Raw genomic sequence first — 60948 nt, 5'->3', positions numbered from 1 at the left:
TGACAAGGATGTATCTTGGCCTGTTACTGGGAACAGCAGTTTCATTCTCATTTGGGGGGTTCCAGTTTACAGAGAAAGCAGAAACCCCACCTAAAGAAGTCAGAAGCAGAGAACCCAAGCCACAGGCTCTGATTCTGAACAGGCAGCTGCCAGTTCATTTCTCAAAGTTCCAAGTAAGGAGCAGAAACCCGGCTCGCCTCGCTCTTGGGTTCTTTTCGCAGGCGCCAAACAAGTTTTTGATTGTCAGGTGAGATTTTGAGTTAATTTTGGAATGTGTTGAGTTGAGGGGCCAGTGGGATATTTGAGTCCAGTTGGAAGATGGACATCTGGGTCCAGAACTTGACTGATTTAAGTTGCAAGTAGATTTAGATTGTACATTAACATTAATTGTAAAAGGGAGGGTTTATATTGTGATTTAATCACAGTTCAATGTCAGCATCGTAAAAGGTGCATACTCTATTTTGCAAACCACTCTATGTCCAGTGCCTAGAAGTGTGATTGGCACAAAGTGTCATAAATGGTTTCACAGTGAATATTTTAGAAATCAGAACTTGACGTTCCCTTACTTACCCAGCGGGGCCCGAGCGCCCCCGGTTTCGCGCCTCCTGTCCCTTTAAGCAGCGCTGGGAGCGTGAGAGGAAGCGCTGCCGGGAAGGAGGGCGGGGCCTGCCGCCGGGGCTTCGCTGCGGCCGGGCCCGCGCGGCGCGAGCTTCCCGCTGGGGAAGCGGGATCCACGCCCGCTCGTGAAAAAGGCCCGAAAAGACGCGCGTCGGCGAGTGACAGACGTGCCGCACCTTCGCGTAGTTTCCCAGGGGTGTTAGCAAAGCCAGGTAAGGCGGAAAGGAAGCACTGTGCCTGCCCCGTTCAGGGCGACTCCTGTCCCCTTGGAGGGAAATGCGTGAAACGTACCCGTGTTAATACCTATACTACGTGTCCAGTACATAAGCACGTAATTCATAACCGGTTGGTGCTGGGGTGGCAGGGGCGAGTGTCCAAAACCAAAATCGCCTCTCATTTGCTCTCTTACGCAGCCTGTGCTGTTGAAGGGCTGACCCAACGCTTCCCGGAGAAGGCGCCGAGGGGGCGTCACGCGGCGCGGGGCGGGGCGGGGCGGGGCGGGCTCGGGGCGTTCCCAGGGCGCGCACGGGGCGTTCCCAGGGCGCGCACGTGGACAGCGAGCCCGCGGACGTCTGTCCTGAGCTCGCAGACGAGAGGCCCCACGGGCATTTTCTCCTGATTGGAGTTTTGATATTTTAATTAATCGCCGACGTTTAAAAGTGAGAGCTTATGCATGATTATCTGGATGATTCCGAGGAATTGGAAGCCTGGCAGCGGTTTGCTGCCCTGTGCGGCCAGCGTTTGGAAGCCGTGGGGCTCCCCTTTGCCACAGCCCCTCTGATCCTGCAGTTGGTCTGCATCGCTCATCACCAGCCAGGCTCCTGGTGGGCATCTGAGTTGCGGGCCCTACTCTAAATACTTAGGTCAGCGACTTTCAAACCTTTGTCATCTCATGGCACACATAAACTAATTACTAAAATTCTGCAGCACGCCAAAAAACAACACAAAAACACCCCCAACTTTTTGCTGATCTGACAAAAATAAATAGGTATAATTTTGATTCATTCACGCTGGACAGTTATTGTGTTGGCTGTTGTCATTTTTTATTTGACAGTCTAAGGGAAAAGAGGTCAGTGCCCATGACTAGTCAGGTATCATATGTTCTAAAAATTCTTGAGGCACACCGGTTGAGAATCGCTGACTTAGGTGGAAATAAGTCTATTTAAAACATTTATGCTGAACAGACCAGAGATCCCAAACAACTGTGTGTATAATTTACATTTAAACTGCTGTTCATCATTCCTATTTTTTCTTTTCAAGGTGGTTTCTTTTTGGAACAAAGTCTTTTCAACCCAGGCTTGGCAAAAATGAATCATTACAGATATTTACAGAAAGAGATGTGGGAGTTGATATTCTTTTTTTACGATGAAATCCATAAAGTGTTCTTTTATAATGGAAAAAATCTGAACCTGTTTACATACATGTTTTATGCCCTGACAATCATTATTGAAATAGTGTGTGGTTGGTGTAATTTGTATACGTCTGCCTACAGAAAATTACGGTTCGTTTCCACAGCTCTTGGCTAGACTTCATAAAGGCAAGAACTGTGTTAGCCTGTTAATTGCGCTATCCCACCACTAGAATCTAAGCTTCCTAGACTTTTACTTTGTTCACAGTGGCCAGGCCTAGTGCCTGCTTAAAGGTGAGTGATTAAATGTTTGAAAGAACTTTAAAGGTATACCTTATTTTATGTAACAAGCATTGTTCCTGAAGATTTCTCTCAAAATCAAATGCTTGTATATTTGTAGTTTGAAATTATTAAAAGGATTCTGTTCTGAAGAGGTATGCTTTTAAAAGATTGGATGTTCCTAAATTGATGCACTAATGCTTTTATCTTAAAATGAACTTGTGCCCTAGCCGGTTTGGCTCAGTGGTTAGAGTGTCGCGGGGACTGAAGGGTCCCAGGTTTGATTCAGGTCAAGGGCACGTACCTGGGTTGCAGGCTCAATCCCCGGCCCAGTCGGGGTGCGTGTGGGAGGCAACCAATCCATGTGTCTCTCTCACATCGATGTTTCTCTCCCCCCTCCACTCTATCTGAGAAGCAATGGAGAAAATATCCTTGGGTGAGGATTAAAAAATAAATAAATTATAAAATGAACTTGTACTGCCCTGGCCAGGTAGCTCAGTTGCTTAGAGCATCATCCCCATATGCTAAGGTTGTGGGTTTAGTCCTCAGTCAGGGCACATACAAGAATAAACCAATGAATGCATAAATAAGTGGAACAACAAATTGATGTTTTTCTTGCTCTCTGTCTCTAAAAATCAATAGCTTTAAAAAAATAAAATAAAATGAACTTGTACTTGTGGATCATCTGCTACAGAGCTTACCTTGTAGTATTTTCTTACTATTTAATAGGATTTGGAAGTGTCAGTGAGCCTTGGAATTTTCACTATTACTTCTGTTTTTAGAGATCTAGAGATTCCAGTTGGAATCAGGTTGGCAGCCAGATCCTTATACTTTGCCCATGAGGAGCAGCTCTTATCAACAGCAGTGACAGAACCTGTGGTTTGGAAAAGGACTGATGGCTGTGAGCCCAGGTTGGAGGACATTTGCACCATTTCCAATGAACCACTGTGGTGTCTTTTGGAAGGCCATGAGAAGCAGTGGTTTCTCCTTGTTTCCCTGGGGCCACTGTCCCTGGAGAGGGACTGGAAGCTTTTTGGATCCTGAGATGAAAGCTTTCCTGGAGGAGAACACTGAAGTCACCAGCAGTGGCAGCCTCACCCCTGAGATCCGGTTGCGGCTTTTGACCCCCAGATGCAAGTTCTGGTGGGAAAGAGCTGACCTGTGGCCCCACAGCGATCCTTACTGGGCGATCTATTGGCCAGGAGGCCAAGCCCTGTCTAGGTACTGCCGTAAATGAAACGGGAACCTTTAAGTTTGCTACAATCCTTCCTTTTTTCAGGCTCTTCCAATTCTGCATTCTCCCTGCCCCTCACACACACAAATAACAAAAACAAAAAAAACACAGAGAAAAGCCCAACAATCTTATTTTCTTAATTTCGAGCAGTTTAAGCATATTTTTTGGTTGCTTTGTTAGTTTTACCTTCTACTCCAAGCTTATCAAGGTATTTCCCCAAGAGAAGCCCTAGAGTCAGCTGTCAAGACTGAAGATAGCTATAAATATCCAGATTTCACACTATTCTCAGGTTCATGGTTCATAATTTATGACTAGTGCAGAGATCCCAGATAGAACCTAAAGCCCCAGCACTTCAGGTCTCCAAGCCTAATCCTGTAAATGTTGCTCCTTAAGCCCCATCCCCTCCATCATTGCCTCTTCTCAGTGTCCCAAAGAACAGGAGATGTGAGTGAATGGGCTGCTCAAGGACTCCCTCTAGTCGTTTATTGACACCTCAGGTGAACTCACGACTTGTATCTGCATTTTTAAGGCCCCTCCTTCCAACTCTCCACGCTGCAAGGTCTTTAGGACCTTTTCTCACACATTCACACTCTGCTCTTACTAAAACACAGCTGCTGAGCCTGGCTGGTGTGGCTTAGAGGTTGACCATCGACCTATGATTGAGTAGATTGAGGTTCAATTCCTGGCCAGGGCACATGCCCAGGTTGTGGGCTCGATCCCCAGTAGGGGCGTGTGCAGGAGGCAGCCGATCAGTGACTATCTTTCTCTCTTCCTTTCCCTTCCTCTCTCTGAAATCAAAAGATACATTTTAAAAAAAACACAAAAAACAGCCGCTGAAACAAAGGCCAGAACTTTCAGTTTTCAATCTGGCCTTTGCTCTTGGATTGGTAAATGATTTCATCTGTTTATGCCTTGATGTTAAGAAGCTGTGAAACAAAAAGGATAGGACTTCTCTTTCACAGGAATGGTATGGCCAAACAGAATTAATGCTATATATAGTTTTAAATGAAAAATAAAGGCAAACATAGAGCTTTCTGGAGAATACTGAGGACTAGAAAGCTGTCCAGGTGGTATCAAACAATTTCAATTTTCTGATTGTTGCCAAATTTCTAAGCTTTACTGCTCACATCATATTTAAAGAGTACTGGCATTAAAAAAAAAAAAAAAGAGTACTGGCATTATAAGTGGCTGTTTTTTTATCAAAGTTATTGTTTATCAACTCCAAGTACTTACAATCAAATCCTTAAGATACTGAATCAGAGACTACAAACTGGCGCCCCAGAGATGTATTTTGTTTGACTTTTACTTACTGTGATGAGACGAGTTGCTGCCCAGGTGTTTTACAGTGTGATACCCCTGCTTACACTGAGTCTGGGCATTTTTATAAGGACCTGAATTTAGATGCCCGCTAAAAGTTCCTGCTTTGCTTTTCCCAGGGCACCTTTTAAAATAGCCACTCAGAGTTAAGCCCTCGAAAAGTTAGTGTGACCTCCTCCTCAAGTCACCTTACATACCCTGCTCCCTATCTCCAGCTGTGACCTGGGACAGAAGACTGCCCTTCCCTCAGCTCATTGTACATCCTTGCTTCTGGCATCTGGAAGTAATAAATCTTGTGATTCTGTTTCCTTTGTGGGTGTATCGAAACCACCTTCAATCAAAATGACCCCGTGGTTTTACACCTTCCCAAAGTGGAAGCTCGCATGCTGAGAGAGCTAGCAACCTGCCCCAGGTGGGTGGCTTGTGTCTCCTCATTCACTAGGCCCTAATCTGCATATTATTATTTTTAATATATCTTTATTAATTTCAGAGAGAGGAAGGAAGAGGAGAGAGATAGAAACATCAGTGATTAGAGAGTCACTGATCGGCTGCCTAACTGCATACCCCCTGCTGGGGATCAAGCCCATGACCCGGGCATGTGCCCCAACCAGGAACCGAACCCCAATCTCCTGGATCCTAGGTCGATGCTCAACCACTGAACCACGCCTGGCCCCTAATCTGCATATTCTTAATTCAATACACCAGCTCTGGCTTCTCAATACAGTTGAAAACTTTTAAAAAATCAGTTGCTAACATTTAAAAACCTGAGAATATTCATGTAAAAATATACATTGATTTGAAAAACAGGAATAATCTCTGAGAACATGGGATTTCTGTGTTAGCTGGAGATGGGTAGAAGCTGTCCCTTTAGACATGGCATGTACACCCCTACTTTGCCATAGTCCCTGCCATTCTTTATTATTCCAATACTAAGATCAAATGTCAGCTGAAATTCCTTATTTCAGTGTCTCCCACTCATCTTCACTCGTTTGGTAACTACTTACCCCTGGTCCTAATTCTTTGGTTGAACTGGACTTTGATGGTACCTTGCTAGAGAGATCACTGTAAGACAATTCAAGCAGTAGGTAAAAACCACGCTCATGAACAAAGGAGATGGTGGATTTGGGATCTAGTGTACTGAGTCCTGATTATAATAGTATTTTGGCAGTCTGTGTTCTTAGTTCTTGGTAGTTTCTGGATCACAGTAAGCTCACAACTTTTAAACAGTTGACTTGAAGAGCCCAATTAGTCAGTTGTGTGGAACTGCTGAAGAGAAATCAAATGACTAGGTCCTCTCTCAGTCACCTTTGTCCAACTCTTAAGATTGACATTTTGTCTCACTCTAGTCAGGCCAAACTTGCCAAGGTTGACCAAATTCTTCTGCTAAGTTCCTATTTCTTTGTGCATTGAACACAAAGAAATTATTTTTTTGGACAGCTCTCACTGAGTTTCTCCCATGTTTTCCCGTTTTTTTCTAACTTAGGTATCTTTTGGATAATCCTGACGTTGTCAGAGGAAAATCTGTGTTAGATCTTGGGAGTGGCTGTGGAGCTACAGCTATCGCTGCTAAGATGAGTGGGGCATCGAGGATCTTGGCCAACGACATAGACCCTGGTAAGGCTTTCATATTTAAAAATATGGAAAGCTCATCCTTTTTGCCCCGTCCAGGATAAATATCTACAGATACCTCCACATGATAGCTTATACCCATGTGTATTTTACAATATGATATTGTGAACTTAGGTTCAGTGGGACATTACCTATGGGAATTCTGTGAGGCATGAGATGACAGTGCATTTTTTCCCCAAGAGGATTTGTATTTGTGTGTCAGATGTCCCAAAGTGATACCAACCTGAGAATACTTAATGTTAATTCCTGGGCTAGGAATTCATTGAAATATATAGGTGTGTATATTTGACCCTAAACCCAAGTGAGGATGGGTCTGTGTCTTTGAGGGAGATTCTGTTCCATCAGAATCTAAGCTGAGACAGGTAAATTTTAATTTTATTTGCTTTTCTTCTATTCTTCCCTTTCACTGAGGATCTAGTCCTTGAAGATCCTTATTTTATACAGGGGGCTCAGTTTTAACTTACCACCTTGCTCAAGCGCAAGGCTTCTTTCCCTGTCTCCTGTAACAAACCAAACCTTGTGGTTATTGAGATCAGCAAATGTTCCTTAAAACCCTGACATTTCCAGGAGTATTTATTGTTCGTTTTGTATTCAGGATACCCATTCATATATTTGAAAATCGCAGTAATAGCTTACATTGGCATAAACTTCAGGCTTCCTTATCTAAAAAACATCTTTCAACCAAAAAGGGAAACCTGGCTGATGTGGCTCAGTTGGTTAGAGTGTCATCTCGTACACCAAAGAGTGGCAGGTTCCATTCCTAGTCAGAGCACATACCCAGGTTGCAGCTTTGATCCCCGGTCGGGCGCATGCAGAAGGTAACTGATAGATGTTTCTTACCTCTCTCTTAAGTCAATAAAAACAAAAAACAGAAAAAAATTTGCCCTGGCCAGTGTGGTTCAGTTGGTTGGGTGTCATCCTGTGCACCAAAAGGTTGCCTATTTGATTCCCAGTCAGGGCACATGCCTGGGTTTTGGGCTCAATCCCTGCTGGGGGGTGTGCAGGAGACAGCCAATCATTGTTTCACTCTCACATTGATGCTTTTCTCTCTCTCTCTGTCTCCTTTTTGCTTCCTCTCTCTCTAAAAATTCAATATAAATATTCTTTTAAAATTAAAAAAAGAGGGGGGAAATGTTAGGAAATTTTCTAAATTGCTTAAGTTAATCAATAGGGAATTAAAACAGCCTAATATATACCAATTCATCATGTGCTTTTTTTAAAGTTGCAGGAATGGCTATCACACTAAATTGTGAATTGAACCAACTGAGTCCTTTTCCCATTTTAACCAAAAATATTTTGGATTTGGAAAAAGATAAGTGGGACCTTGTTGTGCTTGGAGATATGTTTTATGATGAAGACCTTGCGGATAGTCTTCATCGATGGCTGAAGGATTGCTTTTGGACCCACAGAACTCAAGTACTGATTGGTGACCCTGGCCGACCTCAGTTCAGAGGCCACAGCATTCAGCATCAACTGCACAAAGTGGTAGAATATTCTCTTCCAGAACCTACTAGGCAAGAAAACAATGGACTGACAACAAGCACAGTGTGGGATTTCCAGCCTTGAGCTGTCAAAATGCTTCCAAGTATGGATCTAGCTATGTTTGGGTTTAACCCTAAAAGACTAGTTTGAAGAATGCAACTCCTGTTAAATGGCAAATCTTGTTTCCCAAATATGAAGGTTTAAAGTTTTGTCAGCTTTTGTCATGTAACTAGTTCTCCATTATGCCAAATATACAAATCTCTACCTGTAATTTTTTTCTAGTTTTACTGCTATAGGAATATAATTGTAGAAGGCAATACCCAGTGGTAGCAATATGTAATGTAAGTTGTGGAGAGAATTAGATATGGTAGCTGAGTCTGTTTCTATAGTTGAGGACAACTATATGATGTACTATTGAATTAAACAATCAAAGTACAAAATATAGAATACAGTACTTAGTACATAATAGGGTCTTAATTGACAACCATGGATAAAAATAAAGATTTTGGAATTTCCTACATACTTTGTACTGACACCTGATGCCTCTTCGTGGCTCACTAAGGTTAGTAGGAATTGGTTATGCCACGACTACATGTCCCAGGTTTTCAGGATCCTATATATAAAAAACTCACTATGATATAAACAGGAAACAATGTGAAGAAGAGATGTATGATATACCACTATGTAAAAAGATGTACATGTATATTGAGGGCAAGAATGAAGATAGGGAAAGTACAAAATGGAGTCACTTTAACCAAGCTGCTAAATTATTAACATAATGAAGGCTGAGGCACAAGGAAACGATTACTTTTCTCGTTTTAACTAGCCTGGGAACTTCAACTTTTGAACTTTCCAGTCCTATGTCAATGCCCAGATGTTTATTTACCTTCAGATAACCCTCTACCTCCTAAAGGACTCAGAATGTACCCAGACCTCCTGGTGCCCATCCTCCAGACTCCCTGGCATCCAGCATCCAGACCTCTGACTTCTGGCTGTTAACGGTCCTGGACCAATCCTAGGGCTAAGAATGCAGGACTGATTATTCTCAAGGACATGGCTTTTACTGTAAGAACTCTTAACTTTTCTTCTTCAGAATACTTCTGGGTTGTTGCCTAGCTGTGTTTCCAGTGTGCAAACTCTAAGACCCTTGAATAAATATTTGTTATTTTTTTCTATCAAAGCCTCCAGACTCCTTTTGAGTTCATTTCACAATACATACATGTATGTATGTGTATAAAATACATATTTGCTTGAAGTATACATAGAATATCTCTGGAAAGATAAATAAGAAACTGGTAACAGTGGCTGCCTTCTGACAGGGTAACTGGTAGCTGGTGGGCTGGGGTAGGAGGAAGACCTAGTTTTTACCTTTGGGTCTTCTAATTTTGTACTAATTATATGTTCTGTATTCCATATCCTCTAATTTAAAACTGCTGTAAACTCCACCATTGTATGTGTTACAAGTTAAGTATAAAATATAGCCTGGTAGTGGCAATATGTATATGTATATGTATATGTATATGTATATAAAATATATATGTCCACACTATAAACAAACCACATTTATAAAGTAATTAATTGTAAGGACAAAAAATAGAGTTGAATATGTAAACCCACCCTCTAAACACGTATAAGAAATTTAATATACCATACCTTCCTTGTTTTAAAAAATTTTTGCCCAGCTGGGCGTGGCTCAGAGGTTGAGCATCGACCTGGGATCCAGGCGATTGGGGTTCGATTCCCAGTCAGGGCACATGCCCGAGTTGCGGGCTCGATCAATGACTCTCTCATCATTGATGTTTCTATCTCTCTCTCTCCCTCTCCTTTCCTCTCCCTGAAATCAATAAAGATATATTAAAAAACAATTTTAATAATATAATTTACTTAACCCAAGTACCCAAGATATCATTTAAACAAGTCATCAATACTAAAAAATTATTGAGATATTTGCTCTTTTTTTATCTTACTAAGTTGGAAATCTGGATGGTTTTCTTTAAAAAAAATTTTTTTTCAATTACAGTTGACATACATTATTGTATTAGTTTCAGGTGTATCCCCCAGTGATTAGACGTTACATAACTTACCAAGTGATTATCCGGATAAATCTTGCACCCATCTAACACCATACATAGTTATCAGAATATTATTCACTATATTCCCAAGCTGTACTTTACATCCTCATGACTATTCTGTAACTACCAATTTGTACTTCTTAATCCCTTCACCTTTTCCACCCAGTCCCCCCAATTCCCCTCCCATCTGACAACCATCAAAATGTTCTCTGTATCTATGAGTCTGTTTCAGTTCTCCTTGTTCACTTTGTTTTTTAGATTCAGTTGTTGATAGATACGTATTTATTGCGATATTGTTGTTCATATATACTTTTTAATTTTTTTAAAAATATTGATTTCAGAGAGAGGAAGGGAGAGGGAGAGAGAGCTAGAAACATCAATGATGAGAGAGTCATTGATTGGCTGCAGCCCGCAACCCAGGCATGTGCCCTGACTGGGAATTGAACCCCAATCTCCTGGATGCTAGGTCGATGCTCAACTGCTGAGCCACGCCCGGCTGGGCTATACTTTTTAATTTTTAAAATGTTTTCTTTTTATTGATTTGAGAGAGAGAGGAAGGAAGAGGGAGAGAGAAACATTGATGTGAGAGCAAAACATCAGCTGGCTGCCTCCTGCACGCCCCCTGCTGGGGATGAGGCCGGAAACCCAGGCATGTGCCCTGATTGGAAATCAAAGAGGCAACCTTTCAGTGCATGGGACAGCACCCAGCCACCTGAGCCACAGCAGCCAGGGCTTGTTCATAGGTTTCTTTTTCCTCTTCCTCCTCCTCCTCCTCCTCCTCGTCCTCCTCCCTCCTCCTCCCCCTCCTTCCTCTTCCTCCTCCTCTTCCTCTTCCTCCTTCTCTCCTTCCTCTTCTTCTTCTTCTAGACACATTAACATTTCATGTCATACTGGTTTGGTGGTGATGAACTCCTTTACCTGTTTCTTGCCTGGGAAGACCTTTATCTGTCCTTCGATTCTAAATGAGAGCTTTGCTACATATTGAGGCCTCTATAAAAACCCACAAGGGGGTCTGGAGAGCTTTCAGGAAGCTTCCACCTAACACAGCTCGGGGCCCCCAGCTGGGTGAGGACAGAAGCTCCTTTGTGACCTCTCTCTATGTATCTCTTCATCAGGCTGTTGATTCTTATCCTTTAATATTCTTTGTAACAAGTTGGTAATTTAGTAAACAGGTTTTCCTGAGTTCTGTGAGTCCTAGGAAATTAAGGAAGGGGTCCTTGGAATCTCCAATTTGTAACCAGTTGGTCAGAAGCATAGGTAACAACCTGGACTTACAACTGGCATCTGAAGTGTGTGCGAGTGGTGGGGGTGCGGGAAGCAGTCTTGAAGGACCGAACCTTAAACTGGAATCTGTTTCTATCTCCAGAATAGAATAGAATCTGATTCTATGCCCCTACTCCCACCCCACCCCATGTTGGAACTGGGTCTGGGAACTCTTTTTCAGAAAAAGTAGCTATAAAAATCAGTGAAATAATTGACTGGGCAAGGGTCTCCGTAACATTCATATCTGAATGGCTAAGGTGTATGATATCATGAATTATGACATAACTATTATATTTCTTTGTTTCACTGAAACAGTAAATTCTATAATGAATTTACAGGCCGATGTTCAACTTTGCTTTTGGCAAATGGGCATTTAAATACTTCAGGAAGGTAGGAGCCAGAAAATAGCTAGAAAGGTAATTATGCTTTTAGAAATAACTTTACTTAGAATTTATCCATATTGGTACATGTCTTTTACAACAGCTCAAATATCTATGTAGGAAAAGGAAATCTCCAGGGAAAACAGGTAATTTAAAATCTTTGTTAAGAAACAAACACAATACCCTCCCCCTCCCCTGCCAATCCATTGGAAGGCATGCTAAGATTACCATTCAAAAACAAGGACGTACCAAACAAACAGAATAACAGCACTATGAAAGTATTTAAAAGCCTGGTAAATCACAAACCATATTACATGTTGGAAAGCCCATCTCCAAGACCATCCTTTCCTGGTAGTATGAAGAGCATAGCTTTGATAAGCATCAATAAGCAGTCCATGTCACTTGCTTTAATTTGTTTGGGCCTACTAATTGCTCCAAGACTTCTCGTGAATGATCTACAAAAGAAAAGATTGAAAATACATTAATTCGCCCAGCCAGGCATGGCTCAGCGGTTGAGCACTGACCTAGGATTCAGAAGATAGCAGTTTGATTCCCAGTGAGGGCACATGCCCAGGTTGCGGGCTCGATCCCCAGTCTGGGGCGTGCAGAAGGCAGCCGATCAATGACTCTCATCATTGATGTTTCTCTCTCTCTCTCTCCCTTCCTCTCTCTGAAATCAACAAAGATGTATTTTTAAAAAAGAAAGAAAAGAAACAACATTCATTTCAAAAAAGAAAATACATTAATTCACAATAATCAGAGATATTTCATGTGTCTGAGGATAACTATTATATCTCATAGGGTTATTTAAAGGATTAAATGAGATGATATGTAAGACTAGTATACAACTAAAAATACATTTAATTAATGGTAGCCCTTGCTATTATTAGCTGCAGTGCACATATTATGGTAATACTTTAAAAAATCAGGCATAGTCTGGCCGGGCATGGCTCAGCTGTTGAGCATCGATCTAGGATCCAGGAGATCGTGGTTTGATTCCCAGTCAGGGCACATGCCCGGGTTGCGGGCTCAACCCCCAGTCAGGGGCGTGCAGGAGGCAGCCAATCAATGACTCTCTTATCACTGATGTTTCTCTCTCTCTCTCTCTCTCTCTCTCTCTCCCCTTTCTTCTCTCTAAAATCAATAAAAGATACATTAAAAAAAAAATCAGGCATATATTGTTTTTCCTGTAATTTCACCAACTGGAGAATACTGGTGCAATTTCATTATTACCTTGTAGTATAGTCTTTCTTAGGCTCCTGGCAGGAAATAGATGACACACTAAAGTGGGGTGTCTGAACAGGGTTTAATGAAGCAACTATTTTCAAAGGATGAGCAGGATTAAAGAAAGCCCACAGGTATGGTAAAGCACCTTGGCAAGCTGCAACATGTCCAAAAAGGTTAGGGGAGGGAGCAGTTACTAGAACAGGACAACTTGAAATTTATTATATAGGAAATCTAGAGTAAAGACAGGTTTCTAATAGGTTGAAAGTAAAAAAATGGACAGATGTATCACGTAAACAGCAACTATAACAAAGCTAGAGTGGCTATACTAATAGAAGAGAAAATAACACTTCCCAACTCATTCTGAGGCCAGGATTACCCTGACACCAAAGCCAGACAAAGACACCACACCCACCTCTTACGAATATGTACTCAAAAATCCTCAACAAAAACTAGCAAACCAGATCTAGCAACATATAAAAAGGACTATATGCCATGATCTACTGGAACTTATTTCAGAAATGCAAGACTGGTTTAACAGCTGAAAATCAATTCATTTAATACACTGTATTAGTTTCCTATCGCTGTTGTAATAATTTACCACAATCTTAATGGCTTAAAACAACATAAATTTATCAGAGGGTTTTGGAGATCAGAATTCCAAAATGGGTCTCATTGGGCTAACGTCAGGTTTTAGCAGACCAACATTTCTTTTTGGAAGCTCTAGGGGAGAATCCATTGCCTTGACTTTCCCAGCTTCTAGAGGCCACCACATTCCTTGCATTTTGCCATATTCAGTGAACAGCATTGAAAGCTCTCTTCTCTGTGATTCTCCTACTTCTGCCTCCCTCCTATACTTTTAATGAGTCTTATGATTACATTAGGCTTACCTGGATACTCAGGGATAATTTCCTTATTATTATTTTTAATATATCTTTATTGATTTCAGATTTCAGAAAGAGGAAGGGGAGAGGGAGAGAGACAGAAACATCAATGATGAAAGAGTCATTGATCGGCTGCCTCCCACACACCCCCAACTGGGGATTGATCCTGCAACCTGGGCATATGCCCTGACCGGGAATCAAACCACAATCTCCTGGATCCTAGGTCGATGCTCAACCACTGAGCCATGCCTAGCCAGGCAATTTCCCTATTTTAAGGTCAACTTTGATAAGCAACTTTTAAATTCCATCTGCAACCTTATATAGCATACCATACACATAGGTTCTGGGCATTAGAACATGGACATCTCTGGGTAGGGGCACTACCTGCCTATGACATACAGCATATCAATAGAATAAAGGACAAAAATCACATGATCATCTCAATAGACACAGAAAAAGCATTTGAAAAATCCAATACGCGTGATAAAACTAATCAACAAACTAGGGAAAGAAGGGAACTTCCTCAACCTGGTAAAGGGCACCTATGAGAAACCCACAGCCAGTATCATACTTAATGGTGAAACACTAAACGTCTTCCCCCTGAGAAGAGGAACAAGACAAGGACTTCCGCTCTTACCACCTCTATGGAAATTAGGGAAGAAAAAGAAATCAGAGGCATTCATGTTGGGAAGGAAGAAGTAAAACTATATTCTTGGATTGTGTAATAGCGTGTATAAAATATCCTGAGGAATCCTCTACAAAACTAGAAATAATAAACAAGGTTGCAGGGTAGGAGATCAATATACAAAAATCAAATGTGTTTCTGTACACCAGCACTGAACAAACCAAAAATGAAATTAAGAAAATAATTCCATTTATATTATTATCAAAAAGAAAAATTACTTAGGAATAAATGTGATAAGTGAAAAACTTATACTCTGAAAACTATAAAACACTGTTGAAAGGAATTAGAGCTAAATAAATGAAAACACATCCATGTTCATACACAGAAGACTTAATATTAAGATGGCAATACTCCCCAAATCTACAGATTCAATGCAATCCCTACCAAAATCCCCCTTTAAAAAAAAGAACTTAACAACATGATCCTAATATTTACATGGGAATTCTACTGACCCAGAAGAACCAATACAATTTTGAAAAAGAACAAATTGGAAAAGAATTTCATTGTAGCTGGTGTTTCTAGGATTACTTTGGCATTTTTACTAGTTATGAATATGTTATCAAACATTACATATAAATATTTGCTTTCTGACTCTATGTCACTCTTCTGTAGGAATTTATTATTAAACATAAATAGGACGATACTTTCCCTCCAACAGTAAACATGATATATTTTCATGTAATTTAAAATTTTTGATGCTAGATGGCAGTATTACATCACTCACTCTCCTCAGGCAGCTTTTCCCCATGAAAATATAGAGTATTTAGGACTGTGAGTTTGACTAGCAGGAATAATCAATGCAAGTGAGTTTATTGTAATATAGGGACAAAACTGTAGGGCTTAGAAAATTGCTCTTTTAGGGAAAGAATTGTGGATCAGGTGACTTAGGTTTTAACTTCCAATTCTATTCTTTTTTAAATCCTCACCCAAGGATATGTTTTTATTGATTTTTAGAGAGAGAAGAAGGGACAGAGAGAGAAACATTGATGTGAGAAACATCAACCAGTTGCCTCCCATACATGTCCCAACCAGGGATCGAACCCACAACCTAGGTGTGTGCCCTGACCAGGAATGGAACCCACAAGCAATGATCTGTTTCACAAACAATGATCAGAGTTCTAATGCTTCATAAAGCAGTTCTGTTGTGCTGGGTTAGTAACAAATGAATAAATAAGGATGAGGTAATGGAATAATATAGGATTTAGAAAATGAAAAATAAAAAATAAAAAAAGAGTTGTCCTTTAAGCAAGCGCTCAGCTTAATTACAGAGAAACTGAAGCAAACTACTTGGGTCTTAAAATATTTTGTTTTGTTTTGGCTGTTTGTGGCAAATCCTGACAATGTTATCATCTAGGAATCTATGTAAAGAACTTGCTTGTAAAGTAACCAGGCTGAAACAAATCCTCAGACATCACTAAAATTCCAGTCAATTCAAAGCAGCAGATTTCCTGTTGGGTTTCTGCCTCTCAGTGTAAACATAAGGACTCTGGCACAGTCTAGTTGCTTAATTGCCATTCTAAAATCTACACCTCAGTGCCTGTGAGAGCTGTGAAACATGTCTAGAAAGTTATGAGAAACTGAAATGCATGTACATTGTAGGAAATTAACAAAAGTATATGAGTTGAACTTAGTGATAATCACTGCAGAGATAATTAAGACTTAATAAGTTTAAAAATTATTTTACTGCTTCTTATGATTTACAATATTTTAAAATAGTAGTTTAGTTTTTGTCTCTTCTGCAGAAAAAACCCTGAGCACTTCTAACAGTTTTAAAATCTAATTTATAATGTGGAGTTTTCTTTATAATCTGACTGTAAGGTTAGAAAATTTTATAAATGTTTAGAAATATAATAGAGAAGATAAACCTGTTAATTCAGGAAATCTGATGGGTAACTATAGTGGGCACTGCCAATTTGGGGGTCAGGTTGTTGCGAGGGTAACATAATATTAGAACTGTACAAACATACGTACATACATTCTTTTTAAAATATCAATTGTATTGTCTTATAGTCATATATGAGCAATCACATGAATACATAAACAAGAGGAAACGTTAAAAAATATTATCAGAGGAAATAAAATATTTAAGAATAAATCCAAAAAAGGTGGGTGGGGGCATGTTATATAAGGTGTCATGAAAGAAGAAAGAACTCTCAATTTTCAGGCGAAAAAAAGCCAAAACATTTTTCATTGGAGAAAAAAATTAAAAATTAAATATGAAATGAATATATTAGCGCACTTTATTTTCATTCAATGATGGTAGCAAAAGGGGAAGAGGAGAGATGATCTGGGTAGTTAAAAAACTCCAGCTTTTTCTCTTTAAGAAACTTTATCAACAAAACCACTGGGTATAAACTCTTGCATTTTTATCAGGTCCCCCAACTGTATGACTGACTGACAGTTATACATAAGGGAAAGTTGAGATCCATAAAAGATAAGCTATTCAGTGTTTACAGAGATGGCAGGAAACGGGATAGGGGCTCATTTCACTACATCTTGAGATTTTAGTTTTAGTATTGGCACTATTATTAAAATCTGTGTCACAATGGGCAAGAAACATTTCAGTATTTCACTTTCTTATTCTGTGAAATCAGGGATCAGAAAAATAATATACATTGTATTCTGTACGAAAATAATTTTGAGAAATGCCCAGATAAAGAAATTTAAGTTTCTTAGCTATATTATTTTTCAGAACCTTTGATAAATTAATATTTATTATAGTGTTGTTACATTTTCCAAACTTTTTTGAAATGTAAACATTTTTTGTTTTATGCTATACCTCTGGTGTCTTCTAGAACACCATACCATGTACTGTGCAGTTTAGTGAATTCAAGGGATTTGGAGGTAGATTGAGGAAAAATATATGACCACAAGGTGGCAGTAGGACACAGCAAGCTTCATTTGGGTCACTCTTTGATATGTTTGCAAGCAAAGCGTCCCTCACAAGAGATGCTCCAAGGGCGGGGTGTGTGTGTGTGTGTGTGTGTGTGTGTGTGTGTGTGTGTGTGTGTGGTGTGTGTGTGTGTGTGTGTGTGTATGCTTGGTATGGGGGAACACTCTCAGAAGAGGAGTAGGGGAGTAGGGTAAGGGAACTCCCATAGGACTGAGGAGGGGGTTTATGTGTCATGATGTTGCTGGGCAGCAAAATAAGGAGTCTCTGAGTTAGAGAGCCCCTAGGTCAAGAGTGGCTTGGGGTCTTTTATAGACCTGGGTTTATCTTATCTATAGGTAGTAATGTTGAGTACGGTTTTTCAGGGTATGCAAAGCAGGTAGGCTCTAAATAAATAGATTTAAAATCTGCTTATTTAGGTTATATTTGAAGCAACTGTATGACTAAAAATTTGAGTTTGGTGCCAGAGGGCTTTTGAGCTAATAGTACCAGTCTGCTGTGAAAAAGTAAACAATATAGGGCCAAAATATACAAGCCATCTTTAGCTCATTTATATAACAGTAATACAGGTGGTAAATGCTGAACTAGGTTACCTTCCAGGTCAAAAATATTGTTATTCTATTCAAACTATTTTGAACTCCTGCCATTTCAATGTCTGCTTCCACTACTTCATCAACCACATGAAAATATAAGAAATTATTTAAAAGGGATATTGTGTTCTTGCTACAAATGCTGAAGTTGACTGATAATGTTTCTTTACTGTATAGCAATGTTTCTCAAAATATGATATGGAGATCCCACAGTGCAAGATCCTTTCAGAAGTGTGAGCTGAACTAGTCACTTTATTTGACTTAAAGAATATCTGATAACCTAAGGTTATTCAGACTTGGATACTTAGCAGACTATTTATTGAAAAAGAGCAAAATAAGCCTGTCACTTCAAAAAAACAAACAAACAAACACTAAATTATAGAGTTTGTGGCCAATGAGAAAATTTTACCTTTCAAGTGAATTTTGGAAAATTTGTAGCTATCATTGTGATCTTCAGAGCTATCTGGTACCTTTGTGATGAGATCAGTGGTGATATTAACAAATGTGATTTTAAAAAATAATTAAATGTGTTGACATTGAAATATCCATATTATTCAGAGAAACTATATTTTCCAAACTGCCCAGGCATGATGTTACAAAATCATATATGGGTAAAAGATCCATTCAAAATTCAAGACAGATCAATGCACTGTAATGTAACTATATAAAAATTTCATTGATATATTTTCTACTTCCACGCTGCAACTAACCTTTAAAAAATTACCACTTGCAGCACTCTGATATGCCATGCTTATGTGGCCCAGGAGTCAGAGCCAGATGAGGGCAGTAAAATGTTGGTGTGAAAGTTTAAATTAAGCCAACGTTGAGGCTCTGGGAGTCCACTCTTCCCTGAAAAACAGTGGCGGTGCATTAAGATAATCTGGAGTGACATGAGGGTGGGATGCAGCTCAGGAGTCTCACTGCACATTGCTGTACAGGCTGTGAAGCAAATCTGAGCCCAGTTCCAGACCAGTGCGCCTAACCGCATGCATTTGAATCTGCCACACAGCCAGAATGAACTAGATTACTGATCACTGTGCAGTGTGCAGTGTGGGTTAGCACCTGCACAGCAGCTCGCATGCTGTGGTTGGGGTTGAGCCTCATAGTCAGGTAGCCTGAGGATGGGTCCCAGGCACAAACAGGCCAGCAGCAATCAAGACTCAATTACAACAGGAGGACCCACATCACACACACAAGGGGCACTCCTAGAGCACCCAGCTCAAGAAATCAAGTAGAATGTACCATTGGATCCCACAGGGCATCTACCACATAAGGCCACCTCACAAAGACTGGGAGTCATAGCAGATATATCTAACACATAGAAGCAAACATAAAGAGGCAGCCAAAATGGGGAGACACAGAAACAGGCCCCAAATGAAAGAACAGGAGGAATCTCCAGAAGTGCTAAATGCTAAATAAACTCTATTTATCAGAAATAGAGTTCAGCCCAGCCGGGCGTGGCTCAGTGGTTGAGCATCGACCTAGGATCCAGGCGATCAGGGTTTGATTCCCAGTCAGGGCACACGCCCGGGCTGCAGTCTCGATCCCCAGTCGGTGGCATGCAGGAGGCAGCCAATCAATGACTCATCATTGATATTTCTCTCTCTCTCTCCCTCTCCTTTCCTCTCTCTGAAATCAATAAAGATTTTTTTTTTAAAAGAAATAGAGTTCAAAGTAATATTTATAAGGATGCTCAAGAAACTTAGTGAGAACTACAAACACATGAAAAAGGACATAGAAACCATGAAAAAAAAAACAGTCAGAAATGAAGAATACAATATCTGGCCTCAAGAATACACTGGAAGGAATAAAAAGTATGTTGGACAAAGCAGAGGACTGATTCAGCAATTTGGAAGACAAGGTAGAAAAAAAGAATGAAAATAGTTTATGGGAACTTTGGGTCAACACGAAGTGTAATAACATCCACATCATAGGGGTTGAAGAAGAAGAAGAGGGCAAGAGATTAAGAACCTATTTGAAGAAACAATGACTGAAAACTTTCCTAACCTAGTGAAAGAGACACCTAAGTCCAGGAAGATCAGAGTCCCAAACAAAATGAACCCAAAGAGGCCCACACCAAGACACATCATAATTAAAATGGCAAAGGTTAAAGGTAAAGACAGAATCTTAAAAGCAGCAAGAGAAAAGCAGTTAATTATCTACAAAGGAGCTCCCATAAGACTGATTTTTCAATAGAAACAGTTCAGGCCAGAAGGGATTGGCATGAAATATTCAAAGTGATGAAAAGCAAGGACCTAAAAACCAAGACTACTTTACCCAGAAAAGCTATCATTTATTTTTTATTTATTTATTTATTTTAAATATAAGAAAAGCTATCATTTAAAATTGAAGGAGAAATCGCTAACCTAGACAAGAAAAAACAAAAAGATTTCATCACCACCAAACCAGAAGTGTTAAAGGGTCTGTTAGGAGGAGGAGGAGGAGGAGGGAGGAGAAGAGGAAGGAGAAGAGGAACAAGAAGAAGAGGAACAAGGAGAGGAACAAGAGGGGAAGAGAGAAGAGGAACAAGAAGAAGAGGAAGAGAGAAGAGGAACAAGAAGAAGAGGAAGAGAGAAGAGGAACAAGAGGGGAAGAGAGAAGAGGAACAAGAAGAAGAGGAAGAGAGAAGAGGAGCAAGAAGAAGAGGAAGAGAGAAGAGGAACAAGAAGAAGAGGAAGAGAGAAGAGGAACAAGAAGAAGAGGAAGAGAGAAGAGGAACAAGAGGGGAAGAGAGAAGAGGAACAAGAAGAAGAGGAAGAGAGAAGAGGAACAAGAAGAAGAGGAAGAGAGAAGAGGAACAAGAAGAGGAGGAGAGAAGAGGAACAAGAAGAGGAGGAGAGAAGAGGAACAAGAAGAGGAAGAGAGAAGAGGAACAAGAAGAGGGAGAGAGAAGAGGAGCAAGAAGAGGAGGAGAGAAGAGGAGCAAGAAGAAGAGGAAGAGAGAAGAGGAACAAGAAGAAGAGGAAGAGAGAAGAGGAACAAGAAGAAGAGGAAGAGAGAAGAGGAACAAGAAGAGGAGGAGAGAAGAGGAGCAAGAAGAAGAGGAAGAGAGAAGAGGAACAAGAAGAGGGAGAGAGAAGAGGAGCAAGAAGAGGAAGAGAGAAGAGGAGCAAGAAGAAGAGGAAGAGAGAAGAGGAACAAGAAGAAGAGGAAGAGAGAAGAGGAACAAGAAGAAGAGGAAGAGAGAAGAGGAACAAGAAGAGGAGGAGAGAAGAGGAGCAAGAAGAAGAGGAAGAGAGAAGAGGAACAAGAAGAGGGAGAGAGAAGAGGAGCAAGAAGAGGAAGAGAGAAGAGGAACAAGGAGAAGAGGAACAAGAAGAGGAAGAGAGAAGAGGAGCAAGAAGAGGAAGAAGAGGAACAAGAAGAAGAGGAAGAGAGAAGAGGAGCAAGAAGAAGAGGAAGAGAGAAGAGGAACAAGAAGAGGAAGAGAGAAGAGGAGCAAGAAGAAGAGGAAGAGAGAATAGGAACAAGAAGAGGAACAAGAAGAGGAAGAGAGAAGAGGAGCAAGAAGAGGAAGAGAGAAGAGGAACAAGGAGAAGAGGAACAAGAAGAGGAACAAGAAGAAAAAGAAAACAAGCAAACAAACAGAGGAACAGGGTTTAATGAATAAAATGGCAATAAATGCATGCTTATCAATAATCACTTTAAATATAAATGGCTTAAATGCTCCAATCAAAGACATAGGGTAGCTGAATGTATAAACAAGCAAGACTCCTATATGTGCTGTCTACAAGAGACCTACCTCAGAATGAAAGATATGCACAGGCTAAAAGTAAAGGGGTGGAAAAATTATTTCATGCAAATGAAAATGAAAAAAAAAAGCTGGGGTAGCAATACTTATTTCAGACAAAATAGACTATTTTTTAATTTATTTTTAAAATATGTCTTTATTGATTTCAGAGAGAGGAAAGAAGGAGAGAGATAGAAACATCAATGATGATAGAGTCACTGATTGGCTGCCTCTTGTATGCCCCCTACTGGGGATCGAGCCTGCAACCAGGGCATGTGCCCTGACCAGGAATCGAACAACAATTTCCTGGATCATAGGTCAATGCTCAACCGCTGAGCCACACTGGCTGGGCGACAAAATAGACTTTAAAACAATGCCTATAAAACAGACAAAGAAGGACAGTACATAATGATAAAAGAGCAATCCAACAAGAGGATATAACTCTGGTAAACATTTATGCACCGAACATAGGAGCACCTAAATATGTAAAGCAAATCTTGATGGACATAAAAAGAGAGACTGACAGTAATATAGTAATAGTAGGGGCTTTTAACACCTCATTGACATCAGCGGTAGATCTTCCAGACAGAAAATCAACAAGAAAAAGGTGGCTTTAGATGACACACTAGATCGGATGGATTTAGTTGATGTCTTCAGAGCAGTTCACTCTAAAGCAGCAGAATTATATTCTTTCCAAGCACATGGAACATTTCCTAAGATAAACCACAGGTTAGAACACGAAACAAATCTCAATAAATTTAAGAAGATTAAAATCATATCAAGCATCTTCTCTGACCATAATGGTATGAAATTAGAAATCAACCATAAGAAAAAAACTGAAAAACACACAAAGTCATGGAGGATAAATAACATGGTATTAAACAATGCGTGGGTTAACACTGAGATCAAGGAAGAAATCAAAAGTTACCTTGAAACAAATGAAAATGAGAACACAACAATCCCAAATCTATAGGACACAGCAAATGCAGTCCACAGAGAGAAATTTGTAGCATTAAAGGCCTACCTCAGAAAACAAGAAAAAACTCAAATATACAACCCAACTTTACACTTAAAAGAACTGGAAAAAACAACAAACAAAGCCTAAAGTGAGTAGAAGGAAGAAAATAATAAAGATATGAGCAGAAATAAACAAAATAGAGTCTAAAAAACTATACAAAAGATCAATAAAACCAAGATAAACAAGATTGACAAACCTTAAACCAGACTCATCAAGAAAAAAAGAGAGAGGGCCTAAATAAATAAAATCAGAAATGAAGGAGAAGTAACAACTGATACCAAAGAAATACAAAAGATTTTAAGAAAATATTACAAACAACTATATGCCAAAAAATTGGAAGAAATGGAGAAACTCCTAGAAAAATACAATCTTCCAAAACAGAATCAGGAAGAATCAGAGAATCTGGAAAAGACAGATTACAATTAGTGAAATTGAAGCATTAATAAAAAAAACTCCCAGCAAATAAAAGTCCTAGACTGATGGCTTCACAGTTGAACTTTAACAAGCATTCAAAGAAGAACTAACACCTATCCTTCTCAAACTATTCCAAAAAATTCAAGAGGAGGGAAGACTCCCAAGCTCATTTTACAAAGCCAGAATTATTCCAATTTCAAAACTAGATAAAAATACTACGCAGAAAGAAAATTATAAGCCAATATACCTGATGAACACAGATGTTAAATTCCTCAATAAAATATTAGGAAACTGGATCCAGCAATACAATAAGAAGATTATATACCATGATCAAGTGAGATTTATTCCTGGGATGCAAGATTGGTATGATAGCTGCAAATCAATAAATGTGATACACCACATAAACAAAATGAAGGATTAAAACCGCATCATCATATCAATAGATGCAGAGAAAGCATTTGATAAAATCCAGCACCCATTTATAATAAAAACTCTCAGCAAAGTGGGAATAGAGGGAACATATCTCAATGTAATAAAGTCCATATATGACAAACCCACACCCAATATCATACTCGATGGGCAAAAACTATAAGCATTTCCCTTAAGATTGGGAACAAGACAGGAATGTCCTCTTTCACCACTCTTATTCAACATAGTACTGGAAGTCCTAGCCAGAGCAATCAGACAAGAAGAAGAAATAAAAGGCATCCAAATTGGAAAGAAAGAAGTAAAATTGTTATTATTCACAATGACATGATATTGTACATAGAAAACCCTAAAGACTCCACCAAAAAGCTACTAGATCTAATAAATGAATTTGGCAAAGTAGCAGGATACAAAATTAATATTCAGAAATTGGTGGCATTTTTATATGCCAAATAATGAACTATCAGAAAAAGAAACTAAGAAAACAATCCCATTTATTATTGCAACAAAAAATATATATAAGGTACCTAGGAATAATTTAACCATGGTGATAAAAGATCTGTACCTGAAAAATTACAGGACATTGAAGAAGAAATTGAGGAAGATACAAATAAGTAGAAGCATATACTGTGTTCATGGATTAGAAGATGTAACATTATTAAAATGTCCATATTACCCAAAGCAATCAATATATTCAATGCAATTCCTATTAAAATACCAATGGCATATTTCACAGACCTAGAACAAGTTTTCCAAAAATTTATATGGAACCACAAAAGACCCTGAATGGCCTCAGCTATCTTGAAAAAGAAGGACAAAGTTGGAGGTATCACAATACTGGATACAAACTATACTACAAGGCCACTGTAATCAAAACAGCCCGGTACTGACATAAGAACAGGCATATAGATCAATGGAACAGAACAGGGAGCCCAGAAATCAACCCATGCCTATATTATCAATTAATATTTGACAAAGGAGGCAAGAGCATACAATGGAATAAAGACAGTCTCTTTAATAAATGGTGTTGGAAAAATTGGACAGGTACATGCACCATACACAAGGGTAAACTCAAAGTGGATAAAAGATTTAAATGTAAGATGTAAAACCATAAAAATCCTAGAAGAAACCATAGGCAGTAAAATCTCAGACATCTTTCATAGCAATATTTTTGCAGATATGTTTCCTAGGGCAAGGGAAACTAAGGAAAATATAAACAAATAGGACTACATCAGCAAAAGAAACCACCAACAAAATGAAAAGGGAACCTACTGTATGGGGGAACACATTTGCCAATGATACATCTAATAAGGGGTTAATTTCCAAAATATATAAAGAACTTACACAACTTAACACCAGGAAGACAAACAATCCAATTAAAAATGGCAAAAGACCTAAATAGACACTTATCCAAAGAAGTTATACAGATGATCCATAGACATATGAAAAAATGCTCAACATCACTAATCATCAGAGAGATGCAAATTCAAACCACAATGAGATATCACCTCACACCTGCTAGAATGGCTGCCATCTATAAATCAACAAACAACAAGTGCTGGCAAGGATGTAGAGAAAAGGGAACCTTAGTGCACTCTTGGTGGGAATGCAGACTGGTGCAGCCACTGTGGAAAACAGTATGACGGCTCCTCAAAAAATTAAAAATGGATCTGCTGTTTGACCCAGTGATTCCACTCCTAGGAATATATCCTAAGAATCCTGACACATCAATTTGAAAGAATATATATGCCCTGATGTTCATAGTAGCATTATTTACAATAGCCAAGACTGGAAACAGCCCAAGTGCAGATCAGTAGATGAGTGGATTAAAAAGATGTGGTGCCCGGCTAGGCATGGCTCAGCGGTTGAGCATCGACCTAGGATCCAGGCGATCGGGGTTCGATTCCCAGTCAGGGCACATGCCTGGGTTGCGGGCTCGATCAATGACTCTCTCATCATTGATGTTTCTATTTCTCTCTCTCCCTCTCCTTTCCTCTCTCTGAAATCAATAAAGATATATTTAAAAAAAAAAAAAAAAGATGTGGTACATTTACACAATGGAATACTATGTGGCTGTAAAAAAGAAAGAAATCTTACCTTTTCTGACAGCATGTATGGAGATTATTATGCTAGTGAAATGAGCCAGTCAGAGAAAGACAAATACCACATGATCTCACTAATATGTGGCATCTAATGAACAAAATAAACTGACAAACAAAATAGAAGCAGGCATGGATACATGGAACAAACTGACAGCTGTCAGAGGGGAGGGAGGTGGGGGGAGCTGAATGAAAGAAGGTAAAGGAATTAGCCAAAGACCATATATGCACAGCCCATAGACACAGACAACAGTGTGGTGATGGCCAGAGGGAAGGGGTTACAGAAGTTGGGTGGAGGTGGGTAAAGGGGGAAAAATGGGGACATTTGTAATAGTGTCAACAATAAAAAAGAAAAAAAAAGAAAAAGAAATTACCACTTGCTGAGTTAGGGGTAATATCAAAGAAGCATATCCACAATGGTCGGAAAAGTGATGATTTGAATAAAAATACTTCTCTCTTTTTCATGTAATAGGTTTACTATTTTTAAAATGTAAATTAATAAATCTATTAAAAATGCCTCAGCTTTAATTTTTTAAAAATATTTTTATTGCCCAGCCGGATATGGCTCAGTGATTGAGCATCGACCTAGGATCCAGGAGATTGAGGTTCGATTCCTGGTCAGGGCACATGCCTGGGTTGCGGGCTCGATCCCCAGTGGAGGGCAGCCAATCAATGACGACTCTCTCATCACTGATGTTTCAACTCTCTCTCTCCCTTCCACTCTCTGAAATCAATAAACATATATTTATAAAAGATATATATTTTTTTTATTGATTTTTTGAGAGAGAGGAAGGGAGAGAGAATGTGAGAGTGGAACATTGACTGGCTGCCTCCTGTACACCCGCTACCAGGGATGAGACTGAAACCTGGATATGTGCCCTGACCAGGAACTGAACCAGCAACCTTTTGGTGTACAGGACAATGCCCAACCAACTAAGCCACACTGGCCAGAGGTTGGCTTTAATTTTTTTAAAAAAATATGTTTTTATTGATTTCAGGGAGAGGAAGGAAGAGGGGGAGAGAGATAGAAACATCAATGATGAGAGAGAATCATCAATAGGCTGCTTCCTGCAAGCCCCCTACTGGGGATCGAGCCCACAACCCAGGTATGTGCCCTGACTGGGAATCTAATCGTGATCTCCTAGTTCATGGGTCAATGCTCACCCACTGAGCTACACTAGCTGGGCAGCTTTAATTTTTAATTTAATAATATAACCCACATAAACAAAAACTCTTTGAGATCCTCAGTTTTTAAGAGTGTAAATGGGTCTTGTGATCCATTTGAAAAATGTTGCCATAAAGTATTATCTCAATCACGAAAAAGTATAAGTAGTTGTTTTATCTCATCACCAATACAAAATTACAAGGAAAAACCAATAGAATTTGTTCTGAAACAAAGTGGGAATACAAAATCTAAGAGTCTTCATGAATTACATTTCTAGCATGTATCTTTTGGAGAGAAGATAAAATAAAAATACTAGAGGGAAGGAGAAATATATGCTTTTAACATGCACACATAAATCAACATGGTTCCTTACAAAGAATAAACCATGGGACATATTTTGCTTTCAGATGAATATAGCTGTTCAACAGTGTGTGTGAACCATTGCTCTTGGAGGAAGCTGGTTCTGGTTTGGGACTCTTTTTATAGAGTCTGGTAGTTACATAGATAGAAAAGAGTCTATGTAAATTCGCCAGGCTGCCATGCCCCATCAAGTCATAAATTCCAGGTCTATTTAAATAAGCAATCTAAGCAGACCCTTTCCATTGGCAAGTAACGTTAGCATGTTTATAAGGAGGTATGGCTTAGGCAATAGTTCCCTTGGTGATCCTGAGTTGAAGGGGGTGAGACACAGGTTAGATGGTCACTCCTTTCATTGTAATACCAAAAGGACTGAACTATACAGTCACAAAATTCCCTAAACTTAGGAAGAAATGGTAGGTATTCAGCTCCAAGAAAATAAACTATATGTTCATAATTTGACTGATGTTTATCAAGAGTGTTATATAATATTATAGATGGAATAATCTAATAATTCCACAGATAGTCTAGAGATTATAAGCAAATAGCTCTATTTGATCAAGTTTCTAAACACATTAATTCAGAAGTCTACTGAATAAATAATTCCTTGAAATAGGAAATGGCTAGGTAGGTCTATTAGTATTAGGAATCAGTTTAGGTTTTTGTACTATATTATGTTTTCAAGTGTTATGACATCTGAATAAATCAGAATATTTAAAAGTCTTTTATATTTCTGTAGAAAGGGAAGTAATCTTTAATTGACCACAGGCATGGGAATGGCTCTGCTGATATTTTTCTGGTATTTTTATTTTTGTAATAATAATTATCATTTTATTTGTGATTTAAAATATTTCTAAAAATATGGCATTTTCCAATAATGCTGTTTTGATGTGTATGCTGAACAAGTATGGCTCTTAAGGTACAAGGTTGACATAAACTCCATTTTTTGTCTTCTTTTGTCTCTATTCATTGAGGAGTCATTCTTCCCCTGCTCTGGATGAACCCTTAGGTAATACTATGACTTTCTCATCATCCCTACTATAAAATGTCCAACCACATTTTAGTTGCAAAATATCCAATCCCCCCTCTGCACCCATCCCTGTAGGATGGCCCTTCGTCCCACCATACCCACACCTGGCTATGAGCAACATTCATGCACCCTCAGATTCTGGGAGCGCACGCTGATTTTAATGCAGCAGCAGCCTTTCCTTCACCCCTAGTATCAACAGCTACCTGTGCAAAGGGTGCCTATCAGGCCCTATTACTTCTGCTGAAACTCCTCTTATTGGGCTCTAGGTAAAAGGTCAAATAGTACTCTCCAAAGAAGTCCTTATCCCAACTTTTTTTTTCTTTAATTTAAAAAAAATTTTTTCTCAATCCTTCCACCACCCTCCAATCCCCCAAACCCTCCCCTGATAGCTGTCAGCCTGCTCTCTATGGGTCTGTCTCTATTTTGCTTGATAGTTCATTTTGTTCATTAGATTCTATATATAAGTGAAATCATATGGTACTTGTCTTCCTGTGACTCTCTTATTTCACTTAGCATAATGCTCTCTAGGTCCATCCATGCTGTTGCAACCAAAATTCTTCCTTAACACTCATCATTTTAACCCCTTAAAACCTTTATGGATGATGGGTTTCTAAGGCTGTGAAATAGGTTCTCAGATATTTCTTTTGAAAATTGGCATCTCTGGCATTTCTCTCATTTCTGAATTTTATACCTATTGTATTTTGTTGAAATTTCCATTTTAATGTCTCAATAAAGTAGCTATATTGTATAGTATAATTAATTTTACTTTTTAAATCTAGAATTATACATATTTATTAAGTATCTGTATGTATAACACTGTGCTAGATATGGAAGACAAAAAAATAAGAAAATAATTGGTGGAGGTAGGAGAGGGTAAAGAGGGGATAAATGGTGATGGAAGGAGACCTGACTTGGGGTGGTGAACACACAATACAATATACAGATGATATATTATAGAACTGTACACCTGAAACCTATATAATTTTATTAATCAATGTCATCCCAATAAATTCAATTAAAAAAATAAAAAAGAAAGAACTACATGGCATAATCCCTGTCCTTTAGGATCTTAAAGTTTAGTTGGTAAATTCGGTATTTGGACTCATTATGTGTATGAGGAACCAAGATTTCCTAATGTCTGGAATCACACTAGCTAGGCATTTCTCTTGAATTCACCAATGGATAATATATCTTTGGCTACCAGTGATCTCACTAATTATGTAATTTACCTCAAAAGATCCCTGGTTTAAAAACCAGATTAATCACTGCAACATATTTTCCAGACTTGAAAATTGGTATTTGTCTATCATTTATATATTAATACAGGCACATTTAAGCATTTTAATATTGTTCTTGTTGTACTCAAATAAGTTTTTGGTTGTACCTTCTAAAGATTTCATTACCCATTAAGGTCTCCCATAATTGCTTTAAGCAGTTTGCCTAAGGATAAGTTTTCTTGGTTGGCTGTATACATTTTTTCTAATTTAACTTCTATTGAAAGTAGAGGGAAAATACCAATTTAATTATTTCCAAATGGTAACCAGAAAGATAATCATGGTAAAATTAGCAGAAGTTTATTTTATAACATGTTGTGTAGCCAAGTGTCCTGTGACAAATATAACAGAACATTAAAATAGAACTATTTCAGCTAATGTTTCAGGACTAGAGCTACCAGCTACTCTCTCATTCCGAAATGAGTTACCAGACCATCTATATATGACTTGCAAATGTTTGGCTGAAAACTGATTTTGGAATTCATGGTGCCTCATCCATTCAAAGATATAAAAGTGTTAAAGTGGGAAGGGATGGGGAGTTGTAAATGGAAGAAAGGATTTCTTTAAAGAGCTGTGATTTGAGTTCTAGAAAGAGGGCTGGAGGCGCTTGCTCTTCCCCTCAAGCCTAGTGAGAAGGGGCTCTAAGGAGATCAGGTGGACACCGTGGGGCACACAGTACACTACTAATATGTCCCTTGGAGCTTTGGGGACAGAGTGCACTAGTATCAGACCCACACCTAATAAAACTAAAGGACAAAAGGCTATGGCAAGAGTCCATGAAGCTAAAGAGAAGGCTGAATTTGGGAAATACCTGCGCTCTCATTGTCTGAAGTGTGTTTCCTGTGTGCAGATATGGGCTGGCATGAGGTTGCCTTATATTTTGCTCATGAAAGTGTCAGAGAGGGGGAGAATTCTCCCTGTAAACTTTTATAGTTTTTATGGCTGGACTAGTAATAAAATAAAAGTGACACAAGAGTAGATTAAAGGAGAAAAACCAATTTAATATGTGCTCAGTAGAGAATTACAATACTCAGATCATAAAATGAGGCTCGAAGAAATGACTGAGCCAAGCACCTTTTAATACTTTTTAGATAAACAAACAATAATTTGTAAAGAATTGACAGGACAAAAAAGTTAGTGCTCATCAGGAAGGAATCTAAGCAAGGCTTGGGTATTCATTAGTGAGGAATCTAAACAAAGTTTGGGTTTAAGTAGTAAATTAATAAAGTGTCTATAGAAGCTCTGACTCTGGATCTCAGCTCTAGTGATAAGGTTGTCTCTTTCAGCCCTCCTGAAGCAGGGAGGACACCTTTCACATGGGAGATTATTTCCTCCACTCAGAAGAAAAGGGAGGCTCAAGGTGCCCTCTGGCACTGGATGCTTATCAAGTGACCTTAAAGTAATTAGTATGCCATAGTGGATATTTTGGGGTGGCCTGTCTTGGGCCCTGACAAAAGCAACCCGGGTAGGTTAGCAAAACTAAAGAGACTGAAAGTGTATTGCCAGATGCCTGGGGGCAGATGGAGAAAATGCTAGCCACTAGCCTGAAGAGACACATGCACTTGAATCAAGAGAACTGCAGATAGGAGATGTATGCAATGATAAGGGGGGCAGTAGGAAGTGGGCTCTGAATGACCAAAACATGCCCCGCTTTGGCGAGAGCATGGATCTGGATCAGCTCACCCATAGAGCCCACAGTGCTGACACTAGATCATAGCAGTAGTGGTCAAGGAAGATGTTTTCTTTCCCACCATGTACTGACACTGGTGGGATCAGAAACTATGGTGGGCAAACTAGGGAAGGAAGAGAAGCATGACATGGTGAGACAGTGAAACTAACAGTGACCCCTTACCCACTGCAGCCTATTCACCTACAACAAACCTGAGCTGACTGGAGGAGCAGAAAGCTTTAACTTGAACTTGTTTGGAGTATTACATGGGCCTAAAACATTTTAATTACTGAAATGAGAGGGTTTCAGTGATATGAAATGACAAGGCTTTTTTTTTTTTAAATGTTTCTTTTTCTTTTTTTTTTTTTTGTCTTCATTGATCTCAGAGAGAGGAAGGGAGAGGGAGAGAGAGATAGAAACATCAATGATGAGAGAGTCATTGATTGGCCGCCTCCTGCACAGCCCCCCACTGGGGATCAAGCCTGCAACCCAGGCATGTGCCCTGACTGGGAATCAAATCTCGATTGCCTGGATCCTAGGTGGATGCTCAACTGCTGAGCCACGCCCGGCCGGGCATGACAAGACTTTTAACTATCTGAGAATGATATGAAAAGTCAATGGCACATGTCTGATATTTCACCTGGCTTTGGGAAAAACTAGCGCCTTTAAAGCAGATCTGTAATTGAAACAGTGAGAGGAAAATAGTCATTTTGTGAGTATCACCTACTGTTTCAAAGTATTGAAATGTGCACAGAGCTCAGTGGGTACATTTTTGCACTTTTAGTTGGTATTCTGAAAAGGTTTGTTATCAAAGGTTGCTGTTATTACATTTCACATATTGTGGTCTCCTCCACCTTATAAGAATAGCTGACTTTAATTTAGAGTACAATTTACTGCCTTGTTTGATGACCAGAGAGACTCCTTCTACCTTCTCACAACCCCAAGAGTAATGTACACATGTACCATTCCCCTGTAGTCAGTTCTAGGAATTTTTCTCATTTTAAATTATTTTCTTAAAATTATCATTACTAAATTTAACAGGTGAAATCATCCACATGATACAAAATTCAAAAGGTAGAAAAGGGTATGTAGTGAAGGTTTTTTCCTACCCTTGTCCTTCTACACTTTCCCCAGAGGTAACCACTGTTAACAGGTCTAAATGTCCCTTTTAGCTTTAGTTTTATGAGAACTGTCTTGCCTAAAATAAGATTTAGTCTTTGTTATAGATGTCACTGATAACCAAATATAATCCATTACAGACTTGGTTTAGATTGGCAATCCAAACAAACAAAAAACAGAAGTTGTCCAAAGGACTTCTAGGGAAGTAACTCAATCTGGAGAGTAACTGTTTAGACTGTAATTAGAGAAATGAGCTGGAAGGACTGGGCATGAGTACTGATTTACAGGTGAGATCCAGGTTGTACTCTGGCATGAGTATGGTAATACAAAAGGGGTGAGGCATTGTGTTTTGGGCAGCATGGTGGTATCATAGCTCTTATACAGGCCAAATGGTTGTTAACTACTTTGTTCTCCTTCAGGAAAGCAGCACATTACAAATTATTCTGAATCTCAATGGCTACAGCTTGATGAGATTATAGATAATACGCCATATAGCATATTTGATAGATGTAATGTTATAAACTTTTTTATTGTCTGCATAAAGCACTGTTTAGTATCATGACCACTACCAGTGCCACCATCGTCATCCTCATCATGGTTAACATCTACTAACACTTACCATCACTACCACCACCATGACTAACATTAACTGAGCCCTTGCTATGTATTAGGCACCACGTAAAGTGTTGTCAGATGTCATCGTGACCAAGTTTATGAGGTAGGTATTGTCATTATACTCATGTTACAGATGAGGAAACTAAATAATGGAACGAGTGAAATAATTTACTCAAGGTCACACAGTTATTAAAAGATAAAACCAGGATTTGAGCCCAAGCAGTCTATCACACTAACCTGTTATTAGGGGACATCCATGGAACAGTAATATATGTATCTGAGGACAGCGAGTGAGGACAGCTTCTACAGACTCATCAGTCAGATTCACACAATGTCCCATATGAATCTCCTATTTAGGATAATCAAAAGAAAAAATAGGTTTATAATACAGTATGAAAAAACTTGTGAAATCCTCTGATACAAAAAGAACCAAATGTCTACGTGTAAGAAAAAGCCTATAGAAAGGACCAGTGTAAGTCTGCAATAATTTGGAAAGTATAGCAGCTTTATAAGTTAAATGCCCAACCATTTTATAAAGCCATTTGGCAATATCTATGAAAGCCAAGGATGGGTATACCTTAGAACCCAGCAATTCTAACTGCAGATGTCCATTATATAGAGAGAAATTTTTGTACATGTGTGCAAGGAAACAACTTAAATATGCCACTGCAATATTATTTGTAACAGCAAAGGAGTGGTAACTGGGTAAATAAATGGTGGTTTACTAATATAATAGGATAAGATAGAAACAGTTAAAATAAAAAATATCTACTTGTATTACTAGACAAAAATCTCAAACATAATGTTAGTTCAGACTCTTTGGAAAACAGTATGGTATCTTATAAAGCTAAACATGTATGTACTATATGACCCAGCAATTCCATTCCCAGGGTTTACCCAAGAAAAATAAAAACATATGTCTACATAAAGACTTGTATGCAAATGTTCACAGCAGTGTTTATAATAACCCAATATGGAACAACCCAAATGTCCATCAAATGGTCAATGTAGGAACCAACTGTGTCATATCCAGACTACAGAATACTACTCAGAAAAAAAAAAAAAAAGGAATGAAATATTAATGCATGCAACAACATGGGTGGATCTCAAAAACATTATGCTAAGTGAAAGAGGTAAAAAGAAAGTACAAAACCTAAACACTATATACTTTATGACTACATCTATATAAAATTCTAGAAAAGGCAAAACTATAATGATGAAGTAAATCAGTGGCTGCTTGAGGGGAGGGCCATGGCAGGGGACTGACTACAAAGATACGGGAGAAAACTTTCTTGGGTGATGGAAATGTTCTAATCTTAATTATGGTAGTGGTTACAAGGCTATATAACAATTACCAAAATTCATCCACCTGTACACTTAAAATGGGTGAATTTTACTGTATGTAAATTATACCTCAATAAAGCTTGAAAAATTAAAAAAACAACTTTTAATAAAAAAGCAAACTATGAAAGAACACACACATTATGAAACCACTATGTAAAATTTTAAAACAATACTATATAGAGAGAAAGATGAAGTACTCAGACACATGAAGGAAGATACACAGGCATCTTTAGTATAGTGGTTACCTCTAAAGGAAGAAAGGGGGAACAAGTGAGGGAGGAGCTTTGGATATAACTTACAATTTTAAAAAAGAACTGAAGAAAATGAAAATATTAAAATTCAAGTGATTGGCCCATAGATCTCTGTTATATTACTTTCTATGCTTTTTCATTTGTTTGAAATATTATATATCCTTTGTTTGGTGCTCTAATTTGGAACCCTTCTGCATTGCTGGTGAGAATATAAAATGGTACAGCTGCTGTCGAAACAGTATGGTGGTTCCACAAACAAACACAGAATTACCATATGACCTAGCTATTTCAGTTCTAGGTACATATTCAAAAGAATTGAAAACAGGGGCTCAGACAGATATTTGCACACCGGTGTTCATAGCAGGGGTATTCACAGTAGCCAAAAGGTGGAAACAAATATCAAAAAGCGATTATGTATATTTGACCATAATTAAAATTTTTTTTAACAATTCTGGAAGATTTATCTAATAGCTGAGGTGTATTTCTTTTCTCCTGAAAAGTTTATATTAAGTTGGTGTAAATATTATAATTAATCATATCTTAGAAATAAAGAAATCCTGAGTATATTGAAAACTCATAAAAATTGAGGCAAAAATGTATCCTATGTTATAAATTGGCAAAGGCTACAGACAAAGAAATATAATTTGAGAACAACAAATGGAAGGAACTGTGTTTGACTCAAGTTCCATTTAAAATATATTAAATTAAGGCATTAAAGAAAATATTTTATCTGGCAAATTTGGGTCCTGGCAAAAACTGTGAATTCACAGCATAACCTATGTGGGAAGCAATTTAGCAATATGAATTTAGGACCATTGAAAAAGTATTAATATTTATGGATCTACTTGTTCCATTTTTGTTAGTTTGTGATAGCAATGGAAGAAAAAAGTGATATGCCCCAACATATGGTTATTTCTTGTAGTTAAGCAATCTGAATTACTAACAGAAAAATGATTAAAGAAAAAAATGATACATCATATAAACAGGTTTTGTTCTCTGATATGCTAGTGCTTAGAACATAGCAGGTACTTAATAAATATTTGTTGACTAAATAAATAATTTTACACAGCAAATTAAACTTTTAATCATGAAGATTATAGAAAGCTATAAAATGACTATAATATAAGAATATGAGAACATTTATTGAGGTGCATGTGTCTGTAACCACAGTAAAACCTGGGGATAAAATGATGAACAAAATGGTCCCTGCTCACTGGGAACTCAGATCAATAGATTTCAGAAACATTCATGACGTTGAACAAATGCTGTAACATAAGTTTGTACTAAGTGTCTGTCAAGCTTTAGGAAAAGTTATTAGATTTTTAATCAAATTTATTTTCAAATTATAAATAATTTAGCAAGATTGACAATTTAATTTCCCAGACTAGAACAAATTAAAAGCCACAGATTGAAACAGGGCATCTGATAAGAGGTAGGCCTACATATCCACAAGAGAAGAGTCAGTTGAGTTTCTATTTCAGTTTCTCAGAAACTGTGGGCACCAAGATGCTATGAGCCATAGGTGAAAGTATATTCACTCTATGTAGTGCTTAGCTTGGTGCTCCAATTTATCATGCTAAAGTAAATATGTAGGTATATTTCCTATCAATGCAATAACAATTAATTTCCTGGTGGTTTTATTAGAAAGTGATAAACTAGGTTATCTGTTTGCGAACTTTATTAAAAATGATGGTGAATATAGGATAATGTTGTAAGAATGAAATAACCTAATGAATATAGAGCATGAAGGCTGAAATACTAACATTATTGAACAATATTAGTATTTAAAACAGTAAAAATTATGGCAATTTATTGCCCCTACAGTTAGGATGCAATTTAGGATTTGGAACTTGGTATAAGAAAAAGATGATAATTTCTTAATTAAAAGGTTTATAAAAAATAAATATATGCTATTTTTTATACACACACACATACATACAAGCAGGATGCAGATATATAAAATATCACAAAAAAATAATCTCTTTGGGCATTAACTCAAGAAGGAGAAATATTTTGGCAAAAACATGGCAGCACCATTCTATGACAATAGTTATTACTAACATTTACAATTCATTTATAGCATGCTTACTTCCAAAAAGGATTTGATGTGACTTATTATTGACAAGCACAGCTATATTAAACATAAGAGTTTTTTTAAAAAACAAACACTATAAATTGTGAAAGAAGAGCCCTAAATCCAAGGACAAAAGGCTTCTAAATATATTTAGAAACAGGTTATTGAATCCAAAAACCAAACACTAATCTAAGATCTTTTAAAATGGCTGTACAGTGTGGCTATTGGGGAGGGAAAACCTTTTCTTTATCCTCATAGATTCTGTCCTTGGAGGCCTGAAAATTAAACTGACAAAAGACAGATTAGCAAGGAAAAAAAAGACAAAGTTTATTCACATGGATGCTTGAAGAGAAAGTGGCTCAACAAAATGGCTAGAATTTTGTCTTTTTTTTATATACCATCTTAACAGGGGAAGGGGCCGGGGAGAAAGGACACTTAGAGAAAAACAAATGACTTTTGGGAAAGACAAAATGGGCCTTTAGGAGAGTACATGGGAGGTATGATAGTCTTTTGACAATTTTTGTTTATGCAATTTCTTATCTGACTTCTCCAGTAATAGGAGAGATCTCTGCTCTGTGGGAAGTCTTCCTGGAAGAGGGTTTGATGGCAAGTGAATTCTTTTGGAAGGCTCTGCTTTTAGGCAGATGGGGCGAGGGTGGTAGTTCAGACAAAGCTTTTCTTTTGCATGGGTTGATTCTCAAAACCCTTCAGCTAAAAATAATTTTATGACATAGTGGTATCCTTTATGGATCCCTTCATAGATCCAGAAAACTATGATGGCAAGAGAATAAGTAGTCCTGGTAGAAATATCAATCAGACATGAAACTTCTAAAGACTATCACTTTACATTGATAAATTTTTAGTCTTCATTTAAAATAAGACTATCCTCAAATATGTGAGAAGCTAAAACTTCTGGAAAATAAGAACTTTCATTGGAAGTAAGATGGGTTTTTATTTATTTACTTTTTAAAATATTTTTATTAATTTTTAGAGGGAGAGGAAGGGAGAAGGAGAGAGAGAGAAACATCGATGTGAGAGTGTAACATCAATTGGTGGGAGTTAAGCCTGAAATCCTGGCACATGCCCTAACCGGGAATTGAAAGGCAACCTTTTGGTGCACAGGGCGACACCCAACCAGCTGAGCCACACTGGCCAGGGCAATGGGTTTTTATTTTAAAGTATACTTTATCTCCTCCTTTACCAGTTTTTCTTTACTCTGGGAATAAAGAGATAGAGACCCCAAAAATCCATGGAATTACCTAATTGATAATAAGGCATTGGTTGTCTGCTAAGTTTAAAAAATAATTTCTGAGAATAATATAAAAATTGAGTTAGCATCATCTTTATAGATATTTTTTAATTACCTCTAATTTCTTGGCACAAGGTCCACTAACAAGCGCAACCACGCCATTGTCAGATACCTGAGCAAAGGGAAAAAGCAACACAGCACATAAATGGGAGATGATGGAAGTAAAATTTTCTAAAAATTATTAATCATTTAGATATAACTTTACTGCCTCTCATTCAGCAAATATGCGTTTTAGCCACACATATCTTCTACCCTTACTTAAAATAATTGATCAGAATGTGCCAAATTATGCTGCAATTATTTGACCACCAAAGCATGAAGTAGTCAACAATTTCAACAAAAATAATTATGTTCTTCTAATGAGTCATTGAAAATATATTAGGCAAACACAAACAACCTCTGTATTTCAAGTCTATATTTCATTTACCTGAGTAGCTGAAAAATCGACAGACTGCAGAAAAAAGCAGTTTTCTCCTAATGCATGTAAGGACACATCAGTAATACCTAAGCAGCCACCTAAATCAACAATCTTTAGCAGCCGGCAATTGCGTGCAAGAGCAAGGACTCCTTCATCAGTGAGACTGCAGCATCTTTTCAAAGAAGCTTCATGAAGGAATGAACAAGATGAAGCCACAGCTTTTATTCCTGGGGGAAAACACAATTATGTATCAATGAGCTATAAAGTATATACATGAGAAATGTAACTGATTTTCATTTTATTGATCACTAGTACTGATATGATGATATATCTACTTGTATGATAGCCCTTTTCAAAATAGTCCATCTGCGAGGATATACTTATTTTTCAGTGATGCCGTCATTATTTAAAAGTCTTTGGACTGTTTCAGGAATTCTCTACACAGTCTGTAGTATATTCTTCAGAATGTCTGCCATTTATGGTCAGCCTTTACTGTTTATGAGTAGAGAGCAGATTTGCTTTTAGGAAATAGCCAAGTCATTCAGAGCCATATTAGGTAATTAAATAGTAAATGAGTCTCCTTTTTGTTAAAACAAACATTTTAAAGTAATAAAGCCCATTTTCTTGTAGCCTCTGAAGAAAAACCAAAGTTAAATTGCCCAAATGTCTTAAATAATGTTTCCATGCTTATCCTTAGGAATCATACCTGTCTATGCATTCCCTCTTCTCTCTTTGACTCTGCCCTTTTCTACCACCATGCTCCTTATCTGTTAGCCTGGACCAATATTACTGAGGGTCAAGAAAAGAGAAGTCCTTAAATCTAATTAAACTGATGCAAATGCACGTTGGAGACTGGTACATGATAATGTGCCACATAAAAAAAAGAGTACTTCAAGATCCTGGGCCCTTCAGTCTGCTGGGGAAAGATACCTTTATGGGCAAAATACACAAAGCAGAAGATGATAAATTTATGTGTAGGGCATATGTTGTTCCATATCTTAAGAAAGAACTTCTGTTTTATTCATCATTGTACAGAATGAAAGTTCTGAGTTATTATTTGTATAAACATTTTAAAACTTATGTTTCTTTGCAATATTGTGAAAATCCTAACTTGCTAACTGAAATGATTGCAAAGTGTAGCCAATGACCCATAAAATTTTCCAGAAACTTAGTCAAGTAAGTCCTTCTTTCTTATAGTGAAGAAAAAGGTAAAAAATCCTATTTTGAAAAAAAAGGTAAAAATTCACTAATTAATGTAATAGTAACACTTTAAAATGCAGCTGTCTGGCTATATTTAAAAACTGCACTGTACAGACTGATAGGAGAGTGCCTACTAAATTTAATCTGATGATAACTTTCTGTTGTAATATTGTATCAAAAAAGCCTTAACAAAGTATGAACTGGTCATTTCTTGTTCCACTGTATCAGGCAAAATATTTAAAATATGGAGGTATCCATCCATGTTTATTTTAAATATGTCTAAAACGCAAGGTAGTGACTTACCCAGTGTATTTCTTAACTTTCAGCACTGGTCATAAGCAAGAATTCTAATCTGGATTCTTTATCTTAGTTTAAATATTTTTGTTGATAGTTTCTATTTCTTTGACATCTTCATACTTTCTTTTTTCCCCTTTTTTTTTTGCTCCTAAATTATACCAGATGGTGAATAGTAATCTACCAATTCATTCAGTGTTAATAAACATACCTTTTGTAGTTATAGAAACTCTGTTTTCTTTTGAGGAATTCAAATTTAATTTTTTCAGTTTTCTGCAGTTGCACAGGTGCAGCAGAGCAGTATCTGAAATATCACAGCTCTGGAGATCTAGAGTCTGGACTTCAGGATGTAAAATCTGCAATAAATACGTGATTTTGAAAAATTAACTTTTCCTATAAATACGAATGTTTATTCCATAGTCAGTGTTTTGGTGGTCCTAACAGACAACTGGAGGATGGAAAATACAGCAAAGAATATAGAAACATGTCTGTGTGGAGACAGATACATAAAGCAGGGAAAAAACAAGCCTATTTCCCACTGGACGTGCACCTTCTAGTGCCTCTAATGCCTTTATTGGAACAAACAGCACTGTTGAGAACCACGGCTGGGTAGAGTCAAGTCTCACTAGACCTGAGAAGTAGAAACAGCGTGGTGGAAGTGCTTACTCTCTTCCAGTAGTTCCTGCCTGTTACTAGCCATTCTAGCTACGCACCTCTTATATACCGAATGCTTATACAGTACCAGCACTGCTCATTTAGAACAGTACTAGTACTGTCCCTCCTTCATTCTTATTTTTGGGACCTAGTACAAACAAACCCAGTATTACTGAATATTCACTTGAGGGCAACAAGTAGCAGATCAATTTTAAAGCATTCTGAGCTCTCTCTCTGGAAGTATTTTTCTTTCCTTTTTTCCAAAATAGAAGTGGCTTTACTTTTCTGAATATAAAAGTAATGTATTATTATTGTGAAACATTCAGACAATTTGGAAAAATTATACCAATGATAAGAATAAGTATTTCTAAATTTATTGGACACTCACCAGTAAGGGTACTGAGTGTGCTATGTATACACTGTCACTTAATATTCTTTCTCTTGCTCTCTCTCTCACACACATGCACACATACACACACCCTTGAGAGACTGGTCATTGAATTTTATTAATGAGGGAATTGAGGCATCCAGAGCTTAAATAGCAACACAAACTACACAATCAAAAGAGGAGCAGAGCTAGGTCTTTCTCAATGCAAAGGCCATGTTTTTAACCCCTATAACTAAAATTACCCATAGTACCACTACCCAAAGAAAAATATTAGTTTTGATGTTTTTTGGGTTTAAAAAAAGTCTTTGAAGAAAAATGACATCAGATCATACATACTTATGAGCACTTCTTACAAAAATAATTGTGGTTGCATATTATTCCATAACTTATTAAATGCATCCTATACTGGCACTTAAGTTGAATATTTAGGCTGATTTAGAAAGCAATATAGTATAGTGATTAAAAATGTACTCTGGTCCTGGCTGGTTGGTTGGAGTGTCCTCCCATGTACCCAAGGGTCTCGGGTTTGATTTCCAGTCAGGGCACATACCCAGGTTGTGGGTTCCATCGGGGTTGGGGCACTTGTGACAGGCAACCGATCCATGTTTCTATCTCACACTGATGTTTCTCTCTCCCTCCCTCTCTCTTCCACTCTCTCTAAAATTAAAAGGAAAACAAAAACAAACAAACAAAAACAAACATGTACTCCGGAGGCAGACTGCCTGAGTTTAAACCCTACGAGTGTGATCAAGCTCTGTTTTTTTCTGTGCTTCACTATCCTAATTATTAAAACAGGGATAATATTTTGTGAGCAATAAAGGTACCTTGTTTATAATATATGCTGTATATAACTGTTAACTATTTATATTATTATAAATGACATTATGATGAGCATACTGTGTGCTTTCCCGATTATTTTCTTGAAACTAATACCAGAAGTAAATGATAATTATGAGAGGTGATAGAGATGCTGACTAACCCTATTGTAGTACTCATTTTGCAATAAATAAGTGTATCAAATCATCACATGCTTAACACTTTAAACCAGGGGTGGGGAACTTTTTTTCTCCCAAGGACCATTTGGATATTTATAACATTATTTGCTGGCCATGCAAAATTATCAACTTAAAAATTCGCTATGAAAAAAGCTCCTAGATTTACTGAATTTCGAGTCCCGCCTATGGTTGCATTGGCAGGGCCAGACCAAATAATAAGACCCGTGGGCCAGATGTTCCCCACCCCTCCTTTAAACTTACATGACATATGTCAATTAAACTAGAAAAAATACCAGAAGTAAAACTGTTGAGTCAATGGTAAGCAAAATTTTAGGGCTTTTGCCCTGCTGGGCGTGGCTCAGTGGTTGAGTATCTACCTAGGATCCAGGAGATCGAGGTTTGATTCTGGGTCAGGGCACATGCCCAGGTTGCGGGCTTGATCCCCAGTCGGGGGCGTGCAGGAGGCAGCCGATCAATGACTCTCTCACCATTGATGTTTTTCTCTCTCTCCCTTCTTCTCTCTGAAATCAATAAATATATATTTAAAAAAAAATTTTTAGGACTTTTGATAGTGCCAAACTGTCCTCCTAGGAGGCTTTTATCAATTTCCACTCATCTGCAGAGGATAAAAGGGACAGTTTCCCCCACTATTGCCAACCCTGGGTATTACTATTTTTTTAAGTCTCTGCCAAACTAAAAGACAAACTGTGACTTTTATATCTAATGAGGTTAAATATCCTTTTACATGTTATTGGTGATTTGTACTCCTTTCCTTTGAGTATTTTCTGATTCTTCTATTATAATACTTGTTTGTTTTGATTTTTCTTATTGGTTTGTGGGGATTCTTTATATTATTAAGATTAAAAAAGCCCATACACTTTCATACATATTGCAAATATTTTTCCTAGTTACTTGACTTTGCTTCTTTTCTCTTTTTGCCATAAAGAAGATCATATTTTAATATAACCAAATACATCAATCTTTTTCTTCTTGGTTTCTAACTTTGGTGTTTTGACCAAGAACTGCTTTATTTGGGGTCCTTAGGAATTAGACCCCCAGAACTGCAATTATGACAAAGAACTGCAAAGCAAAAAAAAGTTTTATTTGGGGTCCTTAGGAATTGCAATTCTGGAGCTACAAATTTGGGAAGAAATCCAACTGTGTCCTGGGGGTGGGGAGGGTTATAAAGACAGAAAGAGTGGCACTGACAAAGGGGATAATACAAGTTGTTTTAAAAGAGCTGTGATTAGTGCTGTCAAGCAGACTTACACTATGCTATCTGTACATGACTGTTGCTTTGTCTACTGCTAGGTGAAAATGTTATTTCTTATTAGAGAGTTCAGTGATGCAGAGCCAGTTCCTGGAACTGTATCAGCAGGATGAAGCCATTTGTGGTTTAGCCTAGTTCAAAAGTTCAGTTTCACATGGGGGGGTGGGGGTGTTAACTCAGCTTTCTGGAGTCCTTAGCCTCCATTTTAGGTTGTTCTCTTGACAATATCAACTCCATTTTTCTGTTTTTCTCTCACAGTTCTCTCTTTAGATAGATATCTTTCCTTAGAAAGCGTCGATGATAAGTCATTAAGAATCATCCCTGGACCATCACTGAAAAGGCAATATTGATCCCCATCACCAGGAAGGCTCATTCCTGGTATGTCATGTCCCATGTAGGAGAAAAAGTAGTTTCCTGAGTGTACTATAGGAGAGTTTATGGCCATATTTAAGCAACAGGGAGGCTTGCTAAAAGCTGAGCTAGGTCACATATTCTTCAGATCAAAAGTTCTTTGTAAAAGTGGTCTTAGTCAAGATTTATTTGTTGTAACATCTCTGGGCATTGGGCTACTATTATTACAGTAGTGGCTCTTAGTCATTGTTCAAGGCACCTAATAAGACAAGTGAGAACATGTAATTAGGCCTTTCAACCCAGACTCTGAGTGAAGTATTAAGTCCTATTTCTCCATATGCTGGATGATCATAATAGTTACCAATGCAGAAGACATTAAAGTCATCATACATGAGAGTAATTAATAGAACTGAGGTTTCTATATGTTTGGGTCAGGATTGAAAGATTAGCATGGGTTTGGTTGCTCCAAGTTTTTGAAATCTAAGAGATTTCATTTGTTTCCCACCAAATACCAGATTTTTTTTTATCTAGTCCCTAAGAGCGAGAGGACATCTGCTTTTCAGGATTGAGTGGGGTTATTTCCTGAATTTCCCCATATTAGAGAGACATTGTAAGAAGTAACACTGCAGTCACTTAAGACTCATTGGGATGTGAACTCATGGTCAGCTGAATCATACAAAAGACTGCAGTTATACATTTTTAAAGGGACAAAACCCCAGATTCTGCCTGAACTGTTTATATTTTCAAAACAGTTGACAAGTTATAAGTCCAGATTGTATTTATGGGCATTCCCTTGTAGGTTGGGAAGACCTTATAGATAGATTTGGCTACAGGAAGGTTAAATGTTCCATATGTCGTTAGGTTTTATAAGCTTTCAAGGCTTAAGGGCCAAGCCACTAATTCTGGTTCATCATGAATATAATTAGCTTGGGTACATATCAAACAGTCAGTTAAATTGACACTGTTAGATAATCGTTGGATAGTGGGAGCAAAAGAGTGTTGAAGAGCAAATAGGGTAGTCATTGCAGCAAGCAGACATAAGAATCTGAGTATGTTCATCTTGAAATTTAGACTAAAGAGCTAGAAAAAGGAAGACTATTTTATTAAGAGTTTTTTCAGGCAAAAATTAGGCAATGATAATATAATCAGTAAATGAAACAAAGGTGGTTAAAGGGAAGATGAAGTATAAGGGTTGCTAGGTGGAATCACGTATGACTGGCCTGGTCCAGGGTCTTGAGAGCGCTGTCTACATCAGGTGTCATCTGTTTTAAACCCAGAATGAAAATTCTAATGGTATCTTTGATTATTTAGAGATTTTCAGCTTACGACCTCCAATAGGCTAAGGGCCACTCAAGTGTGAGTGTCCTTTTTAAATGAGAAACATGAACCCATGAGTCAATACCCCTAAGTTTAATAGCACAAGATTTAGTAATACTTGATATGGCCCTCTCCATTGGGGGTGAAGGGCATCTTTATGGAGATGGCATTTCCAATAGACATAATCTCCAAGTTGGAGATAATGATGTTGTAGATCCTCTCCTGGGAGCACGCTATATAAATTTTGCTCTACCAACTGTTATTCTTAAGGGCCCGTATAAGTTCCTATAGTGGAGCAGGAGGTTTCCTTTTGGCAGTGTGGGTTCATGCATTCCTTGACCTAATTTCATGGGTCTGCCAGTAATAATTTCAAAAGGAGACAGTCTATGTTTGCTGAAAGGAGTAGATCTTAGGTTGAGCAATATCAAGGGAAGAGCCTTATGCCAAGGGAGATTAAAAGTCTCTATAAGTTTTGCATTTCGAGGTGTGGGTTGTTTTTTAACTTTATTGATTTTTTTAGAGAGAGAGGAAGGGAAAGAGAGAGAGAAACATCGATTTGTTGTTCCATTTATTCATTGGTTGATTCTGTCTGTGCCCTGAATGGGGATGGAACCCACAACCTTGGCGTCTTGGGACAATGATGTAATCAACTGAGCCACCTGGTCGGGATGTCATTTTGAACTTTGATTAGCCTGTTAGTCCATTCTACAAGACCAGAAAACTTGGGATGATAAACACACTGGAATGCTGCAAAACTGGCCAGATCTTACAAACACATTGTGTAATTTATTCTGTAAAAGAAGTTCCCTGGTCATTATGTTGTTCTGAGGGGATTCCCCAGGTGGGAAAGATCTTTCCTAGGAGTATGTTACATACTGCTGAGGCTGTGGCTCTGAGGCATGGGAATTCTTCCACCCAAAGAGAAAACATACAAATCATTACTAACCCGTTTATATTCTTGAGAAGGGGGCAACTAAATAGTCCATTAGCCACACCTCAAAGGGTTTAAAGGCAAAGGAGTTTTACAGAACTAAATGTTCTCTTTAGATAGCTTATGTTCTTTTTTGCTAGTTCTCAAGGAGGTGGAGGCTATATTCAAGGGATGCTTCTGAGGGTAAGCAGAGGAAGAGGTCCTTCATATAGAGTAATAGGGTGAACTGGGGTAAGGGAATTCTATACTGGCAATATCTGCCTTTAAAATGTGGGGAAAGTCAGACTTTCAGTGTCACCTTGAGACTGTCCAAGTATATTGTCCTTCCCATGTGAAAGCAAGTAAGAACTGGCTTTCAGGATCAACAGGGATGCTAAAAAAGAAAAAAAAGCACTACAAAGATTTACCAAAAGGGATTTACTTTTTCGTGGTATGGCTGACAGTAAGGTATAAAGTATGAGGGTTAGGCACAGTTGGGTGCCTACGTACGACCACATTATTTATGGCTCTTACATCTTTAACAAATCTCCATAGATCTTGACTAATGAAAGTCATTAGTTAGAAGCTTAAGATGTAAGAATATTTTGCCCTTTTTAAAAATGGAGCTGCCTTTTGACCCAGTGATTCCATGCCTAGGAATGTATCCTAAGAATCCTGAAACACTAATCGGAAAGAATATATGCACCCTGATGTTCATAGCAGCACAGTTTACAATAGCTAAGATCTGGAAACAGCCCAAGTGCCCATCAGGAGATGAGTGGATAAAAAAGCTGTGGGACATTTACACCATGGAATACTACGCAGCTGTAAAGAAGAAGAATCTCGTACACTTTGGGACAGTATGGATGGACCTGGAGAAAATTATGCTAAGTGAAATAAGCCAGGCAGAGAAAAACAAACATCACATGATCTCACTTATACGTGGAATCTAAAGAACTTAATAAACTGATGAACAGAATAGATTCAATGACATGGAAGCATAGATCAGACTGAGGAATGTCAGAGGGATGGAGGAGGGTGGGTGGGTGGAGGGGGAGAGAGTAACCAAAGAACTTAGATGCATATATGCACAACCCAAGGACATGGACAATGGTGGGGAGAGGGACTGGGGAGGATGATGGGACGGGGTGGAACGGGTCATTGGGGAGAAAAAGGGACATCTGTAATATTTTAAACAAAAATAAAATTTAAAAATTTTTTTAAAAAAGAATATTTTCCCCTTTTGAGAGAAAATATGGGTTTTGTGAGCTTCAAGAAAGGCTTGTCCTAGGAGATGAATAGGGACAGAGGAAACTAAAAGATATCAATGAGTTCCTTGGAAAGGTTCAAGTTGAAAAGGAATTGGAAGGGATTTGGAGCCAGTCATGGGCCAATCGGAAACTCCTACCATTTGTATGGTTTCAGTACTTAAAGGGAGAGAAATGGAGGCTGACAGGGTTAAAAACTGATAAAATAAGGTGGCTCCCATATCCACCAGGGCCCTAGTTTCTTCATTCCCAATAGATCAATTTTTCCTAAGGAATTAGTTAAAAGCATGGGAAAACCCCTTTTTGATCCTCAGAACCCTACTGCTAAGAAAACTTTGATCGAATCCCTGAGGGGGATTCACAAATTCTACAGGCTATAGGCCTTTTGAGCTCTAAATAATCTTTTTTGCAATAATTAAAACACCCCTTTAGCCCTGGCTGATGTGGCTCAGTTGGCTGGGCATCGTCCCATGCACCGAAGGGTTGCCTGTTCGATTCCTGGTGAGGGCACATGTCCAGGTTGCGGGTTCAATCCCTGGTAGGGGACATGAAGCAGGCAGCCTATCAATGTTACACACTCCCTCTCCCTTCCTCTAACAACAAAACACACACACACACAAAACCTTCAAATGGTCGTTTGCCTTGAGGACCTTGAAAGGCAGATTTAGCCATCAATTGTTGTAATTGTAGATTCATTACTCAGGTTGCCTGAATTTGGGCATTTAAGGCTTATGCAGCTTTCTTTCTGGTATGCTTTTATACAGCTCAGGAGAGTTGCTCAGCATAGTTTTCTAAATCATGCGTTTGCATGGTGGCCCAATTAAGTTGTAACTTTTTTAACCTGTTGTTCAAGTTCGCCTTGTAGACCCTCAACAAAGAATAAATTAAAAAGCACTGAGTTGTCTTCATTGACTTCATCTATGCTGGAATACAGTTTAAAACTTTTCAAATCTATCATAGTAATCAAAAACAGTTTCATCGCGTTTTTGAACATATTTTTACATTTTCTTCCAATCAATAACTCAAGGAAAAGCCTCAGGTATCTTTCCATGAAGCTGGTTAGCCAGCTTTCAGACTTCATTCATGGCTTCTTGTCCTAGATGGGAGAAGTCTTTCATAGGGTCTTTCCATGCACCTTGTTTCTATTCCCTAGCATGCCCTTCTCCTACTAGCATGTGGATAAGTGGACACAGGTCAGAGAACTCTGGCTCACATGTTTGGATAGTAAGCAGAAATTCTCTAGCAAACCCAGTGGGATCCTCTTTGGGATTAGGAAAAGTTTTAGTAATGGCATGGAGCTCAGCGTTAGTCCATGGGATATAAGAAATAAGGGTCTCTCATCCTGAGCCAGGCCCATCCAACGGCTTGACTTCAAATGGGGTGGTAAGAGCGGGGGAGGGGCACCTAATGGAGACTCAGTTGCTTCATTATAAAAAGGGAGATGAGTGAGTGAAGGATACGGAGGGAAAGGAAAGGCAGGAGGCAAAGGAGAGGATGGTATAGATAAGGAGACATCAGGAGGATATTTAGAAGTTTCTTCAAGTTGAGTAAGCCTCTGAGATAACTCAGAATTTGCTTTGGTTAATTTAGAATTTGTGTTTTGGAGAGAAGCAATTTTTGAATCATTTGTACATTTGGAGGTCTCAAAATGCCAATTAAAACATACTTCCTACAATGGCAATTTTCAGCCTTTTTCATCTCATGGCACACATAAAGTACTAAAATTCTTTGGCACATCAAAAAATATATTTTTTGTTGATATGACTAAAATAATAGGTATGATTTTGATTCATTTACACCCGATAGCTATTGTTGTATTGGCTGTTGGCATTTTTTATTTGACAATCTAAGGGAAAAGAGGTCAGTGCCCTGACTAAAATAGTCAGGTCTTCCATGTTTTAAAAATTCTTGTGGCACACCAGTTGAAAATTGCTGCCTTATAAGGTTGCTTAGTTTTGCAGTCTTTTCAATTGACGGTGCAAATAGATTAAAATAGGAATTTTAAAAGGGCCCCAAATTGGCCAGTTTAACTGTATTATCCCAGGTAATTATGGTTCAACAAGATAGAACTTTGCAAGATGACAGGGCCTGTAATTTCGTACATAGCTCCAGCACAAGTTCCAGAAGGTAGGTGTTCAGCAGCTGATCCCTTAAAAGTGAACTTCCCGCCAGGCTGGTATGGCTCAGTGCTTGAGCATCGACCCATGAACCAAGAGGTCACTGGATCGATTCCAGGTCAGGGCAGGAGGCAGCCAATTGATGCTTCTCTCTTTTACTGATGTTTCTCTCTCTCTATCCCTCTCCCTTCCTCTCTAAAATCAATAAAAACATATATATTTTTTAAAGTGAACCTCCCATTTTTTTAAAAGAGTAATTATTCACCAGATAGGCATTTTAAGTCCCATAGACACACACACACACACACAAAAGCCCACAAGAGAGGATGCCCAAATAGAGCCTGAACCTCAACCAAGGAGGGAGATTCCGATCCAGGATAACTTACCAAAATGATCTGGGACCACCAGGAAGACAACAGAGGGCAATGGACCCTTGTTGGTACCTAACTCAAATCCATGAAGGTACTGGAATGACAGGTAAGTCACTCTGAATCCCACTTTTTGACACCATGTAATGTCAATTAATTTTGACCAAGAACTGAAAAACAGCCCTAGCTGGTTTGCTCAGTGCTTAGAGCATCAGCCCGCTGACCGAAGGGTCCCATGTTGGATTCCAGCCAACGGCACATACCTCAGTTGCAGGCTCCATCCCTGGCCCCAATTGGGTGCGTGCAGGAGGCAACCAATTGATGTCTCTCTCTCACATCAATGTTTCTCTCTCTCTCCCCCTTCCACTCTCTCTCTGAAAAGGCATTGGAAAAAATATCCTCAGGGGAGAATAAAACAAACCAAACAAACAAAAAGAACTGAAAAGCAAACAGAAGCTTTATTTAGAGTCTTTAAAAATTGCAATTCTGGACACACAGATTTACGTAGAAACCCAACTGTGTTCTAAGGGGGAAAGAGAGTTTATAAAAACTGAAAAGGGGGGGTTTCCAAAAGGTTACGCAAGTTGTTTTGAAAGAGCTGTGATTGGTGCTGGCAAGTGGGCTTATATTGTGCTATACATAATTGATTGCTTGTGTCTATCGCTAAGTGAAAATTTTATTTCTTAATAGACAGTTCAGTGATACAGAGCCAGTTCCAGAAACTGTAGCAGGATGTAGCCATTTGTGGTTTAGCTCACTTTAAAAGTTCAACTTCATATAAAGGGGTTGTGTTAGCTCAGCTGCTTGGAGGCCTCCTGGCTCCATTTTAGATTGCTCTCTTGACATTATCAACTCCATTTTGCTGTTTTTCTTTCACAGTGCCATGTTAAAAAAGGCCTTCTCCATTCAGACTATAAAAAGAAAATATTTCAAAGAGAGCTATCCAAAGATGTGTGCCAATTTACAACAGAAGTTAGATCTCGTTTCATAAGCAGGACTCTTGTAAGGATGGGGGTTAGGGGAAGAGCACCAAGGAAAATCACACTTTTATTTTTTCTATCTCATTCATCCCCTTAGCCCATTTCTATTCAGGTGAAATTAAGCTTAAATGAATATTAAAGATTGCCATAAAAAATTTTAAATCACTGAAATATAGATTAAGTGGGGACGGTGGGGAAGGGAGGAAACTCACCAGTTTTCTGCAGTATTATGTTTCATCCGAGAGCCACACATAAATTATATATATCCACAGACCCATCAACAGTAAGAACTTGATATTACTCCACCTCCTTAGAGATAAGTAGACTACAACACTAAAATGCCTATGTTCAAATGCAAGCCAACATGAGGGAAATAAAGCATTAAAGGTGCATCAGGTTGATGTAGAAGAAACACTAAGACACACTGAAGCACAGTAACAATGTGAAGTCACAGGCACAGTCATATGCTGGAGTGCTACCATCAGAGTTTGTTTCCTTTTGATCACAGGCTTTGGGGAGAATGTGTGGTAAAGACATCAATTAGTACAGTAGTCCTCCCCATCTCCAGTTTCACTTTCCCTAGTTTCAGGTACCCGTGGTCAATCATGGTCCAAAAATATTGAATGGAAAATTCCAGAAATAAAGAATTCATAAGTTTTAAGTTGTGCGCCATCCTGAGTAGCATGATGAAATCTTTCACTGTCCTAGTCCATCCTGCCTGGGATGTGAATCATCCCTTTGTCAAGTGTATCCACACTGTATACCCTACCTGCCCATTAGTCACTCAGTAGCCATCTAAGTGATCGGATTGACTGTCATGGTATTGCAGTGCTTGTGTTCAAGTAACCCTTATTTTACTTAATAATGGCCTCAAAGTACAAGAGTAATGATGCTGGCAATTCAGATATGCCCAAGAGAAGCCATAAACGGCTTCCTTTAAGTGAAAAGGTATGTACATATAGGAAAAAACATAGTATATACAAGGTTCAGTACTATACACACTTTCAGGCATACCCTGGGAGTTTTGGAATGTATCCCCCACAGAGAGGGGGGACTACTGTAGTTTTAATCTCTGTAGACAGTGATGATGGCTGTAACCCCAGAGACTCACTTACCACCCCCCCACACACACACCCCACGTGACAGCAGGTGAAGCTGGGGCCCTACAGAGAAAGCAGGGAGGGGGCTTGGACAGTGACAACAACTTGACCCGCCCTGGGACACTCTCACGGTGTTAGCAGCCTACACACACACACACACACACACACGCACACGCACACGCACACGCACACGCACACACACACATACGCGCAGGACTTGGGAAAACTGTCTTAGGGATGGGAGGTAGGCCTGGGGAAGTTTTTTTTTCCAGTATCTTTCCTGTTTTGATTCTTCTCTGCCTTCTTTCTTTCCTCTCTTTTCTTCCTTTTTAAAAATATAAGCAAAGTTCTCTTAAAAAGACAAAAAACAAAACTGAGGCTCAATGTCAGAAAGAGTGGCAAAACCAGGATTTTTTTTTTAATTCTCATCCAAAGAGTGAGGATATTTTTTCCATTGATTTTTTTTTTTTTTAGAGAGTGGAAGGGAGGGTGGAGGGGAGGCTGAGAGAGAGACGAGAAAGAGAGAGAAACATCGATGTAACAGAGTTACAACAACTGGTTGCCTCCCACATGTGCCCTGACCTGGGGCGGGGATTGGACCTGCAACTGAGGTATGTGCCCTTGACTGGGAATCGATCCTGAGACCCTCTGGTCAGCAGGCCAACCCTCTAGCTACTGAGTCACACCGGCCAGGGCAAAGCCAGGATTTTAATTCAGGTGGGAGACCCTTACTATATGACTGCCTTAAAGAATAGCCAATTTTAGCTAGGTTGCAGGGAAAGGAATAAGTATAAATTAGTAGGAGTGAGGTATCCAGAAGAGAAGTGAGAATAGTTTAGAAGAGTGATTTTTTTTTTTTAATATTGGCACCTACTTTATTTTATTTTATTTTTTATATTCATCATCTTTATTGATCTCAGAGAGAGGAAAGGAAAGGGAGAGAGAGAAATAGAAACATCAATGATGAGAGAGTCACTGATCAGCTGCCTCCTGCATGCCCCCATCTGGGGATCGAGCCCGCAACCCAGGCATGTGCCCTCACGGGGAATCGAACCCCGATCGCCTGGATCCTAGGTCGATGCTCAACCGTTGAGCCACGCCCGGGCAGGCGAGAAGAGTGATTTTTAACTGCTGATTGTTATCCATGAATAGATAAAATCAATCTAGTAGGCTGCGATCAACATTTTTAAAGGAAATAAGACATAATAGAATAAAATAGATAATATCCAAGTGTACTGCACACAATACAGTGAGTTCTCACTTAACAACATTGATAAGTCCTATAACTTTAAGTCAAATGACATATACTGAAATCAATTTTATAGGCTAACTGATAAAAATAAGAGTAAAGTTCCTATGGCATCTCATCAACATTATAACAAAATGATGTTATTGGAGGACTTGCTGTATTGTTACAGGTAAGTACAGTTTGTGTACTAGAGTCACAATGTTACATATATTTCTTATCCTGGGCCTTTTTTTTCACTGTCTGTTTATTCACCTTGCATTAAACCTTTTCCAGCTTTATTGAAGTATAATTGATCAAAGAGTTTAAAACTTTTTGAAAACATGGAGATCAAGGGTGCTGGTACTATGAAGACAAGGGAAGTAACTGAAAGAATGGTAGAAGATGTTTTAGGACTATTACACGTGAACATTTTGGTTATCTCGAGAGAAAAAGAACCCTGATGGTTTATTATATTTTAAAATTATTATTAATCCTACTATATACCATTGCTCTAGAACTCTGAAACCATACCAAAACAATAAAATATAATATGCTTGTTTTATAGTTGTACATACTCTTACCTCACTTATATTTGAATCTGTTATCTGTCCCTGCAGGCTCATCATTCTAATCAGTCTATCTTTTATGTTGGGAGGCAAAGGCTTAATGTCTGTGATATATCTGGAAATATTCTTCGTGAAGCACCAAAGGCATCTGAAATACAAATGTAATATGGTAAATTATACTGTATCAGTATTGATTCTTAGTATTTATTTAATGCTGTTTGTTAGCACTTAGTCCTTTCATAAAGAGAGTACATTTTTAAAATTTTATTTTTCAATTACAGTTTACATTTAATATTATTCTGTATTAATTTCAGCTGTACAGCATAGTGGTTAAACAATCATATACTTTACAAAGTGTTCCCCCTAATATTTCCAGTACCCACCTGGCACCATATATAGCTGTTACAACATTGCTGAAGAGGGTGTACATTTTATATTAATATTTACAACTTAAGCTTCAGAAGATTCAAATGCTTAGTCTGTGCTCAGTAACGACCAAGCCATTCTTCCTCTTAGAAGTGATTTTTAACTGCTGTGATTTTTAACCTTTTTTCTTGCATGCCTCATTTGCTAAAATGCATTCTGTATGATCAAAAAAAGTGTTTTTTCTAAGTCAGTCTCTCTAAATCCTAAGACATTTCAGTCCCATAGTCCTAAGTAAGGGCCTTCTAATTGACAAGTTTTATCTGTTAACCATCAAACCTGTATTCACTATTTTTCTTAAAAATTATGCAGGTAATGAAATCACTAGAGGAAACTATAATCACAAAGATTCCACAAATAGTACAAATCATAGAGAAAACAAACTTAGTGCCAGGACTGTATATGCTTAAAACCAGAGTTATCACAGCAGGCAACAACCAAGACCCATATGACCAACATATGCACATGCAGCCTGAAATTCCAACTATCTGAGAAACTCATACTTTAAACAAATAAATATAAATCTTATTTAATTTCCACCTACAAATACCCCCATGTATACATAATTTTACATTCATGGGTAAATGTGGTCACTCACTTGAATTTTTTTAGCACAATTTTTATTTTTTATTTTTTTCTTCTGGTGGCATCTGCCTTTCACTATCCTTTCCCTTTTCATTAGTTTAATTCTTCATGCCTAGTGTCTGCCCTTTCATATTTTTCTCTGTGCTTGTACACACACATATACTCACATATACACTTAAAGGGTGAGAGGACTAGTTTCATAAAATGGCAGCATTCTATACTCACTTTTCTACCTTATCTTATTTAATATCGTATGAAATTCTTTAAAGTGTCAAGTATAGTTTTGTTGCTGTTTTAATACTCACCTGAGGATATTTTTTCCATTGCTTTTCAGAGAGAGTAGAAGGGAGGGAGGGAAGGAGAGAAGAAGAGTGTGTGGGGGGGGGAACACTGATGTGAGAGAGACACATCGATTGGTTGCCTCCTGCATGCGCCCTAACCAGGGCCTGGGATTGAACCTGTAACTGAGGTATGTGCCTTTGACTGGACTCGAACCCGAGACTCTGAAGTCCCCAGGCCAACGTTCTAACCACTGAGCAAAACTGGCTAGGGCTCAAGTACAGTTTTAATTCTCCTTTAATAGCTATCTGTTAGTGTGGATGATTTACTTTGTCATTCTCCTATTGATAAGCATTCCACTGTTTCTAGAATATGTTAACATATATTGTCAGACTGTTTTCCAGGAAGCCTGTAATACCTGGTATTTCTATCAGTATTGGAGGGTTCCTTTCCCTCTACATCCCTCAAGCAGTAGGTATTACTGTTCATTTTATTTATTTATTTTACCATTTATTTTCATTATCTCCATTTCCCAATCCCATCCTCCATCACTCCAGGAAACCATTCTAATGTCTACTGTGCATCTCTTTTTATTGTATTTGTCCTTTACACACGATTGCTGTATGCATGTCTTTCTAACTTATGTATATGGTATTTGTCATAGATTTGTTTAGTTTTTCACTCAGCACTATGGTTTTTAAAAAATATATGTTTTTATTGATTTTAGAGAGAGAAGAAGGGAGGAGAGATAGAAAACATCGATGTATCGAATCGATCGGCTGCCTCCTGCTCGCCCCCTGCTAGGGATCTTGCCCGAAAACCAGGCATCAAATGGGGGAATTCTTGGTACATGGTCGACACTCAACCACAGAGCCAAGCTGGCCAGGCAAGATATACCTACTTTTAAATGTTGGAAGATCTTAATGGGTGAAAAGTAGTATCTCATTATTACTCTAATTTGTATTTCTCTAATTACTAGTAAACAACATTTTTTCATGAATTTTCTGGCTGTCTAGATATACTATTCTCTAAACTGTCTATTCATAGCCTTTGTCCATTTTGCTATTTTTTTACTTAAATTTGTAAGAGTTGTTTTTGCGGTCAAATACATGACTGATTTTGTATATGCTCTATAAATATTCAGACAATGTATATTCTCTATTTGAGAGATGCAATGTTCTCTCTCTCTGTATTTTATATATATGTGTCTAAATAGCTCTGTGAATATATTATGTGAATATATGATTGCTTATTGATAGTATTATTTAATTCTTGTTATTTTTTTCTTCTAAATCTGTAGAATTCTTAGTTTACAATACTTGTATTTTGAAAGTTTTCCTTTCATCTGTACTAGTTTTTGCTAATTTATATGCTTACTGTTTTAAAATAAAGTTTTTCAAAAACACAGGAAAATAAAAGAGAATGATATAAATTCATGTACCCAAAACCTAGAAGTTTAAAATGCTACTATTGTATCATATCAGATATCCTTCTTAAAACATAAAACATTTCAGATACAATTAAAGCCTCCTTTGAACACTTAATCAGGCTTACTCTCTTTACTTCCCTTTCAGAGGCAACTACTATCCTAACGTTTTTATTTATTTATTTATTTTTAATGTATAATTTTTATTTTTGTTTAAAATATTACAGATGTCTATCCTAAAGTTTTTAAAAGTTTCTGTATATGATTTTATTATACTTTTAATACTAAAGTAAATCCACAAGTAACATAGAGTACTTTATTAAATGTAGTGTATGGAGTTTCTACTATGACTGAATTTGTCAACTGTCCAGGTACTCGTGACAATTTTTTTTAAGAAGACTATGATGTTAGTTGTAAATTCATGATCATTCTACTTTTTGGTGAAATAGTCCTTTTATTATTAAGTCGTGTTTTTCTCTACCCATATTAATGTTTTTCACTTAAGATTCTATTCAGTCTGGCTTTAACATTGCTCTACCATCTTTGACTTCTTTTGTTAATATGTTTGCAAGAGTCATCTGTGTTGATGCAGATAGCTATATTTTGTTCATTTTGATTTTCAGTTTGTTCATGTCCATTTTCACTCCTGCATAATATTCCACCATCTGAACAACTTATTCTACTGTTGTTGCACAGTTGGGTAGTTTATAATTTTTTACTATTCTTAATATTTATATGAATACTGTTGGACATGTCTTCCTGTGCACATGTACCTGTGTTTTCAATTGAATATATATCTAGGAGTGGACATGCTGGCTCACGGGGTATACATATGTTAACTTAATGCCACACAGTTTTCCAAAGTGTTTATACTAATTACAATCTTACCATCAGTTGATGAGAGTTCCTGGAATCCACATCCTTGACACTTGGCATTGCCATTTTTTTTAATTTTAGCCAGTTTAGCGAGTGTATAGTAGCAATGCATTGTGGCTTTAAATTACAATACCTGATTATTAATTTGAGTGCATTTTCATTTCTTTATTGAGCAGTTGGATGGTCTCTTATGGAGTATCTATTTATGTATCTTGCCCAGTTTTCTTTTGGGTTGACTGTTTTACTTGCTGATATGTAGGAATTCCTCTTATATTCTAGACATGTACCTTCTATTGGTTATAAATGTTGCAAATATATCTCCCATTCTGTGGATTGCCTTTTCACTCTCTTAATCATGTTTTCTGCTGAACAAAAATACATCCTAACGAAGTTCACTACATCAGTGTTTTCTTTATACGTATTTTTTGGTGTCTGTTTATGAGCTCTTACACTGTCCTAAGTTCATGAAGACATTCTCCTATGTTTTCTTCTAGAAATGGCCTTCCTAAAAATAATATAAGATAATCACTTTTAACCAGTCCCCTGCTGTCTGAAAACTCCCATGATAACCACCATCCTAAAGGTTAAGCAACTCCCTCCGTCTCACTTTATAAGCCATCCTAACCACATGCCTCTGAGCTACTGTCTCACTCAATAAAATATTCATATCAAGTAAAGCTCTCTGAAATGTCTTTTGACACTAAGTATCCTTCTAAGGGCTTTAGAGTTAAGTTTATCCCTCACTACAGCTCCACGACACAGGTACTGTTACGCTAATTCTATAGATAAGCACTGGGCACAGAGAGAGGCTGTTCCTCTCCCACGGCCACACAGCTGGGAAAGGCAGAGATGCACCCAGGTATCTCACGCTGCCTCAAAGAATCAATATTTATCCCGGTTACAGGCACTGCGTGGAACTTGGCTGAAGGCTTTGGACAGCCCATCTAGTGTTTTGTTCAACCGCGCTTCAGCCCCCGTCACAGGCAGGCCCCTGCCAGGAACTACCGGGGCGCCGAGCTGTGAAGGCTGGCTGAGGATTCGGACACCACCTGGGACGCCCAGGCCAGAGGCCGGAGGGGCCGCCCTGCCCAGCCGCCCGCTTGGGCACAACGGTCTTCACCGAGGAGACGACAAACCAGGCACCCAGGAGGAGAAACACCAGCTGGGCCTCTACGTTGGTCCGGGGATGGAAAGGGGGCGGGAGGGAGAGCAGCGCCAAACTGGGCCGGGGCGAAGAAGAGGCGGGGACAGGGTGCACTCACAGATCCAGGAGCTGACTGACCGGCTCCGGGTGGAGCATCGCGGCGGCCCTCCAGAGCCTCTTCCGCAGTCCCAGGGCCGCCGAACCCAGCCAGAGACCGTCCTCCAACTCCTGCTCTCCACACAATGCGTAGGACCTCGTGACGTCACGCGGTCGCTTCCGAAGACTGGGACGGCGCCACGCTCGGGACTGAAAGGCGAAGAGAGAACCCTTGGGATGGAGTCTTTGAGAGCTTCGCGGCGGGGGCTGGAGTCATAAAATGTAGAGGAGCCCTAAACTCGCGTGAGGCACTATGGGAGTTGTAGTTCTTCCGCCTCGCGTGCTCCAGCTGCGGGCGGTTTCCGCGGGAGTTCCAGCCCCGCGCGCAGCCTAGCTCGGCGCACCTCTTGCCGCGCGTCGCCGAGGGGTTGCTGCTCTTACTACAGCGAAGCATTTGGTGCTGGGCCGTGCGTTTGGCGGTGCGCGCCGGAGGCTCCCCTCCTGTTAGACCGAGCGTTTTAGAGGAGCTGGGGGTCACTGCTGTTTACTGAGCGCTTGCGCTTCGTGCCTTCAGTCATTAACCATATTCACTTAATCCTGTCAAGTTGGAATTATTGAGCCTTGTTTTACAGATGAGGACATTACATGCCAACAAAAAAAGTTCCGAAAGAATTTCATCACGGAGGAGGGGGTTTTATATTCAAATCAGAAAAGATTCTACAGTAAGGAGGCTTTGGCTAGAAATAAATGACAGAGAATTACTAAAGGATCCTCGGATACTCAAGTCAGAAACACAACTAGGCACTACCCACAGTGTTGCGAAAAAGAAAAGCTGAGTTTTTGTTTTCAGTTTTTTAAAATTATAATTGGCATAGGGTATTCTATTAGTTTCAGGTGTGCAGCATAGTGATTTGACATGTCTGGACCTTATGATGCGATCACCACTTTAAGTCTGTAACCATCTGTCACTGTGCCAAGTTATTGCAATCTTAAGCTGAGAGTTTTTATAATAAAAAGTCACATTCTTGAGAAGAATCAGCCCTGCATTCTCAGCCTTTGGATTAGTTCAAGATGGTAATCAGCCAGATGCCAGGTGGTCTGGAGCCGTAACATTCTTTCTAGTTGTTCAGAAGGTTCCAACGTCAGTGGGGCCTGCGGGCGCCTGACAAGCTCGGGGGACGCCTGCGGGCCTCAAGCCCAGAAATGGAAGGTGACCACACAGCGTGGTCTGAACGTAAAAATTCCTAACTCAGAGCGGGCCAAGGTGGGTAGTCAGGTCTCAGGCCTGTAGCTTCCTTGACAAAGGTCAGTCTTTACCTTTGGAATTGTCTATTGTCTTTGTGTATCTAAGATAACATACCTTTGAAATGTCAGTTTGTTTTTCCAGACCTCTGGAAGAAGGCACCTGGGGCACCAGAGCATGAGACCACAGACTCCCTCATTGTTATCTTATCCCCCTGCATGCCATCGCTGTGTGCTGTAAATGTTAATTATTAACTATCCTGTACCCACCCATGTAAAAGAAGTATGTGTCTCTATATGTTTTGTTTTTTAGCCAATCTCAGAGATTTAGCTATTTTGCTTTCTCCTGCCTCCCTAATCTATAACAGATGAATTTCATGTAACCCTCCTTATGGCTTCTCCTTTGAGTCTAACATATAAAATAAGCTGCAAAAGTGCTATTCTCTGGAGCATTTTCTCAATCTGTTGAGATTCTACTTCCCAGCAATTGTCAGTCTGGTTCAAATAAACTCTTATAAGACTTTTTCTTAAACTGGATATTCTTTCATCAATAATATATATATTTATCTCTGGGCACAACGGGAAAGTTCATATATTTAAGTTCCCAGGCTAGTTAAAGACAGACCAGGATTGTTTTGTCATACCTCAACCTACTTGATTTAAAAATTTAGCAACTTGACCAGAGTGATTCCATTTTATTTTTTTACTCTTTCCTCATAAAGAAGGGGCACCTTTCTCCAAGTGGAATTATCTCTCCTTGGATATGCTGCAGAGTAAATGCTACTTTTTAGTGCTTTTTCATTCTTCCATGTAGATTAACTTGTTGTTTATATTACTGACTTCCCTTTGTAAGCTCTTGAAAGTTGGAACCCAGTCTTGTTCATCTCGTCAGGGTGCTGCTCATTCATCAACACATATTTATGAAGCACTGAAGGAGGTCAGGGATTGTGCTGGGTGCTGAGGATTCAGTGGTGAACACTTGCACCAGACAAGTAAAACGACAATCCAAATAACTGTTAAATGCTATGACGCATCCACGAAGGGGTGGGCCAAGCAGGTCAAAGAGAAAAGGGTGATCTGTTAGGGATTTCAAATTGTTTGGGGTGGCTACAGCAGAGAGGAGTGAGAGAGGAGTGTAGAGCAGGGGTTGGAAAACTTTTTCTATAAACAGCCAGATAGTAAATATTTTAGAATTTGTAGGCCATACTGGCTTAGTCACAACTATTCAACTTGTATCTCAAAAGTAGCCATAGACAGTATGAACAGAAGGGACCATGTTCCAATAAAACTTTATTAAAGGACACAGGAGTTTGAATTTCATAGTTTTCAGTGTCATGGAATGAAGAATTCGATGATCTTTTGATGTCTTTCAACAATTTAAAAATGTAAAAACCTGAAATTGTATAAAAATAAGTAGTGGGCTGGATTTGGCTGGCTGGTGCTTTGCCCTCTCCTGATTAGAAAGCTAAAATGGGGTCTGATGGTGTGTGTTATGTAAAAACAATTTAGGTTTTGTTTGGAGGACTTTGGACAGAGTCATAGGTTTTAAGCAAGGACAGAGCATGCATAGGAAAGATGAGTTTTAGAAAGAAATCTAAAGGTGTTCAGTGGTGAGCGAATTGTAGAGGTCACAGGTGGAGGCTCAGAGCCCCCATGGGAGTCTT

The 60948-nt window shown here is 38.6% G+C and overlaps 2 protein-coding genes across 2 annotated transcripts; one reads left to right on the top strand and one right to left on the bottom strand.

Moving 5' to 3' along the window:
- The first annotated feature begins 650 nt into the window (after nt 1-650).
- On the top strand, nt 651-9763 carry ETFBKMT (electron transfer flavoprotein subunit beta lysine methyltransferase). The gene is made up of 4 exons (XM_081129794.1): nt 651-830; nt 3028-3466; nt 6280-6410; nt 7648-9763. The coding sequence occupies exons 2-4, from the start codon at nt 3141-3143 to the stop codon at nt 7989-7991; spliced, it is 801 nt and encodes a 266-aa protein (XP_080985920.1). The 5' UTR covers nt 651-830; nt 3028-3140; the 3' UTR covers nt 7992-9763.
- A 1900-nt stretch (nt 9764-11663) lies between these two features.
- On the bottom strand, nt 11664-58218 carry AMN1 (antagonist of mitotic exit network 1 homolog). Its single transcript, XM_081129793.1, has 7 exons — nt 58065-58218; nt 53229-53361; nt 39913-40057; nt 38217-38434; nt 37845-37901; nt 33049-33160; nt 11664-12077 (listed from the first exon to the last, which is right to left on the bottom strand). Exons 1-7 carry the CDS (start codon nt 58100-58102, stop codon nt 12004-12006), a joined length of 777 nt encoding a protein of 258 aa, XP_080985919.1. The 5' UTR covers nt 58103-58218; the 3' UTR covers nt 11664-12003.
- Between the last annotated feature and the right edge of the window lie 2730 nt (nt 58219-60948).

The sequence above is a fragment of the Miniopterus schreibersii genome (assembly GCF_964146895.1).
Source record: "Miniopterus schreibersii genome assembly, chromosome: 2".
Classification (NCBI taxonomy): Eukaryota; Metazoa; Chordata; class Mammalia; order Chiroptera; family Miniopteridae; genus Miniopterus; species Miniopterus schreibersii.
The sequence above is the reverse complement of the archived record's forward strand: the minus strand, read 5'-3'. Positions and strand labels throughout refer to the sequence as shown.

Bases quoted from the DNA above. Each gene is read 5' to 3' on its own strand.
- ETFBKMT (XM_081129794.1), top strand. From the start codon at position 3,141: ATGGCTGTGAGCCCAGGTTGGAGGACATTTGCACCATTTCCAATGAAC. The intron at 3,467-6,279 runs GTACTGCCGTAA...TTTCTAACTTAG, and splicing joins GGAGGCCAAGCCCTGTCTAG to GTATCTTTTGGATAATCCTG. The intron at 6,411-7,647 runs GTAAGGCTTTCA...CTTTTTTTAAAG, and splicing joins GGCCAACGACATAGACCCTG to TTGCAGGAATGGCTATCACA.
- AMN1 (XM_081129793.1), bottom strand. From the start codon at position 58,102: ATGCTCCACCCGGAGCCGGTCAGTCAGCTCCTGGATCT. The intron at 40,058-53,228 runs GTAAGAGTATGT...TATTTATTGCAG, and splicing joins CAGATTCAAATATAAGTGAG to ATTTTACATCCTGAAGTCCA. The intron at 12,078-33,048 runs GTTAGTGTGATA...TTTCTTTTGTAG, and splicing joins TGGATGTCCCCTAATAACAG to ATCATTCACGAGAAGTCTTG.